Here is a 72,089-nt window from a genome sequence, read left to right on the forward strand (position 1 = left end):
TTCGGTGCAAGTAAAATACCACTACTTTTAACGTTATTTTACTTATTCTGTCAGGAGGAGATGGGGAACTACCCATGTTTTTGGCCTTAAGGCACATTTTAGCGAGTCAAGCCAGGCAAAAGACATTGTTAGGTGGGGAGTTTGGCTGGGGTAACACATCTGTTAAAAGATAACGCAAGTGTCCTAAGATGAGCTCAATGAGAACAAAAATCTTGTTTGGAAAAAAAGGGTAAAAGCTCATTTGATTTTCATTTTCAGTACAAGTACAAACTGTGAACGCGTGTCCTATCGATCCTTTAGATTTTTGGAATTTGAAGCTAGAGCTATTAGAAAAGTTACCACAGGGATAATTCGCTTGTGGCAGCCAAGCGTTCATAGCAACATTGCTTTTTTATCCTTCGATGTCAGCTCTTCCTATCATTGTGAAGCAAATTCACCAAGTGTTGAATTGTTCACCCACCAATAGGGAACGTGAGCTGGGTTTAGACTATCATGAGATAGATTAGTTTTACCCTATTGATGAACTGCACCACAATAGTAATTCAACTTAGTATGAGAGGAACCGTAGATTCACACAATTGGTAATCACACTTGGTAGAAAACAAAGTGGCACGAAGCTACCATGTGTTAGATTATGACTAAACACCTCTAAGACAGAATCCATGCTAGAAGTGGTGCATGTCACTCTTCGATTGTATCTCGACCCACAATAGGGGCGTCACTTTGTCACCCCCAGGGGCCCGTGTCATTTACAAACCACAACTATGAAGCATCTTGGTCGGGGCAACTTTGAAGTTCAATTCCAAATGGTCGTTGAGAAGAAACCTTTGTAGACGAATTAAATAAGCAATGGGGTATTGTAAGTGGTAGAGTGGCCTTGCTACCACGATCTATTGAAATTTAGCCCTTAGTCACCTCGATTAAGAGCTTCGATCTTGTCACACATTATTTAAACAAATCTGGACAAATCTCCTACCTTTGCCTCTTCCTCCAAATGACAATTTTTTATTTCTCACATCTCAGAAATTCTTTACTTAGGGGCGGGAAATTTGGGGTTAACACGTTGTGACAAAAAATCCACCAAAGCCTATGAAAATTTGGGTTTCCATGTTGCGCCCTGGCGCAATTTGGGTCTTCCACTTGGCGCCCAAAATTTGGGGTTTCCACGTTGCGACAAAAAAAGGACCAAAGCTTGGGAAAATTGGGGTTTCCATGACGATGGAAAACAGCCGCCCAAGTCTAGGGAACTTGGGGTGTTTCGAAACTGCTGTCGAATTCTGGGGAACTCACGGTTTCGACGTCGCGGCATGGCTGAAACCACCAACAGAAACCACACGAGTCTAGGAAACCTAGGGTTTCCATGTCTCGCCTCTGGTGCGGGAACCTCGCGGTGTCCATTTCACGGCACAATGGAAACTGCTACCCAAGTCTATGGACACACAGGGTTTCCATTTCAAGTCATGAGAAAAATTTCTACCAAATTTTGGGGAACACGGGGTTCCCATGTCGCATCGCGACTAAAACTGCCACCGAAGTCTGGGGAGCTTCAACTTTCCATGTCATTGCGCGACATGGAATGACCACCCAAGTCTGGGGAGCTTCAGGTTTCCATGTCATCACACGATAGGGAATGGCCGCTCAACTCTGGGGAGCTTTAGGTTTCCATGTCATCGCGCAACATAGAATGGTTGCCCAAATCTATCTGACATGGGGATTTCCATTCTATGGCATATAACAGAAACTGCCCAATTATGGGAAACTTGGTTCGTCCATGTCCCGCCATGATAGAAACCTCAAACTCGGTGCATGGAAATTGGGCATCCATGATGCAGAATGATAGAGAACCGCCCAAGTCTATGGAGTTCGAGGGTTTCTGTTTCATGGAATGTGGGAAACCGCTTAATTCTAAGACCCTCTAGATCTCCATCTCTCGCCCGAGAGAAAACTGTGGCCTTGGTGTGATGAACTTGGGTTTCAATGTCGCAACATGACCGAAATCACCCAATTTTATGGGACTCATGGTTTCCATGTTGCGGCACGATGAAGAACCACCCAATTCTTGCGAACTCTTTGGTTTCCATTTCACGGTGGGGTGGGAACTACTTACCTGGTCTCTCTCTAGAACTTGGGGTTTCCATGCCTCGTTGTGACAGAAGCCATCTGAGTGCAGGTAAAGTGGGGTTTTCCTACCTTACCTGATGACAGCTACCCAAGTGCATGAAATCTAGGGTTTCCATGTCCCATCGTGTAGGGGGGAGCCTTGGGTGTTAGGGATTCAAGTCAGGAGCGCCCGAGAGAGTTGAAAAACTAAACCCATAGTACAGGCACACCTTGATGTGCGATGGGTGACCATGCTTGGTTAAATGCGACTCTAGTGAGCATTCAGTTATATGTGACCACTTGGCACAACATTCGCTTATGTGCGACGGTGATGGGAGCGTCATCTTGGGCAGGGCACCCGCCCCTTGATACATGCATGATGGACAAGTCAATGATAGAAGGCACGCAGGCGACCCATGTTGGGTGTCTGGATGAAAGAGGTGACCATGTGTGGACGAGTTAGGATGCGGGTAGGTGTGTAGGGACGGGTGTAATTGGCTAACTATTGGAGATGACCCATGGGTGCTATGATGCACATGAAGGGATGCAATGGTTTGTTGGAATGGGGTGTGTCGAGGTTATGTGGAAGGTCGGTCGGGAATGCATGATGATGGAGCTGACCCTTGTTATCCTCAAGAGACACAACCCTTAGGTGAAAGGATGCATATAAGGAGGATGGAATTTGACCAAGGGACATTGAACTTAGAGTTCCACATCACAGAACAAGTGCGAAGGAAGGAGTTCGGAGAAAACGGAAGGAAGAGAAGGCCAGGGGTAAAAGGGTCATAACTCAAGAAGTGAAAGAAGATGAAAAGAAGCAGAAAAAGGAAGATCCTCCAAATCTCTACTATGACTAAGTCAACCTCTTTGCTTAAAGTCTTCTTTCAAATTTTTGAGTAGTATAGGAGAATATAGAGATAGAAGAGATTGCATCTAGAATATAGGAGGATGGTGTAGATATAGCTCAATATATTCATATAGAAGGAGCATACCTATTATAGGGCCTCACCCATAATGAAAAGATTATTGATAATGATTAAAATTTTTAGAAGGCATCCATCATCAAAGGAAGAAACATGTGCAAGATAAGGGTCTTCAAGATCCTCTGATAGAATCTTCAAAAGAAGGTTCATACATAAGAGCATATGTCTCACTGTGAGTCCCATTTATGGGATTGAAGAAAGGATGATATAAAAGTGAGAGAAGATGAAGCAAGAAAGGCTACACCAATAAAGGAGAACTATCAAATAAAGCCAACATGATAAAATCACAATCATGATGAGGTATGTATGCATCAAAGTTTAAGCCATGTCATCATATATATTGGGTCATGGGAAAAGTTCTAGAATCGTGATCAAGAATAAAAGGATCTCTTTCACCAACAATATGCTCATAGGCATGCACTACAATGCAATAAAGGTTAACATGAAGAAGTGATATCATAAGGAGTATAAGGTGGTTGATTAATCAATCCAAGAAGAAGAAAATGAAGAAAGAGATCAAGCATGTGAAGAACATCATGGTCACAAAGAATCACTATTTGATAAGATTCCTCAAGATCTCTTGAAAGAAGGCATGACAACTCTGACAAAGGAAGAAAAATATCAAAGGACCCTTGACACCTATGAAGGCTTTTGAGATAGTAAGGTGCAGATAACCAATTCAACTCTAGAAAGATTTCATAATGAAGAAGCCATCCAACAAAATCACCATTTGCTGTTTTAGCAATATCATGATGAAGTCATGAAGGGCAACTAAATCAAAGTATGGGAACAGGAAAGTACAAATAAGCATCCATGTGATAAGTATTATGAAGCATAGACAAGATGAAAAAGGAGTAGCTAGATGACAAAAGGACCTAATATATATCAACAAGGCCACTTTCCATGAAGGGAGTAATGACATGACAAACCAGGAGGGAAATTGATCGATGGTTGGTACCCTACCAAGAAGAATTTCAAACAAAGACTTCATGAAATTGAAGGAAAGAAGGCGATCAAGCGGCTGAATGACCACAAAGAAGAAGTTGCTGATGAATAGACAAGTCCCTAGCTAAGAGGGAGTTCTAACAAGTTCTAAACTACAAAGGAGCTTGGGAAAGTTCCTTGTTAGAGAAAACTTGGGCATGTCTCCCTAAATCAAGGGGAAGAGATAGACACAACATTCTTGTCTTCACTTGGCAAGAAAGAACGAGAGGATTGGGTAATCATCTGGCATCTAATGCTCTTTGAGGATGTGTAGGGCATCCAAGACAAGAGTAGGCAAGAGGACCAATATTCTTTGAGGGCTAGGAACCCAAGACAAGAATTGTCCTAGAAGGTCATACTCAGGGAACACCTGGGTGGGTATGTACCTTGAGAGACAATTACTAGGGTGTTTATAATCCATTGTTCTCGCCAACATTGTGCTCATAAAGTCGATAGTCAAGGCCTTTCTATGAACAATGTTGGCTACTATGATGCTATAATAGATGGATTTCCAATCAAGTTTTTCTTATGTGAATTATTCAAGATTGAAAAATAGCCAAACACCTTGTAATGATTTTTTAATACCTCCCTAGTTAAGAGGGGGTGTTGAAGAAAGTGTAACTAGGTTCAGTCTTCATAAATGTACTTTTGATATTTGTATTTATTCAATAAAAGAAACATATATATATATATATATATATATATATATATATATATCAATGATTTTCTTGCTCATTGAAATAGGCCTAGCACATGTTAAAGTGTTATAGGTGAGTCGAAGAGTCAAAAGAAAATGTTGAATACCTTAAGGGCATGTTACACTAGGTATATTTATGTATTAGAGTCAAAGATATTCCTACCCTCATGCCTTCGTTTGGGTCCTACGCCCATGCAAACCCCCAAATTTTGTTCGGGCGGGTTGGGTCGTGCTATGTTGTGCCATGTGTGGGTGACCGGGCACATATGGCCATGCTGAAAAATGCCAAGTTGTGACCACCCATGTGTCTTCTACACATTCATGTGGCCTATTTTCCTGATGCTCCCTCATGCTGTCATTCGGGTCATGCACCCATGGAAACCCCAAATTTTGTTCGGGCAATTCGGATCGTGTCATGTGTGGGTGCCCATGCAAAAAAAATTGAGCAGGTCGAGTTGGCTCACCTAGGGTGGGTCGGGTCATCCCATGCCATGTGTGGGTGCCTGGGTACACATGGCCGTGCCAAAAATGCTAAGTTGTGACTACCTATGTGTCTTCTGAACGTTCGCGCGACCCGTTTGCTCGATGCTCCCTCGTGCTTTCGTTAGGGTCCTGCACCCATGGAAACCCAAAATTTCATTCGGGTCGTGCACCCATGGAAACCCAAAATCTCATTTGGATCTTGCACCCATGGAAACCCCAAACTTCAATCAGGTGGGTCGAGTCATGTTGTGTGTGGGTGCCCATGCAAACGCATTCGGACGAGTCAGGTTGGCTTTCCCATGGCGGGTTAGGTCATGCCGTGTCTTATGTGAGTGCTCAGGCACATGTGGTCTTGCCAAAAAATGATAAGTTGTGACCACCTGTGTCCCTTCTGTACATTTGTGTGACCCATTTTCCTGATGCTCCCTCATGCCTTCATTCACCTCATTCACCGATGGAAACCCGAATTTTTTTTTGGGCATATCGGGTCATGTCGTGTGTGGTTGTCCATGCAAACACATTCAGGCGGGTCAGGTTAGCTCACCCAGGGCCGGTTAGGCCATGTCGTGCTATGTGTGGGTAGTCGAGCACACGTGGCCATGCCAAAAACATTAAGTCATGACCACCTATGTGCCTTGTGCATGTTCGTGCAGCCTATTTTCTCGGTGCTCCTTCCTGCCATCGTTTGGGTTGTGCACCCACGGAAACCCCAAATTTCCTTCGGGTCGTGAACCCATGGAAACCCCAAATTTCATTCGAGCGGGTCAGGTTGTGTCATTTGTAGGTGCCCATGCAAATGCATTCGGGCGAGTCAGGTTGGCTCGCCCAGGGTGGGTTGGGTCATGTCGTGCCATCTGTGGGTGCTCGCGCACATGTGGCCATTCCAAAAATGCTAAGTCATGACTTCCCATGTGTCTTTTGCACATTCGTGTTGCATGTTTGGCCAATGCTCTCTCGTGCCTTCGTTCAGGTCATACACCCATGGAAACCTCAAGTTTTGTTTGGGCAGGTCGGTTTGGCTCCTCTGGAGCCGGTCAGGTCATTTCGTGTCATGTGTGGGTGCTCGGGCACATGTGGCCATGCCAAAAACGCTAATTCATGACAGCTCGTGTGTCTTCTGCACGTTCGTGTAACCCGTTTTCCTGACACTCCCTTGTGCCTCGATTTGGGTCATGCACCCATGGAAACCCCAAATTTCGTTTTGGTTATGCACCCATGGAAACCCCAAATTTGGCTCGGGCGAGTCATGGCATGTCCTGTGTGGGTGCCTGTGAAAATGCGTTCAGGTGATTCGGGTTAGGTCAGGTCACCCAGAGCTGGTCAGGTCATGTCTTGTGAGGGTGCCCAAGGTAGACATGCCTATATAAAAAATGCTAAGTTGTGATCAGGGGTGGACCCTGTGCAAGTTTATGCAGCCCGTTTTCCCAACTCTCCCATGTGCCTTAATTTTGGTCATGTGTGGGTGCCCATGTAAATTTGTTGGGGTAGGTCATTTTCCATGTAAATGTGGTTGAGTGGGTTTTTTTCTGTGTAAACTCATTCAGCCAAGTAGTTTGAGGGCACCCATGTAAACTCGTTCAGGCGGGTCGTTTGAGGCCGCCCATGTAAACTCGTTCCAGTGGGTATTTTGCCATGTAAACTCATTTAGGCAGGTCGTTTTTTGTGTAAACTCATTCAGGTGGGTCATTTGAGGGCGCTCGTGTAAAATCGTTCAGGTGGGACGTTTGCCATGTTAACTCATTCGGGTGGGTCGTTTGTCATGTAAACGCGTTTAGGTGGGTTGTATAAGGGAGCTCATGTAAACTCATTTGGGCGGGTCGTTTGCCATCTAAACTCATTCGGGTGCTATTAGGTCCTAAATCTACCTTAGGCTGAGAAAGGCAAGATCTAGGGTAACATCAAACCATGCTTAACTTGGTAGCTAGCCCTACCAGGTCGAGAGAGGGCTATCTCCTTGTCAATCTCAAAAAATATGGCCAATGAAGCTTGAGATGGCTGATGTAATGACTAATTTTAGGCTAGGTATGTGTACAAAGGTGTTTGATTGAATTTAAGATAGGTTTTCTAGCTCAATTGTGAAAGGTAGATTTGGGTGCGACGAATGGACATAGTTTTGCAGAAATCTCTATTGGGTGAGGTAGGCAAATGGTTTAGCACTTCAAATTTGAGTGAGATGGAGAGCTTTTAGACTGGTGAGAAGTTGGAGAGGGCATGAAAGACTCAGGGATCCTCTTAAACAACTGAAAACATAAATAACTAAACAAACCCTAGGTAGAGCACTGCAATTTCAATGTATTCTACCTTTATCCTTGTTTGCTTTAGTTAAGGTGAAGAAAATAGAGATTATGGAATACATAAATCACATGTAAAACTTGCAATTACAGAAGAAGACACAATACCAAATCAAGATGCCACAAAAATCCCATAAAGTGTTGCAAACCCTAGTCAATTCCTTTACCAAACTGCTGAAATGAATGTACAATAATGCTCAAAGCATTCACAAGAGTCCAACATTTCTCAATGACTGAAAAACTACTAGATATAGGCATCAAACAACTCATGCTAGGCTTTAGGGGTTGAGTTCATGAGTTTAGGAGCTGTTTCAACAAGATCTAAACTAAGAACTGAAAAGTAGGCAGTGGAACAACGTGCCTCTAAAACCTAGGAAACTGATTCATTCAGTTGCAAACTAATTTTGCATGATGAATCTACCTATATGAGTGAAAATTTAGCATAATTACATAAAAATCCATCAAATCACATTAAATTACATCACGATTTTGACTATTAGAAAGAGAAAATTCAAACTGTGAAAAAACTAGGCGAAAAACAGAGTTTTTTTGGCCAAGATGAGTAAATTTCACCCTATGCGCCGAGCTGATTTCCCTATGCATAGCACCTTTTTGTAGCTGATTTTGGAGGCCTTCCCATGCACCAATTTTATTCAAGTGGGCTTGTTTGAATTTTTTTCTATCTACTTTCCAGAACAAGTGGAATTTCTTAATTCGGCCACCACTTTCCCTTCCAAAATTGAGTTCTCCCAACATTGCTTCCTGTGTGTCCAAAAAGGGGCAGAAAGGTCATTTTTGTGGTGTTTTTGACTTTTTTGGAAGCTCAAAACCTATCAAAATTTCTTAGCCATGTGAGGGAATTCATATTTTTCCATGACAAATCCAAAAATGCTAAGTTTTCCTCAAAAGGAGGTCTCTAGCAAAAGCGCACGCAAAGAGGCGTGGCGCATCAGGAAAAAAAACCTGTTTTTTAGGCCAAAATTTTTAAAATTGAAAAAAGTTTCCCAAATTTCTTGAAATTTGGGCTGAGTGTTCCTCATCAGGTGCTATGTTGGGCTAAGGAAGCCTCAGCCAAGATTTGGAGTCTATTTTTCTCTTTTCTCTTTCTCATGGTTTCTTCAATTTGGCCTTCAAATTCCTGATTCTTGCTTTGCACACCATGTTTCTTGACAAGTAGTGGTATGCCATGTTCCTCAACATGTTTTTCTCATTGTTGGCCTTCTATAACATCCTTTCTAGGTTCATGTTTGTCCTCTCAAGCCAAGATTCACTATCAGCTTGAATTTCTTGCTCAAGTGTGGTCAATTTGATTTTCCTCCTCTTGGCAGCGTGCCGGTTTGCCCTTATGTTTTGGAGCTCTATGATGGTTTGCTAATCTTCTAATTGTTTGTTCCTCTACTTCAAATAATTAATGATCTACTTGGCTCTTTCTAGGTTGAGAGACAAATACTGAATGTCATCTTGCTACTCCTGAATGATCTCTTTAAGCTTTGAGCTTTGTGAGCCCAAATCAGTGTCCTCATCCTGAATGAGGATGAAATCTGTCTCATGACCTCCTGAAGGTCCGTCATCATGCAAGTTCTACTTACCCTTATCCTGTACCTACTTTGCTGATGGAGGAAATGAGACCCCTTCCACCCTGGGTGGAGACTGTACTCGTTCTGCTGCTGCAAACAACCTTCTAGCGCCCTTTTGATATGTGACAAAGATTGGCACACTAGCGATTTGTGTCACATGAATCTCCTGCTGATGTGAAGGCCATCCCACCTCATGAAAAATTGCTGGGGGTATTTGAGGACCTATAAAGACATCATGTGAAATGAAATCCTCCCATGAGATGTTCAATAAACCAAGCTGATGCAAGACCACAATTTTGATTAGTGCAAAATGATATATGTTGTTATACTACTGCTGAGGAGGCTTCTTTTGCACTAAGGTGTTCATCTTCTTAATGTTCCAGTAAATGAAATAAGGGAGGTTCATCATCCTCACACTAGTAAATTGCATCAACAATCTAACATGATAGGCATACAGACAATAAAATCTTCCCTCGTAGCTGAAATATTTAATTATGAGTTTCATCAAGGGAGCATATGTGTCCTGAAGATACTTGAAAGGAAAAACACTATTGATATGTCTCTAAAAACCATCCCTGATGTAAGGCTCATAATGATCTCTGTCTATTAGTTGCCTCTTATTCCATTTCTCACCTACATTTGGAATTCCAGTTGCTTGAGCAATAGTCTCAGGTGTTAAGGTGAATGTCACACCTGCCAAAGTGACTTGGCCATTATGAATATGAAGCACAAATAATCTGGCCAGCTCATGATGGTACTTGACTCTCTCCACCATCTCACAAAACTGATAACAAGATTGGTGTTGAAAGCATGTTACAACAAGAGGACAGGCCAACATCTCAGCAAGTGAAGTAGGCTCCTCTCGGTTATGCTTTCCACCCTTGTGAGGCCTCCTTGGTGCATGCATTTCTCTAGAAGAACCATTGACTGTCTTCTAATATCAGTCATAGGAAGAATCTGACTCCATGTTTGCCAATGTTTGAGTTTTCTTAGATGAGTATGAAGAGATTTTATGGTGTCTTTAGGTTTTTTCTGCCAAGGATATGAATGTAGGAGGGACTGTGGAGGGAGTGTGCATGAGGGATTTAGGAATGTTGCTGATAGGTTTTTGAGGAATAGAAGGTTTTAGGGGATGATTTTTAGAGTTTGGGAATAGTAATTAGGGTTTGGGATAATGGGATTAGGGATTTAGGGTTAGTTGTTTAGGGATATGAGAAATATGGAATGGGTAGATGAGAATGTAAAGAGAGGGAGAAAATGAAGTGAGGGAATGAGGGAATGAAGGAGTGAGGGAGTGAGAAATGCTTAGGAGTGGAATTAGCAGCAAGAAATACAATTTATAAACCCTATGAAATTGTTTTTGACAAAAAATGCAAGGAGGTAGGGTTTCAATTTTTTCCCATTAAATCACCATAAGCACCAAGATAAACTCATTCATTGGTCATGGAGGAATGTTAACTTACTTGGACAAGTGAGGATTTAGCAATTTTGCAATTTTGGAAGAGGCTGTGAGTGAAATTGGCCTTGTAGCCCTGTGCATCGCGCCACCTCATAGGTGCGCCGTGCCCTTTCAATGTGTCACACCCATTATGGATTTACACTACAAAATGTTTCCCAATGCGCAACACTCTATGAGTGCGCCACGCTCCAAACCCAGTGCGCCGCACTAGTGAGAATGCCAGACTTGCTATGATTTTTTCCTCTTTTGCTTCAACACGACCTTTCCATTACTCACTCTTTCTCCCTTGGATACAAATGAACTCTTTAAACATGAAAAATGGTTTATATACATATAGTTTTGATTTTTCATTTACAAAAACCCATTCTTCTAATGTTTGCTTTTGACTTGCTTTTAAAACTCTGTTTTCTAGCAGTTTGCTTTATTTTTTCCTTTGATGGATTGAATTCTTTGAATTTTTGTTTTTCTTTGCAGGTGGTGAAGTTGTAGAGGCTTGGCAAGGTGACCAGGGTTGCCTTTGAAGTTATTACATATGGAACAAATGAAATTACATCAAATTTGTACATGAAAACATAAAAAACTCTGTTTTTCCTCAAAACAGGGTTTTGAGGAAAAATCAATCACTGAGCATGTGATTATGGAAATTATTGTTGTTGAAACTTTATTTGACCTCCTCATGTGCCTGCCGACCATTTTTGAGCATTTTTAAGACCTTATTGACAAAACCCTAGACCTAATGAGACCTAAAACCCTATTAATGATTTTTGTAAATCGAAAGACAAAAATTGACTACAAATGATCTAGATGTATGAAAATGGGACAGAAGGTAATGGACATGAAGGAAAATGTATAATATACCGCTACCATCAGATGATCCATGACCCTAATGGACTGTAACTGATCAAGTGAGACACCTAACATGTAATGCAACAATAGAATTTGATCACTGATGGAGGGATGAAGATATCAACACTAACATTGGCTCCAATGGGGATGGTAGCTCCTTAGAGGTGCCAAGAACTACAAATCTTTGGGAGAGCAGACAAGTTCCTTCATCCATTGGGAAATGGAGTCAATCACTTCAAAACATCCAAAAACCAATATGCTGACTGAAAACTGACTCAAACAACTGACACTAAACAACCCAAAAACTGAAGTTAGACATTCAACGTTATAGCCTTCACTTCGGGACCTAAGTTAAATGAATGACAATAGTATAAACTAACTCTAAAACTATCTTGAAACTGATGAAAATACAAAATGACTCAAGACTTACTAAACTAAAATAAGTACTTACAAAGCTTTTTTTAATAGCAGTAGTCCATCAAGATTTGAGGGCTTCAAATCATGATGACAACCCTCTGCCTATTGATGAAACATGTACAATAATGTTAAGTGAGCCTTCCAATGTAACCAATCCATCAGATGGCTATTGACTGAAATCCTGCTTTCACTTTCCCCGAGCAGGCAGAACGATGTACATGTAGGCAACTCACAATAATAGCTAAAACCAAGGCTTATGCTAATGAACCAGGCAACATTCATCTTCTTTAATGCTTGGAAAAGAATTTCGAAAGGATATTGAAAGTCATGAAGCACTAGCTTGTCTTGAGATCTAGTAGTGAAAATAAAACTCCCTTCATTCTGATCTGACAGAGAGGTATAAGCTTCTGCCATCTGAGTGTTAGTTGTAAATTCCTTGACCATGAGAAATTCTAGCATATTGTCTCTCTCAAGCTCATATTCCTCAACTTCATGGTCTAGGTCATTCTTAAATAGAAAACAATCTTCAAGATCATCAAACATGATAGTCTTATCATCTTCATATGACATGGCAATAAAATTATCATTTACCACTAAGTTATCAAAAGAAGATTTTTCACTTACTTGAACAAAGATCTCATTCTGTATTTCATAAAATGATTGGATTACCTCCTGATGAAGGCTTTGTTCTAACGAAATGAGAACACTTGGATCAATAACTTTGTCTTTTTCATTCCAAATGATCTCAACAGCAGAGCTATCCTTCATGGGATTTAGAACAAGGTAGTCTTCATCATCATGATCTGAATCTAGATCTGAAATAGCCAACCTGATTTTGTCACAATCTGAGATTGAAACTTGACTTTCTTGCATATTGTTTTCTTCTATGGACATATCTGAAATAAAAACTTCTCTTTCATCATTTTCCACTGTACTAAGATCTTGATCCAGCTGCAAATTTTCCCAAGCATCTTGATAAGTATATTCTATGTTCTCTTTATGCTACTGAAATGGATTTTCATACAGGGCTTCCATGATCTCATCTTCCATGAAGTTATCATCTTCATAAATTCTCTCAAGCTTTTCAATAAAACTATAAACATGTTTGCAACATTTCTAAAATAAATTTAATGATGGATAAGATTCTTTATACCTTGCAAACAACATGGCATGAAAATCCTTTAAACAGTAAATACAAGTAGGTGGCAAAATTTCATACCAATATCGGGCTTCACCTTCCAGAGTGGCCATGAATATCTTCATCTAGCAATCTTTAAGAAAATCAACCTTCAACTTGCGAATATGCATGTGAAATCTAACCAGATGTAAAGCAGCATCATTCCTATCATCATCTTTAAACATAGGCAAATTCCTTTGCCAATTTACCTTCGAAATTTTATTTGGAAAACCTGGAATGTGATCTCGGCTCATGGCCGCATAACTTCAATCCAACGAAACTATTATCATAACAATGAATTCACCAAGAAATTCTTCAGGCTACTGGTTCTTGAAGAGTAGAGTTGCCATATGAATTCTGTACCTTGGGAGTTTTGACACTGGAGTCGCCAGGTGAATGATTTCAGCCTTCCGATGTCTTATCGTTGTCCACCATCAACAATCAGATCTAAACTTGATTACATTTTACTAAGGAAACTAGATGTTCAATTCAAAAACTAAACTAGAGATTAACTAAAGCAGCATTCATCTACTATGCACTTGCAGAGCAAGAGCAGTTCGAAGGCTACCTGGCTAACTTCAGGCTCCATTTGTAGTTTATAAAGCAAACAACAAACTTTTCATCTCCCCAGTATGGTCACCACTATGTTAAGTCCTAAATCTACCTCAGGCTGAGAAAGTCAAGATCTAGGGTAACATCAAACTAGGCTTAACCTGGTAGCTAGCCTTACCAGGTCGGGAGAGGGCTCTCTCCTTGTCAATCTCAGAAAAAATGGAAAATGAAGCTTGAGATGACTGATGTAATGACTAATTTTAAGCTAGGTATGTGTACAGAGGTGTTTGGTTGAATTTAAGATAGGTTTGTTGGCTCAATTGTGAAAGGCAGATTTGGGTGTAGGGAATGGACACAGTTTTGCAGAGATCTCTATGGGACGAGGTATGAAAATGGTTTAGCACTTCAAATTTGAGTGATATGGAGATATTTTAGACTGGTGAGAATTTTGGAGAGGGCATGAAAGACTCGGGGATCCTCTTCAACAGCTGAAAACATGAATAACTAAACAAACCCTAGGTAGAGCTGTTACACTAAAAAATGTCACCATGGCTATTTACAGTCGGTATGGATCTATCAACAGTCATACTACCCTCTTGAGCAAGTCTTATGCCTCTGCTATTCATGTCAAACTCCAAGAAAGAGAGAAAGTCCTTATAAAATATGTTTATCTCTGGGTACGCAGGTTCTCTCAAGCCTTGCCTGCGGGTACGCACCTTTTGTTCATAAGGTCTGCGTCCAAGGACGCTCTGTATCTAAAGGGGCAGGTGCGTCCCTCTGAAAAGGTTAAAATGCGTGAGTTTTATCTTCAAAAACTTACTTGTGGTCATTTCTAGAGCTTTCTAGAAGGTTGTTTGATGTGTATTGAGCGCCTCCAGATGGTTCATGCACTCCTATCAAAGAGGAACTTATCCCATCAATAAGGGAGTGATCCCATCCAAAGAGGGGACTATCCCATTGATGGTGGACCTGATTAACTTCCTCTTGAGCACTATAAAAAGAGGCATTGAGCCAGAAGGAAGAAGGTTGAAAGCTATAGATTTCTAAGGGTAAATGTTGCAGGAATTAGGACTCCCATTTAGAAGCTTGTGAGGAGAGATTGTCATCTTTAATTTTTCTATTTGGAAGTGGGTGAGCTTTGTCAAAGTAGAGGAAGACTCTTGTGGACCCTGGAAGGAGCTTGCACAACACCAAGGCTCAGGTTGTAATGGTTCCTTTTGATTACCTTTAATGCAAATTGGTCCATTCTTCTCAATAACTTGTTGTTAATGGGTTATTTCATGTACTCCTTGGTCTATGTGTTGAATATGCTTTGTTTTATGTTATAATCAGGTGATATTTAATTGTTTGACTGTTGGTGATTACAGGTTTTGGAGAAACGGAGGAGCTCATCCAGATCAACAAAGCTTGGACTTCTACAACAGCGTTTGGACAAAGGTAAGAACGAAACACTTGATTTCTCATATCATAACGTATGTTTAGAGAAGGATAGCTCCAGTTTGTTTTGTTTGTCATTAGAATGTCTTAGACTTCTAGGAAGGTCAGCTGTGTCCGCACCCTTGACTGATTCCGTGTGACAAGAGCACTGCAATTTCAATGTATTCTACCTTTATCCTTGTTTGATTTAGTTAATATGAAGCAAAGAGAGATAATGGAATACATAAATCACATGTAAGACTTGAAATTATAGAAGAAAACACAATACCAAATCAATATGCCACAAGAATCCCATAAAGTGCTGCAAACCCTAGTCAATTCCTTTGCTAAACTGTTGAAAATGAATGTACAATAATGCTTAAAGCATTCACAAGAGTCCAACATTTCTTAATGACTGAAAAAATACTAGATATAGGCATCAAAAAAATCATTCTAGGCTTTAGGGGTCGAATTCATTAGTTTAGGATCCATTTCAACAAGATCTAAACTAAGAACTGAAAAGTAGGCAGTGGAACAACATGCCTCTAAAACCTAGAAAATTGATTCATTCAGTTGCAAACTACTTTTTCATGATGAATCTACCTCTATGAGTGAAAATTTAGCATAATTACATCAAAACACATCAAGTCACATTAAATTACATCATGAGTTTGACTATTAGAAAGAGAAAAGTCAAACTGTGAAGAAACTAGGCAAAAAACAGAGTTTTTTTGGCCAAGATGAGCAAATTTCACCCTATGCACCGCGCTGATTTCCCTATGCGTAGTGCCTTTTTGTAGCTGATGTTGGAGGCCTTCCCGTGCACAAAATTTTCTCCAAGTGGGCTTGTTGGAAAGGTCTATCTATCTAATTTTCCAAACAAGTGGAATTTCTGAATTCGGCCACCATTTGCCCTTCCAAAATTGAGTTCTCCCAACACTGCTTCCTGTGTGTCCAAAAAGGGGTAGAAAGGTCATTTTTGAGGTGTTTCTGACCTTTTTGGAAGCTCAAAACCTGCCAAAATTTCTTGTCCATGTGTGGGATTTCATATTTTTCCATGAAAAATCCAAAAATTATGACTTTTCCTTAAAAGGAGGTCTCTAGCAAAAGCGCGCACCAAGAGGCACGACACATCAGGCAAAAAAACCTGTTTTTTAGGCCAAAAATTTCAAAATTGGAAAAAGTTTCCCAAATTTCTTGAAATTTGGGTTGAGTGTTCCTCATCAGGTGCTATGTTGGGCTAAGGAAGCCTCAACCAAGATTTGGAGTCTATTTTTCTCTTTTCTCTTCCTCATGGCTTTCTTCAATTTGGCCTTCAAATTCCTAATTCTTGCTTTGCACACCATATTTCTTGACAAGTAGTGGTATGCCATGTTCCTCAACATGTTTTTATCATTTTCGGCATTCTCTAGCATCCTTTCTAGGTGCATGTTTGTCCTCTCAAGCCAAGATTCATGATCACCTTGAATTTCATGCTCAAGTGTGGTCAATTTGATTTTCCTCCTCTTGGCAGCTTGCCAGTTTGCCCATATGTTTTGGAGCTCCATGATGGTTTGCTGATATTCTAGTTGTTTGTTCCTCTACTCCAAATAATTAATGATCCACTTGGATCTTTCCAAGTTGAGAGACAAATGCTGAATGTCATCTTGCTGCTCCTGAATGATCTCTTTAAGCTTCGAGATTTGTGAGCCAAAATTAGTGTCCTCATCCTGAATGAGGATGAAATCTGTCTCATGACCTCGTGAAGGTCCCTCATCATGCAAGTTCTTCTTACCCTTATCCTATACCTACTTGGCTGATGGAGGAAACGAGACCCCTTCCACCTTGGGTGGAGATAGTACTCATTTTGTTGCTGCAAACAACCTTCTAGCGCCCTTTTGATATGTGATAAACATTGACACACTAGCGATTTGTGTCACATGAATCTCCTGCTGATGTGAAGGCCCTCCCGCCTCATGAAAAACTGCAGGGGGTATTTGAGGAACTATAAAGACATCATGTGAAATGAAATCCTCCCATGAGATGTTCAATAAAGCAAGCTGATGCAAGACCACAATTTTGATTAGTGCAAAATGATATATGTTGTTATACTACTACTGAGGAGGCTTCTTTTGCACTAAGGTGTTCATCTTCTCAATGTTCTGGTAAATCAAATAAGGGAGGTTGATCATCCTCACCCTAGTAAAGTGAATCAACAATCTAACATGATAGGCATACAAACAATAAAATATGCCCTCATAGATGAAATATTTAATTATGAGTTTCATCAAGGGAGCATATGTGTCCTGAAGATACTTGAAAGGAAAAACTCTATTGATATGTCTCTAAAAACCAGCCCTGATGTAAGGCTCATAGTAATCTCTGTCTATTAGTTGCGTCTTATTCCATTTCTCACTTACATTTGGAATGCTAGTTGCTTGAGCAATAGTCTCAGGTGTCAAGGTTTATGTCACACCTGCCAAAGTGACTTGGCCATTAGATGAAGCACAAATAATCTGGCCAGCTCAGGATGGTACTTGACTCTCTCCACCATCTCACAAAACTGATAACAAGATTGGTGTTGAAAGCATGTGACAGCAAGAGGACAGGCCAACAGCTTAGCAAATGAAGTAGGCTCCTCTCGGTTATGTTTTCCACCCTTGTGAGGCCTCCTTGGTGCATGCATTTCTCTAGAAGAATCACTAACTGTCTCCTAATATCAGTCATAGGAAGAATCTGACTCCATGTTTGCCAATGTTTGTGTTTTCTTAGATGAGTATGAAGAGATTTTATGGTGTCTTTAGGTTTTTGCTGCCAAGGATATGAATGTAGGAGGGACTGTGGAGGGAGTGTGCATGAGGGATTTAGGAATGTTGCTGACAGGTTTTTGAGGAATAGAAGGGTTTAGGGGATGATTTTTAGAGTTTGGGAATAGTAATTAGGGTTTGGAATAATGGGATTAGGGATTTAAGGTTACTTGTTTAGGGATATGAGAAATATGGAATGGGTAGATGAGAATGTAAAGAGAGGGAATTAGGGAATGAAGAAGTGAGGGAGTGAGAAATGCTTAGGAGTGGAATTAGCAGCAACAAATACAATTTATAAACCCTACGCAATTGTTTTTGAAAAAAAATGCAAGGAGGTATGGTTTCAATTTTTTCCCATTAAATCACCATAAGCACCAAGATAAACTCATTCATTGCTCATGGAGGAATGTTAACTTACTTGGACAAGTGAGGATTTAGCAATTTTGCAATTTTGGAAGAGGTTGTGAGTGAAATTGGCCTTGTAGCCCTGTGCATCGCGCCACCTCACGAGTGTGCCGCACCGTTTCAATGTGTCACACCCATTATGGATTTACACTACAGAACGCCGCCCAATGCACAATGCTCTATGAGTGCGCCACGCTCCCAATCTAGTGCGCCACACTAGTGAGAATGCCAAACTTGCTATGATTTTTTCCTCTTTTGCTTCAACACAACCTTTCCATTACTCACTCTTTCTCCCTTGGATACAAATGAACTCTTTAAACATGAAAAATGGTTTATATACATATAGTTTTGATTTTTCATTTACAAAAACCCATTCTTCTAATGTTTGCTTTTGACTTGCTTTTAAAACTCTTTTTTCGAGCGATTTTCTTTATTTTTTCCTTTGATGGATTGAATGCTTTGACTTTTTGTTTTTCTTTGTAGGTGGTGAAGTTTTAGAGGCTTGGAAAGCTGACCAAGGCTGCCTCTGAAGTTATTACATATGGAACAAATGAAATTACATCAAATTTGTACATGAAAACATAAATAACTTTGTTTCTCCTCAAAACAGGGTTTTGACGAAAAATCAATCACTGAGTATGTGATTATGGAAATTATTGTTGCTGAAACTTTATTTGACCTCCTCATGTGCCTGCTGACCGTTTTTGAGCGTTTTGAAGACCTTATTGACAAAACCCGAGACCTAATGAGACCTAAAACCCTATTAATGACTTTTGTAAATTTAAAGACAAAAATTGACTGCAGATGATCTAGATGTATGAAAATGGGCCAGAAGGTAATGGACATGACGGAAAATGTATAATATACTGCTACCATCAGATGACCCATGACCCTAATGGACTGTAACTGATCGAGTGAGACACCTAACATTTAATGCAACAAGAGAATTTGATCACTGATGGAGGGATGAAGATATCGACACCAACATTGGCTCCAATGGGAATGGTAGCTCCTTGGAGGTGCTAAAAACTATAGATCCTTGGGAGAGTAGACAAGTGCCTTCATCCATTGGGAAATGGAGTCAATAACTTCAAAACATCCAAAAACCCATATTCTGACTGAAAACTGACTCAAACAACTGACACTAAACAACCCAAAAACTGAAGTCAGACATTCAGCGTTATAGCCTTCACTTCGGGCCCCATGTTAAATGAACGACAACAATATAAATTGACTCTTTAACTATCTTGAAACTGATGAAAATACAAAATGACTTAAGACTTATTAAACTAAAATAAGTACTTACAAAGCTTTTTTTAATAGCAGCAGTCCATCAAGATTTGAGGGCTTCAAATCATGATGACAACCCTTTGCCTATTGATGAAATATGTACAATCTAGTGAAGTGAGCCTTCCAATGTAACCAATCCACCAGATGGCTATTGACTGAAATCTTTCTTTCACTTTCCCAGAGTAGGCAGAAGATGTACATGTAGGCAACTCGCAATAACAGCTAAAACCAAGGCTTATGGTAATGAACCAGGCAACATTCATCTTCTCTAATGCTTGCAAAATAATGCCGAAAGGATATTGAAAGTCATGAAGCACTAGCTTGTGTTGAGATCTAGTAGTGAAAATACAACTCCCTTCATTCTGATCTGAAAAAACAACTGGTTACTGAGTGAATGAAGGAAGAGAGAGGTATAAGCTTTTGCCATCTGACTGTTAGCTGTAAATTCCTTGACCATGAGAAATTCTAGCATATTGCCTCTCTCAAGCTCATATTCCTCAACTTCATGGTCTAGGTCATTCTTAAATAGAAAACAATCTTCAAGATTATCAAACATGACAGTCTTATCGTCTTCATATGGCATGGAAATAAAATTATCATTTACCACTAAGTTATCAAAAGAAGATTTTTCACTTACTTGAACAAAGATCTCATTCTGTTTTTCATAAAATGATTGGATTACCTCCTCATGAAGGCTTTGTTCTAACGAAATGAGAACACTTGGATCAATAACTTTTTCTTTTTCATTCCAAATGATCTCAACAGCAGAGCTATCCTTCATGGGATTTAGAACAAGGTAGTCTTCGTCATCATGATATGAATCTAGATCTGAAATAGCCAACCTGATTTTGTCACAATCTGAGATTGAAACTTGACTTTCCTGCATATTGTTTTCTTCTATGGATAGATCTGAAATAAAACCTTCTCTTTCATCATTTTCCACTGTACTGAGATCTTGATCCAGCTGCAAATTTTCCCAAGCATCTTGATAAGTATACTCTAAGTTCTCTTTATGCTGCTGAAATGGATTTTCATACAGGGCTTCCATGATCTCATCTTCCATGAAGTTATCATCTTCATAAATTCTCTCAAGATTTTCAATAAAACTATAAACATGTTTGCAATAGTTCTAAAATAAATTTAATGATGGATAAGATTCTTTATACCTTGCAAATAACATGGCATGAAAATCCTTTACATAGTAAATACAAGCAGGCAGCAAACTTTCATACCAATATTGGGCTTCACCTTCCAGAGTGGCCACGAATATCTTCGTCTAGCAATCTTCAGGAAAATCAAACTTCAACTTGCGAATATGCATGTGAAATCTAACCAGATGTAAAACAACATCATTCCTATCATCATCTTTAAACATAGGCAAATTCCTTTGCCAATTTACGTTCGAAATTTTATTTGGAAAACCTGGAATGTGATCTCGGCTCATGGGAGCATAGATTCGATGCAGCAAAACCATTTTGATAACAATGAATTCACCAAGAAATTCTTCAGGCTACTGGTTCTTGAAGAGTAGAGTCACCATAAGAATTTTGTACCTTGGGATTTTTGACACTGGAGTCGCCAGGTGAATGATTTCAGCCTTCCGATGTCTTATCGTTGTCCACCATCAACAATCAAATCTGAACTTGATTACATTTTACTAAGGAAACCAAATTTTCAATTCATAAACTAAATTAGAGATTAACTAAAGTAGCATTCATCTACTATGCACTTGCAAAGCAAGAGCAGTTCGAAGGCTACCTGGCTAACTTCAGGCTCCATTTGTAGTTTATAAAGCAAACAAAAAACTTTTCATCTCCCCAGAATGGTCACCACTATGTTAAGTCCTAAATCTACCTCAGGCTGAGAAAGGCAAGATCTAGGGTAACATCAAACCAGGCTTAACCTGGTAGCTAGCTCTACCAGGTCGGGAGAGGGCTATCTCCTTGTCAATCTCAGAAAAAATGGACAATGAAGCTTGAGATGACTGTTGTAATGACTGATTTTAAGCTAGGTATGTATACAGAGGTGTTTGGTTGAATTTAAGATAGGTTTGTTGGCTCAATTTGTGAAAGGCAGATTTGGGTGCAGGGAATGGACACAATTTTGCAGAGATCTTTATGGGGCGAGGTAGGAAAATGGTTTAGCACTTCAAATTTGAGTGATATGGAGATATTTTAGATTGGTGAGAATTTTGGAGAGGGAATGAAAGACTCAGGGTTCCTCTTCATCATCTGAAAACATAAATAACTAAACAAACCCTAGGTAGAGCACTGCAATTTCAATCTATTCTACCTTTATCCTTGTTTGATTTAGTTAAGATGAAACAAAGAGAGATAATGGAATACATAAATCACATGTAAAACTTGAAATTATATAATAAAACACAATACCAAATCAAGATGCCACAAGAATCCCATAAAGTGTTGCAAACCCTAGTCAATTCCTTTGCCAAACTGCTGAAAATGAATGTACAATAATGCTTAAAGCATTCACAAGAGTCCAAAATTTCTCAACGACTAAAAAAATACTAGATATAGGCATCAAAAAAATCATTCTAGGCTTTAGGGGTTGAATTCATGAGTTTAGGAGCCATTTCAATAAGATCTAAACTAAGAACTGAAAAGTAGGCAGTGGAACAACATGCCTCTAAAACCTAGGAAATTGATTCATTCAGTTGCAAACTACTTTTTCATGATGAATCTACCTCTATGAGTGAAAATTTAGCATAATTACATCAAAACACATCAAGTCACATTAAATTACATCATGAGTTTGACTATTAGAAAGAGAAAAGTCAAACTGTGAAGAAACTAGGCAAAAAACAGAGTTTTTTTGGCCAAGATGAGCAAATTTCACCCTATGCACTGCGCTGATTTCCCTATGCGTAGTGCCCTTTTGTAGCTGATGTTGGAGGCCTTCCCGTGCACAAAATTTTCTCCAAGTGGGCTTGTTGGAAAGGTCTATATATCTAATTTTTCAAACAAGTCGAATTTCTGAATTTGGCCACCATTTGCCCTTCCAAAATTGAGTTCTCCCAACACTGCTTCCTGTGTGTCCAAAAAGGGGTAGAAAGGTCATTTTTAGGTGTTTTTGACCTTTTTGGAAGCTCAAAACCTGTCAAAATTTCTTGTCCATGTGTGGGATTTCATATGTTTCCATGAAAAATCCAAAAACTCTGGTTTTTACTCAAAATGAGGTCTCTTGAAAAAGTGTGCACCAAGAGGCACGACACATCAGGCAGAAAAACCTGTTTTTTAGGCCAAAAATTTCAAAATTGTAAAAAGTTTCCCAAATTTCTTGAAATTTGGGCTGAGTGTTCCTCATCAGGTGCTATGTTAGGCTAAGGAAGCCTCAACCAAGATTTGGAGTCTATTTTTCTCTTTTCTCTTCCTCATGGCTTTCTTCAATTTGGCCTTCAAATTCCTAATTCTTACTTTGCACACCATATTTCTTGACAAGTAGTGACATGCCATGTTCCTAAACATTTTTTTCTCATTGTTGGCCTTCTCTAGCATCCTTTCTAGGTGCATGCTTTTCCTCTCAAGCCAAGATTCACGATCAGCTTGAATTTCTTGCTCAAGTGTGGTCAATTTTATTTTCCTCCTCTTGGCAGCTTGCCGGTTTGCCCTTATGTTTTGGAGCTCTATGATGGTTTGTTGATCTTCTAGTTGTTTGTTCCTCTGCTCCAATTAATGATCCACTTGGATCTTTCCAGGTTGAGAGACAAATTTAAGTATGGGGTTTTACGCAGTGCATGTCAGAGACAAATGCTGAATGTCATCTTGCTGCTCCTGAATGATCTCTTTAAGCTTTGAGCTTTGTGAGCCCAAATCAGTGTCCTCATCCTGAATGAGGATGAAATCTGTCTCATGACCTCCTGAAGGTCCCTCATCATGCAAGTGTTTCTTACCCTTATCTTGTACCTACTCTGCTAATGGAGGAAATGAGACCCCTTCCACCCTGGGTGGAGATAGTACTCGTTTTGCTGCTGCAAACAACCTTCTAGTGCCCTTTTGATATGTGACAAACACTGGCACACTAGCAGTTTGTGTCTCATGAATCTCCTGCTGATGTGAAGGCCCTCCTGCCTCATGAAAAATTGCTAGGGGTACTTCAGGACCTATAAAGACCTCATGTGCAATGAAATCTTCCCATGAGATGTTCAGTAAACCAAGTTCATGCAAGACCACAATTTTGATTAGTGCAAAATGATATATGTTGTTATACTGCTGCTGAGGAGGCTTCTTTTGCGCTAAGGTGGTCATCTTCTCAATGTTTCGACAAATGAAATAAGGGAGGTTGATCATCCTCACCATAGTAAAGTGCATCAACAATTTGATATCATAGGCATACAGATGAGAAAATCTGCCCTCACAACTGAAATATTTAATTATGAGTTTCATCAATGGAGCATATGTGTCTTGAAGATATTTGAAAGGTAAAACTCTACTAATATGTCTCTAAAAACCATCCTTGATGTAAGGCTCATAATTATCTCTATCTATTAGCTACCTCTTATTCCATTTCTTACCTACATTTGGAATGCTAGCTGCTTGAGAAATAGTCTCAGGTGTCAAGGTGAATGTCACACTTGCCAAAGTGACTTGGCCATTATGAAGATAGAGCACAAATAATCTGGCCAGCTCATGATGGTACTTGACTCACTCCACCATCTCATAGAACTGATAATAAGATTGTTGTTGAAAGCATATGACAGCAAGAGGATAGGCCAACAGCTCTGCAAGTGAAGTAGGCTTCTCCTGGTTATGTTTTCCACCCTTGTGAGGCCTCCTTGGTGCATGCATTTCTCTAGAAGAATCACTAACTGCCTCCTTATCTCTATCATAGGAAGAATTTGAACCCATGTTTGCCAATGTTTGAGTTTCCTTAGATGAGTATGAAGAGATTTTATGGTGTCTTTAGGTTTTTGCTACCAAGGATATGAATGTAGGAGGGACTGTGGAGGGAGTGTGCATGAGGGATTTAGGAATGTTGCTGAGAGGTTTTTGAGGAATATAAGGGTTTAGGGGATGATTTTTAGAGTTTGGGAATAGCAATTAGGGTTTGGTATAATGGGATTAGGGATTTAGGGTTAGCTATTTAGGTATATGAGAAATATGGAATGGGTAGATGAGAATGTAAAGAGAGGGAGAAAATGATGTGAGGGAATTACGGAATGAAGGAGTGAGGGAGTGAGAAATGCTTAGGAGTGGAATTAGCAGCAGGAAATACAATTTATAAACCCTATGCAATTTTTTTTGAAAAAAATGCAAGGAGGTAGGGTTTCATTTTTTTCCCATTAAATCACCATAAGCACCAAGATAAACTCATTCATTGGTCATGGAGGAGTGTTAACTTACTTGGACAAGTGAGGATTTAGCAATTTTGCAATTTTGGAAGAGGTTGTGAGTGAAATCGGCCTTGTAGCCCCATGCGCCATGCCCTTTCAATGTGTCATGGCCATTATGGATTTACACTGCAGAACGCTGCCCAATGTGTCGCGCTCTATGAGTGTGCCACACTCCAAACCCAGTGCACCGCGCCAGTGAGAATGCCAGACTTGCTATGATTTTTTCCTCTTTTGCTTCAACACAACCTTTCCATTACTCACTCTTTCTCCCTTGGATACAAATGAACTCTTTAAACATGAAAAATGGTTTATATACATATAGTTTTGATTTTTCATTTACAAAAACCCATTCTTCTAATGTTTTCTTTTGACTTGCTTTTAAAACTCTGTTTTCGAGCAGTTTGCTTTATTTTTGCCTTTGATGGGCTGAATGCTTTGAATTTTTCTTTTTCTTTGTAGGTGGTGAAGTTGGAGAGGCTTGGCAAGGTGACCAAGGCTGCCTCTGAAGTTATTACATATGGAACAAATGAAATTACATCAAATTTGTACATGAAAACATAAAAAACTCTGTTTTTCCTCAAAACATGGTTTTGAGGAAAAATCAATCATTGAGCATGTGACTATGGAAATTATTGTTGCTGAAACTTTATTTGACCTCTTCATGCACCTGCTAACCGTTATTTAGTGTTTTGAAGACCTTATTAACGAAACCCTAGACCTAATGAGACCTAAAACCCTAACAATGACTTTTGTAAATTTAAAGACAAAAATTGACTGCAGATGATCTAGATGTATGAAAATGGGCCAGCAGGTAAAGGACATGAGGGAAAATGTATAATATACCGCTACCATCAGATGATCCATGACCCTAATGGAATGCAGCTGATCAAGTGAGACACCTAACATGCAATGCAACAAGAGAATTTGATCACTGATGGAGGGATGAAGATACCGACACTAATAGGTGGGTGGTTTGCCATGTAAACTCATTCGGGCAGGTCATTTGACATGTAAACTCGTTTGGGTGGGTCATTTGAGGGCAGCCATGTAAACTCATTTAGGCAGGTTTTTTGATGGTGCCCTCGTAAACTCATTTGGGCAGGTTGTTTGAGGGTGCTTGTGTAAACTTGTTCGGGCGGGTCATTTGCCATGTAATCTCATTTGGGCCGGTCGTTTGAAGGCGCTCGTGTAAACTTGTTCGGGAGGGTCGTTCCATGTGTGGGCACATGTGCCCATATAAAAAATGCTAAGTTGTGACTGGGTGTGGGCCTTATGCACGTTCGTGCGGCCTATTTGCTCGCCTCTCCCTTGTGCCTTAGTTTCGGTCGTGTGTGGGAACCCATGTAAACTAGTCCGGGTGGGTTGGTGCATGTTGTGTGAGGGTGCCCATGTAAGCTCATTCAATCGTGTTGGGTTGAGTCATGTGAGGGTGCCTCTGTAAACTCATTCAGGCAGGTCAGGTTGTGTCGTGTGAGGGCATGCCCAAGCACATGTGCCTGTGTCAAAAATACTAATTTGTGACACAAGGTGGGGCTTGTGCATGTTCATTCGATCTGTTTGCCCAATGCTCCCATGTGCCTTCATTTGCCATGTTTACATATTCGGGCAGGTCATTTGAGGGTGCCCATGTAAACTTGTTCGGTCGAGTTGTTCCATGTGAGGGTGTGCCCAGGCACACATGTCCGTATCAAAGATGGTAAGTTGTGACTTGAGGTGGGCCTTGTGCACATTCATGTAGGTCGCTTTCCTACCTCTCCCTTGTGCCTTCATTTAAGTCGTGTGTGGGGGCCCATGTAAACTCATTCGGGCAGTTGGGTTGTGTCATGTGAGGGTGCCCATGTAAACTCATTTAGTCATGTCAAGCTGGGTCATTTGAGGGTGCTTTTGTAAAATCATTTGGTCGGGTCATTCCATGTGAGGGCGCACCCGGGCACATGTGCCCATATTAAAGATGGGAAGTTGTGACCTGTGGTGGGCCTTATGCACATTCGTGCAGCTCATTTTCCTAACTCTCCCTTGTGCCTTCATTTCGGTCGTGTTTGGGTACCCATGTAAACTCGTCTGGGGGGTCATTTTCCACGTAAACTCGTTCGGGTGGGCCATTTGAGGGCGATCATGTAAACTTGTTTGGGCGGGTTGTTTGAGGGCATCTGTGTAAGCTCATTCGAGTGGGACATTTGAGGGCGCCCGTGTAAACTTGTTTAGGAGGGTCATTTGACATGTAAAATCATTTGGGCAGGTCATTTGAGGGCAGCCATGTAAACTCGTTCGGGAGGGTCATTTTCCATGTAAACTTGTTCGGGTAGTTCATTTAAGGGTGGTCATGTAAACTCGTTTGGGCAGGTCATTTGCCATGTAAACTTGTTTGGGTGGGTCATTTTAGGGCGGTCGTGTAAACTCGTTCAAGCGGGTCATTTGAGGGCGCCCATGTAAACTCGTTCAGTCAGGTCGTTCAATGTGAGGGTGCACCCAGGCACACGTGCCTGTATAAAAAATTCTATGTTGTGACCCATGGTGGGCCTTGTTCACATTCATGCAGCTCATTTGCCTGCCTCTTGCTTGTGCCTTCATTTCAGTCAAGTGTGGGCACCCATGTAACTCATTCGGGAAATTTGGGTCATGCCATGTGAGGGCACCCATGTAAACTTATTCAATCATGTCAGGTCAGGTCATGTTGTGTGAGGGCACTCCCAAGCACACAGGACCGTGTCAAAAATGGTAAGTTGTGACCAGGGGTGGGCCTTGTGCACGTTCATGTGGTTCATTTTCCCAATGCTCGCATGTGCCACCATTTTCCATGTAAACTCATTTGGGTAGGTCATTTGAGGGTGCCCATGTAGATTCGTTTAGGTGGGTCATCTTCGATGTAAACTCATTTGGTAGGGTCATTTGAGGGAGCCCATGTAAATGCGTTCAGTCTAGTCATTTTAGGGCACCCGTGCAAACTCCTTCGGCCAGTTGTTTCGTGTGAGGGTGCGCCTGTATAAAAAATGTTAAGTTGTGACGAGGGGTGGGCCTTGTGCACATTCACGTGGCCTATTTTCATGTCTCTCCCTTGTGCCTTCATTTTGATCGGGTGTGGCCGCCCATGTAAACTCATTCAGGAAGGTTGGGTCATGTCGTGTGAGGGTGCCCATGTAAACTCCTTTGGTTGGGTCGGATTGGGTTAGGTCAGGGCACCTGCGTAAACTCATTCAGGTGGGTCAAGTCAAGTTGTGTGAGGGCACGCCCGAGCACACGGGTCTGTGTCAAAAATGCTAAGTTGTGACTGGGAGTGGGCTATGTGCATGTTTGTATGGTCCGTTTGCCCAAATCTCCCATGTGCCTTTGTTTTCCATGCAAACTCGTTCGGGTAGGTCATTTTAGGGCACCTGTGTAAACTAGTTCAGGCAGGTCATTTGAGGGTGCTCGTGTAATGTTTTTCGGGTTGGTCGTTTGCTATGTAAACTCTTTCATTTGGATCATTTGAGGGCACCCATGTAAAATTGTTTGGTCGGTTCATTTAAGGGTGCCCATGTAAACTAGTTCAATCGGTCGTTCCATGTCACACCCAGGGCCAAGTGCACGTATCAAAAATGCTAAGTTGTGACTGGGGGTGGGCCTTGTGCATGTTCGTGTGGCCCTTTTTCCCGACTCTCTCTTGTGCATTCATTGCGGTCGGGTGTTGGCACCCATTTAAACCCGTTCGAACAGGTTGAGTCATGTCATGTGAGGGCACCCATGTAAACTCATTTGGTTGGGTTGGGTTGTGTTGGGTCATGTGAGGGTGCCCATCTAAACTCGTTCGAGTGGGTCGGGTTGTGTCGTGTGGGAGCACCCATGTAAACTTGTTCGGTCAAGTCGTTTGAGGGCGCTCATGTAAATGAATTCAGTCAAGTCATTCGTAGAGCATGCCTAGGCACATGTGCCCATCTCAAAAATGCTAAGTTGTGACTGGGGGTGGGCATTGTACACATTTGTGCCGCCTGTTTGACCGACTCTCCCTTATTCCTTTGTCTCGGTGAGGTGTGAGCACCCATGTAAACTTGTTCACATGGGTCGGATTGGGTCAGGTTGTGTGAGGGCATCCATGAAAATTTGTTTGGTTGGGTTAAGTCGGGTCATGTGAGTGAACCATATAAACTCGTTCGAGTGGGTCTAGCGGGGTTTTATTTTCATGTGAAAAGTGGTCTGGTAATTGAGATGTTTGTTCGAGTCTACCTAAAGGATGGCCTTGGGTCATTTGTAGGGTGGCCGATTTTCATATATTCTCCATCCCCACTCAGTAGCACATGAGTGGTCATGTTGGCCGTGCTCATCTTGGCCCCTCAGTCAGATTCTCATGTTAAAGGTGGGTTGGTAATTGAGTTGTTTATTCGGGTTTGCTTGAAAAATGGCCTTGGGTCATTTGTAGGTTGGCCGATTTTCATCTTCTCTCCATCCCCACTCGATGGCACATGAGCGGTAATGTTAGCCATGCTTGTCCCAGGAGGCATATTTGAACAATTCCCCTTCTTCTCTCTAAATTCTTGGATTTGTATGGGTTGTTGTGGTCTGGCTCCCTAGCTCATCCTAGTCCCTCGTGCCCATCCAAATGATACAAGTTGTAGATTTTCCTTTCATGTGAAAGGTGGGTTGGTAATTAAGTTGTTTTTCTGGGTTTGCCTGAAGAATGGCCTTGGGTCATTTGTAGGGTGGCCGATTTTCATCTTCTCTCCATCCCCACTCAGTAGCACATGAGTGGTAATGTTGGCCACGCTCATCCTGAGAGGCATATGTGAATAATTCCCCTTCTTCTCTCTAATTTCCTAGAGTTGTATGGGTTGTTGTGGTGTGGCTCCTTGGCTTGTCCTGGTCCCTCATTCCCATCTAAATGATACAAGTAATAGGTTTTATTTTCGTGTGAAAGGTGGGTTGGTAATTGAGTTGTTTCTTGGGTTTTCTCGAAGAATGGCCTTGGGTCACTTGTAGGGTGCCCGATTTTCATCCTCTCACCATCCCTACTCAGTAGCACATGAGCAGTAATGTTGGCCATGCTCATCCTGAGAGGCATATGTGAACAATTCCCCTTCTATCCTTCAAGTTATTAGAGTTGTATGGGTTGTTGTGGTGTGGCTCCCTAGCTCATGTTGGTCCCTCGTGCCCATCCAGATGATACAAGTGATAGGTTTGCTTTTCGTGTGAAAGGTGGGTTGGTAATAGAGTTGTTTTTTTGGGTTTGCCTAAATGATGGCCTTGGGTCATTTGTAGGTTGGCCTATTTCCATATTCTCTCCATCGCCACTTGGTAGCACATGATCGGTAATGTTGGCCATGCTTGTCCATGTCCCTCATGCCCATACGAATGATAAAAATGATAAGTTTTATCGACACTCCTTTATCCCTTCATTCTTGGTGTACCAGATGGAAGCCCCAAAACTCCATCGTGCCTATGTCTCTATCGTGCCCCTCGGTTGTTGTGAATAGAAAATTTTTTCTGGGTTGGACAACCATGTGTGGCTCCATTGAAATTTTCTCCTCCTTATATTGTTCACCTCCTCCCTATTTAGTGGGGAGGTTTTTTCTTTTCATGTGAAAGGTCGGTTGGTAATTGATTTGGTTTTTCAGGTTTACCTGAAGAATGGCCTTGGGTCATTTGTAGGGTGGCCAATTTTCATCTTCTCTCCATACCAATTCGGTAGCACATTAGTGGTAATGTTGGCCATGCTTGTCCTGGGAGGCATATGTGAAAAATTCCCATTCTACTCTAAGTTCTCGGAGTTGTATGGGTTGTTGTGGTGTGGCTCCCTGTGACGGCTAGCTTCTTCAATGTTCAACTATTTATGGAGTCAGTTTCTTGTGCTTGTACTCTTCCTATTGTTGGGCCTTAGTTTTGATCTTATTTTGCTTTGAGAAACTTACCTAACCATCTATTTATCCTCCATTTTCACTCCATTCATTCCATTTTAATGAATATTTGATGTCTAATCAGGTATTTAGCTTTAATTTGTCAATTTCTAAAGTTTTTATAAAAGTTTGATTTTAAGTGCAATTTTGGCAATTTCAGAAATTCCCGTAATCACTTCATGGTTGATATGGATGCAGGCCACTTCAGCACGAATGGGATACATGAATGGAAAGCTTGGGAACTAGGACCAAGCCACCTATGCTTGGTTCCAACAGAACGAGCTTTATTATGCCTATTTGGAGCTAGTCAATCATGACTAGTCATCCAGAAATCCCATCTAAATAGGGCAGTTTTGAGATTCCATGATATTAGTCATATTTCTTGGGATGAGGGGAGTGGATTCGACTTGGATAGATGGATTAGAGTAGCTAGGTTTGTTAGAGTGAATGTAGATCAGTTTGTTTCATGAGACTCCTTATTTAAGAGCCACAACTTTGATGGCTCAAGACATTGACTTATGATACTTTTATGCTGTAATATTTTTGGTTTGAAGACTTAATTTGAAGACTTGTGCTATTCTCATTTTTGCTGCTCAATACATGGATGTGTGACTGATATAAAGCTTCTAATATCATCTTCAAAAGTGTGCAAGGCAAGGGTGGAGGGCCCCCACTCCAAGCTAAGTACACTTCCAAGTTAAACTAGTTTTATTTCATTGCAATTTGGTTGATTGTAGCTTTAGTTTTTCAAAGTCTTATTTCAGATTGCTTTATGGTTATGCATAGTGATTGATTTTATTTTTTAATGGTTTATTCATCATCTAATTGAGTTGGAAAAAAAATGTTCAAGTTGGGCATTCCCTCTATGAAATGGTGAATCAGAACTAGTTTCTTTCGTTTACATGCAAATAGTTTTGTTTCTATTTAGATTTAGATCTTGGGATGAATGAATTATGATGGAAAACTTTATATGTCTCTTAAGTTAAGAGCTTCTTTCATGTATAATTTATGTATCTTGAGTTTTTGGTTGCAATCTCTAATTCATTAAGTAATAATTGAGGTGGAAGTGGACTTCTTGAGTTCAAGAACCCTTTCAATGTTTTCTCTTTTGAGCTGATTGAATTAGAGTTATAAGATATATTTTCTTTAGCTTTTAATCATTTATCTTTCAAGGTTGGTTATATTAGATCTTCACAAATAGTGAATTTTCCTCAAAGAATAAACAACCCAGATTGATAATAAATAATTGTGTTAGTTTAGGAACATAAATTAGCTCAACATTTTGGCGCCGTTGCCGGGGAGGCAAATATCGGCATAGTCAATAGAGAGATAAAATCCAAAATAAACAAAAACATTAGTTACATTTTATTTCTTTAATTATGTTTCTTTATGCCTAGAGTTAGAGCTCCTCAAGGTAGATTTATCAAAAACCCCCCACAAGTAGAGATAGGATCATCACATACACCTGTTACTGGTAATCCAATCATTGAAGAGCTGATAGAAAAACAAAGAAGTGGCCAAAGATTAACCTTGATTGAAAGGCAAACTTTGTCAGCTTGGGAAGCAAAGCAAAAATTCTCCACTTCCGGAAAACCAAAAGAGAAAGGAAAACAAATTGTTTTTCCATCCATCGATCCTCCTATCTTCCCACAACTTGAACCTCCACCTGAAATTGAAACAACTCAACCAATGGCAGAAGAGGGACATGGATCCATTCATCTTACTCCTGAAGAACAAAGAGCTGAAAATGAAAGACAGGAAAGAGAATGGAGAAGGAAGAGAGAGGAAGAAAGGAAACACGAAAATGATAGGAAATTAGAAAATGACAGGAAAAGACAAGAAGATGGACTTGACCAAGAATCTACTTTTGGTTTCCCGATAATAGATACAAGCGCAATACTAGGAGAAGAAGTAAAAATGAAAAACATTCCACCTTCTGTGTTGCCAAACTTCTATGGAATGTCTACAGAAGATCCTGATTCATTCATGTTTGAATTCGATATCTTATGTAGAACATATGGTTATACTGATGATGTTCATAAGATCCGTCTTTTTCCTGCAACATTAAAGGCAACAGCTTTAAAATGTTTTATGGGTTTAGGAGAACAAACAATAGCCTCCTGGGATGATATGCGAACCGTCTTCCTTAAGAAGTATCAGCCTTATTGTAGATCTAGAGATTCAAAGGAAGATGTGTTTAGAATGACACAGTAAGAAGATGAAAATCTAGAAGAATATTTATAACGATTTGCATATAATCTTCAGAAGTCTAAACAACATTCCCTAAATCAAGAAACTGTTCGCACAATCTTCCTCAAAGGCATAAGAGATGAGTACCTTGACATTTTGAATGTAATGGGTAAAGGAGATATTTCAAATCTTCCATTCGATGAAATTGTCGAGTTATGTCAGAAATATTCTAGAGGAAGATCAAAAACCGGAAGAAGGGAAGTAAGTTCTAAAGCAGCAAAGTCAGCTGCAGGAGGGATAACAAGAGCTGAAATAGGAAGTCTATTGGAAAATTTCAAAACAGATCTTTTGAGTACATTAGGGACACAAGTAGATGTGCTAAAGGCAAACAAGAAGAAAGAAGAACAAGAACAAGCCTTAGCAATATTTTGTTCAAAATGTAAAAAGAAACATCCTTTGAGAGACTGTCCTTTAGATAGCATTCAAGTGTGTGGTCTTTGTACAGGCAATCACTCCACAGAAAATTGTGTAACATTGAAAGACTTACAAACTAATTCAATGGAAGAAATTCTAGGAGCAAAAGGTTTCTATTACGTTGCACCAAGAAGACCATGGCCACCTAGAATGCCCCAACCAAATCAGTCACAAATCCCTCAGCAAAATTATGCTTATCCATCTTATAATCCTTGGACCCCTCCAATGCCATGGCAAGCTTGGCCTCCACAACAACCTGCACAAGGTTGGAGGGGATATGGTTATGGAAACCAACAACCTCAACAGTCTCAACAGTATCAACAACATTACCAACAACAGTACCAACAGCCATTTTCATACCCATCATATCCTCCATCCATGCCATTTCCGCTACAAAATTTTGCATATCCATTCCAACAGCAGAATCCACCACCATTGTTAACACAACCACAACAGTTACAGTTACCTTCAAATCAACCCAAACCAACGCAATTACCATCCCAACCGGTGGCCAATCCGAATAACAAAGTGGACAAATCTGCATATACTGTAGAGGAAGCAACATATTATCCTGCATATTCAATTCTTCCTCTTGATGATGTCCATTTAAGGTCTGGAAAAGTACTTAAGAAGGATTCTCCTCCAATTATAGAAGAACCAACTGAACAAGGAGAATCATCTGAAACAGAACAAACTAGGGTACAAAATCAGAAAGGAACAAATATTACAACACAAACACCACCTTATCCTGAAAGGTTGGTAGAACAACAAACTCAAAATCAAATAACCCTTCCTGAATTTGATATCTTAGATGAGTTAAAAAATGCATATGTTAAGATTCCTTTATTAAAAGCCATTAAAGAAATACTGATATATGCAAAAACAATAAAGGAATTGTGCATTAGGAAAGAAAGAAAGAAAAAGGATCCTGCAACAATCCAAGTCATTGGTAAATTAGCAAGTATCATGTCTACTCAAACTATAATAGAAAAATATATTGATCCTGGTATCCCAATGGTTACCATATCAATAAATAATTTCTCTGTACCAAACACATTAATAGACTTGGGAGCAGCTATAAACGTAATGACAATGGAGACAATGAAAAATTTGCAATTAAACAACATTAGATCAACCTCAACAGTCTTGGAATTAGCAGATAGATCTAAAGTTGTTCCTAAAGGAATGTTAGAAGATATCATAGTCTCCTTGGATTCATGGGAATATCCTGTTGATTTTTTGATCCTGCAACCAAAGACAAGCTTGGGAGGACATCCCCTGATACTAGGCAGACCATGGTTAGCCACTGCTGATGCCTTCATAGGATGCAGATCTGGAAGTATGATAATTTCACATGGAGATGAAAGGAAACATATCACTCTTTATTCACCTGCACAAACCACTTCTTTAGAATCAATACTTGAAACTCAGGAAAAGCAACAGACAAAAGCGGTTTTAAGTATCAATCAATTCTTTGATTTTAGAGAAGAAGAGGAGAATGAAGATTTGATGGACCTTTTTATCTCAGAACCAAGTATTTCAGAGCAGCTTAGGAAAGTTCAATATGAAGCTGCAAATGAACTTCTGAATCAATGTTTTCAGGAAACATGTACTATTCGAACTTTGCAGAACTCTTTGGTAGACATCTTTCCTGTAAACACAGTTACCAACCCAACAATCAAAACAATTGAGGTACATCCTGGAAAACATTTAAATATTGGAAACCAGCTGCAATCAAAACAAGAACAAGAGGTAATTGCATTACTGCAGAACAAAAGCATTTTCCTGGGATTATACTGATATGCAAGGAATCCATCCTACCACATGTATCCACCACATCTATACAGATGATAAACTTAAACCTGTTAGACAACCTCAAAGAAGAATGAATCCTATGATGAAAGAAATAGTGAAAGAGGAACTGCAAAAACTGTTAAATGTTGGATTCATCTATCCTATTTCAGATAGTCAATGGGTTTCACCATTGGTTTTTGTACCAAAGAAAAATGGAAAATGGAGGGTATGTATAGATTATCGAGAATTAAACAAAGCTACCTTAAAATATCATTTTCCTTTACCATTCATTGACCAGGTGCTAGATTCTTTGGCTGGAAAGAAATACTTCTCTTTCTTGGATGGGTTTAGTGGGTACAACCAGATTAGAATAGCAACAGAAGACCAAGACAAGACTACATTTACTTGCCCATGGGGAACCTATGCATATAATGTTTTTCCATTTGGTTTATGCAATGCACCTGCAACTTTTCAAAGGGCAGTGCTTGCGATATTTGTTGATCTAGTCCATGAGTGTGTGGAAGTTTATATGGATGACTTCACTGTTTATGGAAATACATATGATGATTGTCTTAACAATCTTGATAAAGTCTTGAAGAGATGTGTCGAAACAAATCTGTCATTAAGTAACAAAAAATGCTATATGATGTTGACAGAGGGTATAGTTCTGGGACACCATATTTCCGGCTCAGGAATTAAGGTGGATCCAGCCAAAATTCAAGTCCTAGTTAACCTGATGCCACCTACAACACAAAAGGAGGTCAGAAGTTTCTTGGGCTATGCGGGCTATTACAGACGATTCATTGAAAACTTTAGCAAAATAGCTCAACCCCTGTTTAAACTATTAGCACGAGATGTTGAATTTCAATGGACGAATAGCTGTCAGAATGCTTTTCAAATTTTAAAAGATAAGTTGTCAGTAGCACCCATACTTCGAGGGCCAAATTGGTCTTTGCCATTCCATATTTCCACTGACGCATCAGATACTGCGATAGGTGCCTCGCTAGGACAGAAAGAAAATTTGTTCAATTATGCAATATACTTTATCAGTAAGAATTTGACACCTGCAGAAACAAATTATACAGTCACGGAAAAGGAAATGTTAGCCGTCATACATGCAGTAAACAAATTCAGGCATTATATAACAGGATATCAAGTTTTTATTCACACAGATCATTCAGCCATAAAATACTTGATGAATAAACCCATCACTAATGGACGAATTACTAGATGGCTCCTGTTATTGCAAGAATTTAACATCACAATCCAAGACCGGCCAGGTAAAGAAAACCAGGTGGCTGACTTTCTGTCCCGCATACAATCACCTGAAGACCCAAATCCAGTTATAGACAACTTCCCAGATGAACATCTATTTGCCATAACAGTTAAAACACCTTGGTTTGCAGATATTGCCAATTATTTGTCATCTGGAAAATTTCCAACTCAATTCACGAGCAAGAAAAGAAAGAAAATTGTTAGAGAAAGTTCTAGGTATAGCTAGGTGAATGGTGATTTGTTTTATACTGGTTCAGATCTAATGATTAGAAAGTGTGTACGTGAAGATGAAATAATAGATATTCTCAGGGCATGTCATGATGAACCATGTGGTGGCCATTTTGCAGACAAATGAACAGCATATAAAGTGCTGCAATTGGGCTATTACTGGCCATCTGTCTTCAAAGATTCTAAGGCATATGTCAAGCAATGTGACAGTTGCCAAAGAATAGGGAGACCCATCATGTCATATGAAATGCCGCTCAAACCGCAGGTCCTCATTGAGCCATTTGAGCAGTGGGCACTTGATTTTGTTGGACCCATTAATCAACCATCAAATGGAAAAAGGTACATCCTAGTGTGCATAGACTATGTAACCAAATGGGTGGAGGCCAAAGCAGTGAGCAGAGCGACAGAAGACACAGTGGTAACCTTCCTCTTTGAAGAAATTTTTGTGAGATATGGAGTACCTAGACAAATTGTAACAGATCAAGGAACACAATTTACATCAAAGTTAGTACGGGATCTGACAGAGAAATACAAGATTAAACATAGGAAGTCCACTCCATATCACCCTCAAGCAAATGGTCAGGTAGAATCCACAAATAAGGTCTTAGAAAATATCATGACTAAGACGGTGCAGCTGAATAGAAAAGATTGGTCTGAAAAGTTAAAGGATGCATTATGGGCCTACAGAATCACATGGAAAAACACAACTGGTTTTAGTCCATACCAGTTGGTCTATGGGAAAGAAGCCTTATTGCCTATTGAATTTCAGATACAAACCTATAGACTAGCAATAGAATTGGGCATGGACCTAACTGAAGCACAACAACAGAGGATCATGGAACTTAACCAATTGGATGAACATCGTCAACAAGCAATTGAACAGACAACATTAGTTCAACAAAAAAGAATGAAATGGCATGATAGATACATTAAAACAAAGACATTTCATAAGGGAGATTGGGCCTTATTATTTGATTCCAAATTCAAGGATTTCAAAGCAAAGTTTACAACACATTGGCTAGGGCCATATGAAATTGAAGAAATCTTTGATAATGGAGCAGTAAAGATCAAGACGATTGACCAGGACCCCACCTCATTTGTTGTAAACGGACATAGGCTGAAAGTTTATCATCAGCCTCTCAGCAAAGAGGCATTCATGAAACAATTGGTAGGAGAAACAGGACTGGAAATCATGGCTCCGCCATCTTCCAGTTTGGAAAAAGAATAAAAAGAATAGAAAAAATAAAAAATAATAAAAAAAATATATAAAAAATAAAAAAAGGTATATAAAAATAATAAAAAAATAATTTGTTTGCTGGTGAAAACTAGGCAACTGGCACCATGCAAACACGAATTCATAGGGGAAAACCAGGGAAACCTGGACTCTATGAATTCTATATTCTTGTTCTACTATTCTCACACAATTTCAATGCAGGACCTTTCCACAATTGACTTGAGGACATGTCAAACATTCAGCAAGGGAGAGTCTTGTAGCAAGCTTTTAGCTAGAACAACTAAGGTAGTGTATTGTCCACAGCGGAACGTGAAGGGACCTGAGATGAAACATTATTACAGAGGGACCTGAAGCAAACTTTGCTGCAGCAGATCAAAGCAACATAACATTCCAGAGGGACCTGAGATGAAACATTATTACAGAGGGACCTGAAGCAAACTTGTTGCAGCAGAACCAGATCAAAGCCAACACAACATTCTAGAAGCATTGCAGAGGGACCTAAGATGAAAATATTGGTACAAAGGGACCTGAACAATTCAAGACATGGAGCATAGTGAACAAGGAGCAGTAATAAAAGTCTTCTTTTCATTTATCCACAACATTTTGGATTCCATTCCACCTGTACAAACAGCATTTAACATTCCACCTATACAAACAACATTCAAGGGAGTATACTCATAGCCATTTTGTGCTTGAAATTCAAATTTTTTTTAGAAACTTTTAGTTTTGATCTAATTGAAGTTAGTATCTGCAAATATTCATTAATATTCGTTCCCAATATATACCCCAAATTCCCTATACATATTCCATTTCATTCACATACATTTCCTATACATCTTCTTATAACCCTAGGTATTTTCCTTAAAAGCAAAAAGATCAAGCTAGGACAACTCTTTTCACCTACACATAAACTCAGAGCATTAGAATGATTATAATTTTAAACATGACCCCAATGGTCATTTTAAAATTATAAAACTATGTTATAAAGATTATGCGCTATATAAGTCAAAGGCATTAAACATATATATCATAAGTTTATATATGCGCTAAAGTCATGTGCATAAGCTAATGGTATAAGGTATATATGTTGCAAAGAGAATATAATATACGCATATATCAAATACATTGAGGTATAAGGTAATGCGCATATAACATGGAGGTATAAGGAATATACACAAATCAAATGCGCATATCCAAAAGCATATAGCATAGTTATGAAGGGCCGAGGGTTATGATAATAAAGTTCATGGGTTGCAAAGGAATGATATAAGGTGGAGGCCGTAAGCATTAGAGAATGATAGCGGAGAAACATGGTATTCAAACAAACATTATGGCATATAAATTTCCAATGCAAACCTATGATATTTAAAGTGCAAAGGTTAAAGTTTGGGCGCATATCATATGGAGTATAAGGGATGTATTTGGCACATTTACGTAACCAGCCATATGATAATAATCAAACAGCAGTGCTGCGGCCAGGTAATGAAATAATGTATGCAAATGTCATTGCAATGAAGGCGCACGATGGTGGCCATAATCAACAAAGGTCGCAGCAATAAACAAAACGATAACCCATAAACACCACGCAGGCCAACACGTAGGTACGGTTTGACACGGTGTCATGGCAGCTTATGGATATTGGATGGTGTAGTGGTGGAAGAGATATGCGTATGAAACAATAATACGGCCATCCTCATGACTCAGTCAGGCGACTGGTCAATGAGGACGGCCATGTAACCACGCATAGCAACACCAATGAATGAGAGGTATGGTACAGCGGTGAAATGGTCATAAACTAACCTCCCCTACGTTGTTCAAATCACAAATCCTCATTGCCATAGCTCAGAAAATTGTGTTTGAAGCCGCAGCATAGTAAAAGGAGAAAGGAGTGTATTGAGGTGATTTTAAAGAAGAAATCCGAGTTAAATGAGAAGAGGAAGCCGAGTTTTGGAATCAAGCAAGGTAAGACTGGAGTTTATTTCACTCGGCGACTGTAGATATGTATGAGTCCTCACCATTAAACTGATAGATTTTGTTGCTTTGCCACCAGTTTGACTGACCGAGGAAAAAGGGATTTGAATTGCTTGTTTACATTCCACGTGCCCAGTGACAGTCAGGTAACACTAAAACCGTGATAACTCCAAGATGACAGCGCTTATGGATAGATTAAACGGATTTTTATGCGTCAATCATGGTGTAGAAACAGTGGTCAACCGTCCAGCATTTAAAGTTAGATATTGCATGCATAACACGTTATAAGAATTCGAATTGAATATGGAATATAATGCATCAAACGCGGAGAGTTAGTTTGAATGCCGAAGTGCCGAAGGTTGTTTATATATGAGCGCTGATTGTTTAAACCATTGTTGCATTTAACCTTCCTTTTTGCTGCGCGCTGGTCTCTGTCATGTGTTTTATGCATGTTAATATGTGGTTTGACCAGAACAGAGGAACGCATGAAATCAGAGGAATGTTTGTCATATGTGTTGTTGACTGCCAAACGAAATCAGATTGTTGAGTAATGTTGAATATGTAATGCTGCCAACAGAGGGACGCATTGTTATTATTGATTGCATTGTTGTATGTGTTATGGGCTGCCAAACAGAGGAACGCATTATTATATGCCAAAAGAGGTTGGATTGTTAAATGTGAAACAGAGGAATGTTGTAGATTGCGCATATTTAAAACAAGTGACATGCATTCATGCCTTCACTGCGCGCCTGTGTATTGAGATTTTAATGTATTTGTGCCATTTACAGAGGATTTAAATCCGTAGGGATTGGTTGCATACATGCTATGTTGACTGCAATATTTAGTTGAATGCCAAAATTTGCATTGTTCTGTGTCTTGAGGCCGAGATTTTTTAAAATTTTGAAGCCAAGGATTGAGAATTGTAATCTGCATTTTTTTTTTTTTTTTTTAATTTTGACATTGTTTATAAGCAGTGAGCATAATGAGGCCGAGCGCATGTGAAAGGTCCTCTAAGCTTATAACTCTGTTGATTGAGTCCATGTGCAGTATTTGCTACATTACACAGTCAATTTTTTGTGAAAAAATGATAAAATGAGATTAGGCCGAGAGTGTTCTTGAGTATCTGTTGTGAGGCCGAGAGCCAAATTTTTTTTAAGTTTTTGTTTAAATACACAGTAACTCATGTTTTTTTTATGAGCTGAGTAAACATGGTTATTGCTGCATGTGTATTTAATTTTCAAAAACAAACAGAGAGCAGTGTATTGATAGAAGATATTCAGGTGTTGTTTGCATTAAACAAGGAATTGAAACAATGCTTGTGCAGAGGAAAGATAGCAGAGGTTAAAGAAGGCAGAGTCAAACAGAGTAAAGTTGAGTCAGAGGAGGAAGGTAAGCCTCGTTGCTTCCAGAATTTCATTTAAAAACAATAGTCATAATTTTTGTTAAAATGAAGTTAGTAACAGCAGAGGCCTATATTGATTGGTTCACAGAAATCATGACAAACCGGGTAGAACCAAGATTTCAGATAGAAAGCTGGGGAAAAGAAACTGTAGAAAAACTGTATCAGTCAGGGATGATAGGATTTTTACAGAAGTTTAATGGCCATTCTGAGCAGATAACTAAAGATTTTATCAATAATTTCAGCCAAGACCAGACTCAAGTAGGAGAAATCATTGTCCCAGTAACTCAAGAGTACTTGTCCAAAGCCTTAGATTTGCCAATGATAGGGGAGAAGTATCATAAAGGTTTACACTTCAAGGAGAAAGCGTGGACTTTCTTCCTTGAGAAAAACCGGAAGGGGACATTTGATAGGACGAAAGGGATACCCAGGGAGTGGTTTAATGAACCATGGGGGGAATTGGTCTTGGTCATTCAAAAGTTCTTGACTTGTGATCGTGGATACAACATTGCTCACTTATATCATGTTAGATTACTACAACATATCAAAGGGGATGATAGGATTAATCTACCATATTTCCTATACAAAAGTCTTGTGAAAATGATTGAAACAGTGAAACAGGAGCATAGGCCAAAGGCACCACAGATATATCATCAGGGGTTAATCAAAATCTTAGTGGAACACCAGGTGAGATCAAAGGGCCTAGAGTGGAAAGAATTCATGAATAAAAATCATTTTACTGAACAGATTATTGGGGTACAGGACAAAGTAGAACATGAAAACAGGAGCTTGATGAATTCTCCCTTATATCCAAGAACAAGAGCTAGAAATATGGCCATGCATGAGACTGAAACATCTGTCATGTCTGTTCCTAGGAATAGGAATTCTATTGACTTGGAAAAAGAAGTAGAGGCATATTCTCCTAGAAAACCAGAAGAACATGATATGGCACAAGAACCCCTTGAAAGGGATTCCACATATGATAATGATGCAGGAGAATCATTAATGAAAACCACCCAGGACTTTGAAAAGGAAATTAATTTGGCCAAAATCCAAGACTTAACTGATCAGATAGAAATAAGCAAAATTGTGGAAAAGCAATTAAAAACAGAGAATAAGGCACATAAAAAGGACAATGCTAAGCTGATCAAAACAAATGAAAAGTTACAAGAAGAAGTAAGCAGGTTGAAAAGAACAAATGAATTACTTTCCAAGCAATCATTCAAATGGTTAAAGGACAAAAATATGTGGCAGGCCAAATATGAGAAACAAAAGGTTAAAGCAGCAATGTTGAAGGTAAAGCAGGAAACATAAATTGATTGTTTGAACAGGGAAACAGCTACAGGTACAACATCCACTTCAGAAGGCAGAAGATCCAAGAGGAGCAAGCAAGCATGGGGACATGCTTGATCATAAGCAAGGGAGAGATGTTGGGCCTTAGTTTTGATCTTATTTTGCTTTGAGAAACTTACCTAACCATCTATTTATCCTCCATTTTCACTCCATTCATTCCATTTTAATGAATATTTGATGTCTAATCAGGTATTTAGCTTTAATTTGTCAATTTCTAAAGTTTTTATAAAAGTTTGATTTTAAGTGCAATTTTGGCAATTTCAGAAATTCCCGTAATCACTTCATGGTTGATATGGATGCAGGCCACTTCAGCACGAATGGGATACATGAATGGAAAGCTTGGGAACTAGGACCAAGCCACCTATGCTTGGTTCCAATAGAACGAGCTTTATTATGCCTATTTGGAGCTAGTCAATCATGACTAGTCATCCAGAAATCCCATCTAAATAGGGCAGTTTTGAGATTCCATGATATTAGTCATATTTCTTGGGATGAGGGGAGTGGATTCGACTTGGATAGATGGATTAGAGTAGCTAGGTTTGTTAGAGTGAATGTAGATAAGTTTTTTCATGAGACTCCTTATTTAAGAGCCACAACTTTGATGGCTCAAGACATTGACTTATGATACTTTTATGCTGTAATATTTTGGTTTGAAGACTTGTGCTATTCTCATTTTTGCTGCTCAATACATGGATGTGTGACTGATATAAAGCTTCTGATATCATCTTCAAAAGTGTGCAAGGCAAGGGTGGAGGGCCCCCACTCCAAGCTAAGTACACTTCCAAGTTAAACTAGTTTTATTTCATTGCAATTTGGTTGATTGTAGCTTTAGTTTTTCAAAGTCTTATTTCAGATTGCTTTATGGTTATGCATAGTGATTGATTTTATTTGTTAATGGTTTATTCATCATCTAATTGAGTTGGAAAACAAATGTTCAAGTTGGGCATTCCCTCTATGAAATGGTGAATCAGAACTAGTTTCTTTTGTTTACATGCAAATAGTTTTGTTTCTATTTAGATTTAGATCTTGGGATGAATGAATTATGATGGAAAACTTTATGTGTCTCTTAAGTTAAGAGCTTCTTTCATGTATAATTTATGCATCTTGAGTTTTTGGTTGCAATCTCTAATTCATTAAGTAATAACTGAGGTGGAAGTGGACTTCTTGAGTTCAAGAACCCTTTCAATGTTTTCTCTTTTGAGCTGATTGAATTAGAGTTATAAGATATATTTTCTTTAGCTTTTAATCATTTATCTTTCAAGGTTGGTTATATTAGATCTTCACAAATAGTGAATTTTCCTCAAAGAATAAACAACCCAGATTGATAATAAATAATTGTGTTAGTTTAGGAACATAAATTAGCTCAACACCTATGTTGGCATTTTCGGTTGAGATGAATACATTTAAGAGGAACGTGGAACGGTTTTGGTTGTAAACCACCTACCCCCCCCCCCCCCCCCCACCCCCCTGTGCTTGCTTTTTCTGTCAGGCAATGTGAGGAGATGTTCTCCTTATTGTAAAGTTAAGGGTTGGCATTCCTTTCAAAGTTCACATCGTTTGTGGTTGCATTGGCCATGAGGTTTTGATAGATGTGGTGGCCCATATGTTTCAGTGAGTGGTCGTCTTCTTCCTTGCATCTCATGTGAGTGGTAGACTTTTGCGATTGTAAATGTTAAGCCACAACGTTTATGGGTATTTGTTGTTTCAATTTTGTATGCGATCATGGTCCAATGGGGAGGAAGCTTGCTACGTCGATGGTGGGGGCTATATGAAAGAATGATTTCGAGTTGGAATGCTTCAACCTCCCTCCTTTGTGTGGTGGCGGTCGTAGGTGAAAAGTATTCATTGTCTACTTGGTAAAGATGTGGGAAATCTCCTAGGTTTCTTGTACGTAGGGTGCATGGGGTGCAAAGCTGCCTGATTGCTCGTCCTATTTGGATATGTTCTTGTATTATGTAGAGAGCCTCTTGATTTGTATTTATGTTCTTCCTTTGCCTTCGCATCATGGTTTCCACAAGTGGTCAAGTGATCGAGGTCCACCATTATTGCTATCCAGGTGGACTCCTAGGTGGCCTTGGTGCAAGGCGAGGAGGGATGGGGGACATTTCTAGAAGAGGTTGTGGGCTCAGTCAGTCTTGTTTTATTTCTTTCCTTTGCCTTCACATTGAGGCTATTGTAGGCGATCATGCAATTGAGGTCCATCATTGCTGCTATCCGGGTGCACTCCTAGGTGGCCTTTGTGTAGTTAGGGGAGGGTCTGCGGAAATTTCTGAGGGAGGTTGCGTGCTTGATTTCTCTTGTATTATTTCCTTCCTTTTCCTTTGCATCAAGGCTACCATAGGCGATCATCCAATCAAGATACACTATTGTTGTTGTTTGGGTGGACTCCTAGGTAGCATTGGTGCAGGGCAGGGAGGTTTGTATGGGCTCTCTAAGATAGGATTTGTGGTCAGTCATCCTATTTTTATTTCTTTCCTTTTCCTTCACATCGAGGCTGCCATAGGCAATTGGGAGAGTGAGATCCACCGTTAATGCTATCCTGGTGGACTCTTAGGTAGCCTCGGTGTAGGGGGGGGGGGGGGGGTTGGGCTCATTTATAATATAGAGGTTGCATGGTTGGTCATTCTCCATTTATTTCCTTTTCATCAGGGTTGCCACAGTTGATCGAGAGATTGACATCCACCATTGTTGCTGTCTGGGTGGACTCCTAGGTGGCCTCAGTGCGAGGCGTGGAGGTTTCTGGAGGCATTTATAAGGGAGTGGGTGAGTGATCTCTCATTTTTTTGTTGGTTGGGGCATGGCTGCAAACTCTGAAGTGGCCTTGGTGCATTATGACATGGCACGTCTACCCATTTGTTTGCCATGTCCTTGGCATGTTGTGTGTGTTTCCTTCTTGGGATGCAAGAGGTGCAAGGCATAAAACTTTTACATGATATTTTGATATATCTTTGAGTTGATGAGTGTTCAGGTTGGCTCTTGGTAAGAGAGTGCTCGGAATGCCCTTTGAAGTGGGAGGGTGCAACCTGGTTGATCCTACCAATAGTCATATGCTTGTCTCAAATATTAAGCCATGCATGTCTAAGTATGAACTAATTGAAACTGTGAAACTCTAGATGGCTCATTAAATCAGTTATAGTTTTTTTTATGGTACCATACTAATCAGATAACCATAGTAATTCTAGAGTTAATACGTGCACCAAGTCCTGACTCTTTTGAAGGGATGTATTTTTTAGATAAAAGGTCACTGTGGGCTTGCCTGCTTCTCTAGTGAATAATGATAACTCGACGGATCGCACAACCCTTGTGCTAGCAATGCTTCATTCCAATTTCTACCCTATCAACTTTCAATTTCTCCGTGACTGGTGACGGAGAATTAGGGTTTGATTCCGGAGAGGGAGCCTGAGAAATGGCTACCACATCCAAGGAAGGTAGCAGGAACACAAATTACCCAATCCTGACATGGGGAGGTAGTGACAATAAATAAAAATACTTGGCTCATCAAGTCTGGTAATTGGAATGGGTACAATCTAAATCCCTTAATGAGGATCCATTGGGGGGAAAATCTAGTGCTAGCAGCCACGGTAATTACAACTCTAATAATGTATATTTAAGTTGTTGTAGTTAAAAAGCTCGTAGTTGGATCTTGGGTCATAAAGGTTGGACTACCTACTCGATGTGCACATGCCCATTTGTCCCTTTTGTTGGTAGCATGCTCTTGGCCTTAATTTGTTGGGTCGTATCTTCGACACTGTTACTTTGGAAAAATTAGAGTGCTCAAAGCAAGCTTATGATCTGAATACATTAGCATGGAATAACATGATAGGAGTCTGGTCCTATTATGTTGGCCTTCGGCACCGAAGTAATCATTAATAAGGACTGTTGGGAGCATTCATATTTCATTGTCAGAGGTGAAATTATTGGATTTATGAAATATGGACCACTGCGAAAGAATTTGCCAAGGATGTTTTCATTAATCAAGAATGAAAGTTGGGGGCTCGAAGATGATCAACTATTGTCCTAGTCTCAACCATAAACGATGTCGACCATGGACCAGTGGATGTTGATCTAAGGACTCTGCCAACACCTTTTGAGAAATCAGAGTGTTTGGGTTCCGGGGAGAGTATGGTCGCAAGGCTAAAACTTAGAGGAATTGACAGAAGGGAACCACAAGGAGTAGAGCCTATGGCTTAATTTGAATAAACAAGGGGAAACTTACCAGGTCCAAACATAGTAAGGATTGACAGATGGAGAGCTCTTTCTTGATTCTATGGGTAGTGTTGCATGGTCGTTCTTAGTTGGTGGAGTGATTTGTTAGGTTAATTCCGATAAAAAATGAGACCTTAACCTGATAACTAGCTATGCGAAGGTTCCCCTTCGTGGCTAGCTTCTTAGAGGGACTATGGTCGTTTAGGCCATGGAAGTTTGAGGCAATAATAGATTTGTGATTCCCTTAGATGTTTTGGGCCACATGCGTGCTACACTGATGCAGCCAATGAGTTTTTCTTCCTAGTTCGAGAGGATTAGTAAATCTTCTCAAATTTCATCATGATGGGAATAGAACAGTGCAATTACTTGTATTCAATGAGGAATTCCTAGTAAGCATGTGTCATCAAATCGTGTTGACTACTTCCCTGCCCTTTTTACACACCGCTCATCTCTCCTACTGATTGAATGATCCAGTAAAGTGTTTGGAATGTATCAACGATGGTGGTTTGCCACCATCGACGTCGTGAGAAGTTCATTGAACATTATCATTTAGAGGAAGTAGAAGTCATAACAAGGTTACCGTAGGTGAACCTGTGGTAGGATCATTGAGAGCAAGGGTTTTATTTTTTGGTTTAGGTCTGGTAGGTTTTGATTGCAATGTGGGCCTGTGTGGTGTGTATCTAGGGGAGTGGGTTTCCTATTTGGCGGGAACATTGTTGGTTGCTTATCTTGAGGTCATGCTTGTATTTTTTTGTGTGTTTGCAAGCCATGCTTGTGCTTTTCCCACCCATCCTTTATTTTTTTCCCCCAATGTATTTCTATAGGGGGGTTTGGAAGTTTGTTTCTTGGGAGCCCTCTTCAATGATCTGTTCAGCTGGGCATGGTTTTTGTAGTTGAGGTGCTTGGGAAATACGATGGATACATTTAGATTCATTTTGTAGTAGTGGTGCTCAATCTTTTGTTTGTTGAAATGCATGGGCCTAGGGTGCGGGCTTCCATAGTTGGTTCTCTTGAGAAGGCGATGGTGGTTTATGTGTTGCTTGGGTGAGATTTTTTGCGGGTGGTTGGGTTAAAGAAGTGGTTGCATGTGTGTCTGATACCTCAAACCTTTCGTGAGGGGAAATTGTCGAGGTCGGGTCAATATGGGATGGATGAAGAGCAGTTCAACCCATTGGGCTAGAAACACTAGTCCTCTCGACCATTCCTCGATATGCCCTCGTGGAAGGGTTGGGTGTCTAGGTAATGAAAAACCCCTCCCTCAGTCTCAGCTCCATTGAGATCATAATTTTCCCCACCAATGGGCATGAGGTGGCATTATTATCTCATGCCTTTGCCATCAAGGGAATTCCTCGTCCTCTTGTGAGCGACTCCCCTTCTAAGGAAAGAAGTAGAGTGTTGTGTCTTTGTTTTTCCCTTTGGATTCTGGGTTTTTTGTGCGACTTGGTCATTTCTTGGTTTCGAGGTGTGCACTTTGAGGACATCCCTATCATTAGTGGACTTGCACCACTGATGTATTTGTGGTTCATGGCTTTCTCCAGCATTGAGTGTTGGCCTGTGACAACTCCTCTTCGGAGTTTGATTCTTAACCCCTGTTGACTTTCTCGATGGAAATGTTGTTGGGTGTTTTGTACATGGAGGGGTGCAATAGCAAGGTGGGTTTGTATTAGTGTATTTTTCATTTGAAGCCTTGTGCTGGGTTGGGGGGTTGTTTACCTCTTAGTATCATGCTCCAAACATTGTTCTCATTGTGGCCCTCATCTTTTCATGGTCTTTTCTAGTGGTCAAGTTTAGGTTGTGATTTATTTGCTTGGTTGTTTGATAGTTGTTTGTTATGTTATAAGCTAGAAAGGGTGTTGTTTCATAGTGTGTGTGGGAGGGTGTGAAGAGGTGGGATGCTTTCATTGGATGCCTTGTTTTCTTTCTTTTTGGTTAGGAAACATCTCCTCACCGTGCTGTTGAGCCTCTCTCTTTTCTTGGGACTTTGTTTCTTTGGTGTTATTTTCTTCCCTTCTTCATTTTTCCCATAAATTTATGGAGAAAAGGAGGGATTGTTGTGGATTGGTGTATGGAAAGGATGAAAAGTAGTGGGAGTTCCTAGGGCGACCACCCTAGTCCTTCTCGACCTATGTCCCCTGCAATTTCCCCTTATTACGAAGGCATGGGGTTTGGGAAGCTTTTTCTCTATTTCAGCCTCCCCTTATGAGCTAGTAGCCACGTTTGATATGTATTTCTTTCATGTTGTTTTCTTCCCTTCTTCCTTTTGGCCCATACCTTTATGGAGAAAAGGTGGGATTGTTGTGGGTTGGTGTTCGGGAAGGACGAAAAGCAGTACGAGCTCCTGGGGTGGCCACCCTAGTTCTTCTTGATCGTCGTCCCCTACAGTTCGCTCCTTTTTGTTAAGGCACGGGGTTTGGGAAGCTTGTTCTCTATTTGAGCCTCCCCTCAAGAGCCAGTAGCCACGTTTGATATCTCTTTCTTTCATGTTTTCTTCTTCCATTCTTCCTTTTGGCCCCTAGCTTTATAGAGAAAAGGTGGGATTTTTGTGGATTGGTGTTCAACAAGGATGAAACATAGTGGGAGCTCTCAGGATGGCCACCCTAGTCCTTCTTGATTGTCGTCCCATATAGTTCCCCCTTTTTGTGATGGCACAGTGTTGGGGAAGCTTGTTCTTTGTTTGAGCCTCCCCTTTTGAGTCAGTAGCCACGTTTGATATCTCTTTCTTTCATGTTTTTTCTTCCATTCTTCCTTTTGACCCCTAGCGTTATGGAGAAAAGGTTGGATTGTTATGAATTGGTGTTGAGGAAGGACGAAACATAGTGTGAGCTCTCCGGGTGGCCACCCTAGTCCCTCTTGATCATCGTCCAATTCAATCCTGCCCTTTTTACGAAGGAACGGGGCTTGGAATGCTTGTGCTTTGTTTGAGCCTCCCCTTGTGAGCCGGTAACCATGTTTGATATCTATTTCTTTCACCTTGTTTTCTTCCATTCATTATTTTAGTCCCTATCTTTATAGAGAAAAAGGGGAACTATTATGGAATAGTTCTCAAGAAGGATTAAAAGTAGTGCACGCTCCCAGGGTGGCCACCCTAGTCCTTCTTGATTGTTGTTCCATACATTTCCCCCCTTTTTGTGAGGGTATGGGGCTCGAGAAGACTGTTCTATGTTTGAGTCTCCTCCTGTGAGGGGGTAGACACCTTTGTTTCTCTTTCTTTCATGTGTTTTTCTACCTTTCCTCCTTTTGGACTTCAGCCTTACATTTGTCATGGAGGGTGCCCTTATTCAGTGTTGTGGCGGATTTGTCAGTAATACGTGGAAACAACTCTCGGAAATAGATATATCGGCTCTTGTTACAATGAAGAACATAGAGAAATGTGACACTTAGTTTGAATTGCAGAATCCCATGAATCATCGAGCTTTTGAATGCAATTTGTGTCTGAGGCCTCGATCGAGGGCACGTTTGTCTAAGTGTCGCATCCCTTTCAAACACGCTCCCTGCAATATGTTAGGGAGCAACGGAGCTATTCGTCTGTGCCCAATGCAGTATGGTTGGCTGAAATACCACAAGAGATGTTTCGTGGTGTGCTTCGGCAAGTGGTGATATTGTCCCCTTGGATGGGAAGTCGGCATTAAATGATGCAGGCTTTGTGTGGCATCGGTCAAACTTTCTTTGATCTCCCTTGTCCTCCCATCGGGTAGGGTGTATTTAGCTCCAACTTGCGACCTCAGCATAGGTGACAACACGTGCTGAGTTTAAGCATATAATTAAGTGGACGAAAAGAAACTTACAAGGATTCTCCCTAGTAGTGGCCAGTGAACCGAGCAGAGCGTAGAAAGAGAATTGGGTGGAAGTTTCACCTGAATTGTAGTCTATAGAAATGTCATTAGAGGCAGACCTAGGCCAAGTCCCTTGGAAAGGGCCACTTAAGAGGGTGACAACCCCATTGGGCCAGGAACTTGCCACATAACAAGGTGTTGTCTGTGAGTCGGGTTGTTTGGGAATGCATCCCTAATTGAGTGGTAAATTCTGTCCAAGGCTAAATACGAGTGAGAGACTGATAGCGAACAAGTATCGTGAGGGAAAGATGAAAGGACTTTGAAAAGAGATTTAAAGAGTGCTTGAAATTTCCAGGAGGGAGGTAGATGGAGGTTGTCAATGCATCTCGGTCAGATGTGGAATGGCTCATGATGGTTCGCTACTCGAATTGAGGTGCAAATGAACACGAGTTGTTGCATTGTCACAAGCGTGGGTGGAATACTACCTGTTGGTTTTTCGTTGCAATGGTCGAGGAACGAAGCGTGTACCCTTGTGGCAGGCCATGTGCACTTGTGCACTCGTGGTGTTAGTTGGTGGGCTTTCCATTCAACCCATCTTGAAGCATGGAATAAGGAGTATAACATGTGTGTGAGTTGGTGGGTTTGAAAACTTGTGAGGTGTAAGGAAGTTGATAGGCAATATCCCCTCTTTTGGGGGGTGCATCATCAACCGACCTTGAGCTTATACGAAGGGTTTGAGTGCGAGCACATCTATTCTATCCAAAAAGATGGTGAACTATGCCTGAGTAGGGCAAATCCAAAGGCAACTCTGGTGGAGGCTCGTAAAGATACTGACGTGCAAATCATTTGTCTAACTTGTGTAGTGGGGTAAAAGACTAATCGAAACATCTAGTAGCTGGTTTCCTCTGAAGTTTCCCTCAGGGTAGATAGAGATCATGTGCGATTTTTATCAGGTAAAGCAAATTATTAGAGGCATTGGGGGTGTAACGCCCTTGACCTATTATCAAACTTAAAATAGGTAAGAGGGTGCAGCTACTCCATTAAGCCGTGCCATGGAATCAAGAGCTCCGAGTGGGCCATTTTTGGTAAGAAAAAATGGTGATGCGGGATGAACTGAAAGTCAAGTTATAGTGCTAAATTTCACGTTAACCTGTATCCTGCAAATTGTTTTGGTTGATTAAGATAGCAGGACGGTGGTCATAGAAGTCGAATTCTGCTAAGGAGTGTGTAACAACTCACCTTCCAAATCAACTAACCCTAAAAATAGATGGCACTGAAGCATGCAACATATACTCAACCATCGGAGAAATTGCCTAGCATCAATGAGTAGGAGGATGTGGGGGTCATTGAGAAACCTTGGGTGTGAGCTTGGGTCGATCGACCCTTGGTACAAATCTTGGTGGTAGTAGCAAATATTCAAACAAGAACATTGAAGACTGAAGTGGGGAAAGGTTCCATGTGAACAACACTTGGACATGGGTTATTCAATCATAAGAGATGGGGAAGCCTTGTATCAAGGGTGCACTCTGCATGAGCATCGAAAGGGAATCAGGTTAATATTCTCGAACTGGGACATGGAAGCGGGTGGCAACATTAGGAAATCTGAAGACGTCATCGAGGGCCCCGAGAAGAGTTATCTTTTCCTTTTAACAACTTTCCCACCCTGGAATTGGTTCACCCGGAGATAGGGTCCAGCAGCTCGAAGAGCACTGCACATCTTGCGGTGTTCGGTGCACCCTTGAAGTCCCTTGAAAATTTGGAGGACCGAGTATTGGTCATTCCCAGTTGTACTCATAACCGCATTAGGTCTCCAACATGAACAACCTCTAGTCAGTATAATCCATAACAGAAGGGAAGTCAGCAAAATAGATTTGTAAATTCAGGAAAAGGATTGACTCCGATGGCTACACCTAGGGGTCTATGTCCTCAACCCATGGGTTGTTGGTAGTCTACCTGAGCTGCTCTCACGGCGAGGGCAAGCAGTCGTATGCTGATTAGGCTACGGGCGTAGAATGCCCCCTATCAAGGGCTTTTCCCTAGGTAGCTAACAGTCAACTTAGAACTGGTATGGACAAGGGGAATCCAAATTTTTAATTAAAAGAAAGAATTGTGATGGTCCATGCATATGCTAACAGAATTTGATTTCTGCCTAGTGCTCTGAATGTGGAAGTGAATAAATCCAACCAAGCGCGGGTAAATGATGGGAGTAACTATGACTCTCTTAAGGTAGCCAAATGCCTTGTCATCTAATTAGTGATGCGCATGAATGGATTAACGAGATTACCACTATCCCTATCTACTATCTAGCGAAACCAGGGGAAAGGGAAAGGGCTTGGAAGAATTAGTGGGGAAAGAAGACCCTGTTGAGCTTGACTCTAGTCCAACTTTGTGAAATGACTTGAGAGGTGTAGAATGAGTGGGAGTCGTTTTCGGTGCAAGTGAAATACCACATCTTTTAATGTTATTTTTCTTATTCGTGGGGCGGAGATGGGGCACTGCCCCTGTTTTTGGCCTTAAGGCATATTTCAGCATGTCGATCCAGGTAGAAGACATTGTCAGGTGGGGAGTTTAGCTGGGGCAGCACATCTATTAAAAGATAACACAAGTGTCTTAATATGAGTTCAACGAGAAGAGAAATCTCATGTGGAACAAAAGGGTAAAAGCACATTTGATTTTGATTTTCAGAATGAATACAAACCATGAAAGCGTGGCCTATTGACCCTTTAGATTTTCAGAATTTGAAGCTAGAGGTGTCAGAAAAGTTACCACAGTGATAACTGGCTTGTGGTAGCCAAGAATTCATAGCGACATTGTTTTTTGATCCTTCGATGTCGGCTCTTCCTATATTTGTGAAGTAGAATTCACCAAGTGTTGGATTGTTCACCCACCAATAGGGAACGTGAGCTCAGTTTAGACCATCGTGAGACATGCTAGTTTTACCCTACTGATGGACCGCACTGCAATAGTAATTCAACTTAGTACAAGAGGAACCATTGATTCACATAATTGGTCATCGCGCTTGGTTGAAAAGCCAGTGGCGTGAAGCTACCATGTGTCGGATTATGACTGAGTGTCTCTAAGTCAGAATCCACGCTAGACACGGTGCATGTCACTCTTTGACTATATGTCGACCCATAGTAGGGGTGTCTATTTGTTGCCCCCATGGGTCCCTATCATTTGCAATCCATGACCGTGAAGCATCTCGGTCGAGGTAGCTTTGAGTTTCAATTCCAAATGGTCATTGAGAAGAATCCTTTGCAGATGAATTAAATACACGACAATGTTTTGTAAGTGGAAAAGTGGCCTTGCTGCCACGATCCACTGAGATTCAACCTTTGGTCGCCTCGATTCAGAGCTTCGCTCTTGTCACAAATTATTTAAACAAATCCAGACAACACTCCCACCTTTGCCTCTCCCTACAAATGACAATTTTTTATTGCTCGCATCTTAGAAATGCTTTGGTTGGGGAAGGGAAATTTAACGTTTCCATGTTGTGCCCCAGCGCCCAACATTTGGGGTTTCCACGTAGAGCCCCAATGACCAAAATTTTGGTTTTCCACTTAGCATCCAAAACTTTGGGTTTTCATGTAGCGCCTGATGCCAAAAATTTGGGGTTTCCACCCGATGCCCAAAATTTGGGGTTTCCATGTTGTGACAGAAAGGGCACCGAAGCCTGGGAAAATTTAGGTTTCCATGTCATGCCCCGACGCCCAAAATTTGGCGTTTCCACCCAGGGCCCAAAATTTGGGTTTCCATGTCGTGCCCCAGCACCCAAACATGGGGAACTTGGGGTTTCCATGTCACGCTCAGGTGCCCAAACCCGGGGAAACTTGGCGTTTCCATGTTGCGCCCTAGTGCCCAAGCCTAGGAAACTTGGGGTTTCCATGTCGCGCCACGACCGAAACCAACGGCGCCCAAGTCTGGGGAAACTTGGGGTTTCAATGTCCCTCCCTTGATGGAACTGTGGGTTTCCATATTTTATGACATGATGGAAACTTGGGGTTTTCAAAAAGCCCCAAACGCGAGGAACTTGGGGTTTCCATGATGATGGAAACTAGCTCACAAGTCTGGGGAACTTGGGGTGTTTCGAAACTGCTGCCCAAGTCTGGGGAACTCGCAGTTTCCATATCACGGTGTGGCGAGAACCACTGTTGGAAACCACCCAAGTCTGGGAAACCAGGGGTTTCCATGTCTCGCCCCTAGAACGAGGAACTTAGGGTGTCCATTTCGCGGTGTGATGGAAACTGCTACCCAAGTATGTGGACACACGGGGTTTCTATTTTTCGTTTTGAAAAAAATCGCTACCCAAGTTTGTGAAAGACGGGGTTCCCATGTCGCACTGTGGCTAAAACTACTGCCAAAGTCTGTGGAGCTTCGATATTCCATGTCATCGCGCGATAGGGAATGACCACCCAAGTTTTGGGAGCTTCAGCTTTCCATGTCATTGTGTGATAGGGAACGACCGCCCAAGTCTAGGGAGCTTCAGGTTTCCATGTCACCATGTGATAGGGAATGACTACCCAAGTCTACCAAGCATGGGGTTTTCCATTCCGCGGCATATGATGAAAATTGCACAATTATGGGAAACTCAGGTCTTCCATGTAGCCTCCACAATAGAAACCATGACCGTGGTGTAGGGAACCTGGGTTTCCATGTTATGGAACGACAGAGAACCATTGAAGTCCACAGAACCTGGGGGCTTCTATTTCATGGCATGAGGGAAACCGCCTAATTTTGGGAACCTTTGGGTCTCCATCTCCCGCCCATGCAAAAACCACAGCCCTAGTTCGAGGAACTTGGGTTTCCATGTTGCAACACAATCGAAGTCACCCAAGTTTATGGAACTCATGGCTTCCATTTTGTTGCACGATGAAGAACTGCCCAAGTCTTGTGAACTCAGAGTTTCCATTTCGCGGCGGGGTGGAAACTGCTTACCTGGTCTATCTCTGAAACTTGGGGTTTCCATGCCTCGTTGCGACGAAAGCTATCCAAGTGTGGGGAAAGTGGGGTTTTCCTACCCCAATGTGATGATAGTTGCCCAAGTGCGTGGAATCTAGGGTTTCCATGTACCATCGTGTGGGGGGGGCTGGAGTGTTAAGGATTCAAGTCGGGAGCGCCCGAGAGAGTCAAGAAATTGAACATATAGTACAGGCACGCCTTGATGTGTGATGGGTGCCCATGTTCAGTTAAATCTAACTCGAGTGAGCATTTAGTTATATGTGACCATTTGGCATGACATTTTCTTATGTGCAATGGTGAGGGGTGCATCATGTTGGGCAGGGCACCCGCCCCTTGATACGCTCTTGATCGGCAAGTCACTAGACGAAGGTGCGTCGGAGACCCATGCTGGGTCCCTGGATGAAAGAGGTGACCATGTGTGGATGAGTTAGGATGCGGGCAGGTGTGTGACATGTGGCGATGGGTTTAATCAGCTAAGTTTTGGAGCCAACACATGGGTACGACTATGCACATGCAGGGATGCGATGGTTCATTGGAATGGGGTGTGTCGAGGTAATGTGGTAGGTCAGCCAGGCATGCATGATGATGGATTTGTAGGTAAAAGGACCGCACTAACGGACGGATTAAACCAGACAGGTCAAATTTGGTAGTGCGAATAGGCAGAGCAAGTCGAGTTACCGACCGAGGCAGGAAAGATGCACTGCATGCGAGCCATGCGCCCTCACTATAGTTGGCATCGACAGGCAAAGTTACAGTGCCACAGAATGGAAATTTAGGTGGACAGGTGTCTTACTTGGGCATGGGTGACACTAGTCAGAGTTCAGGTGTGGAGTTGTGTCATGCAGGACATGAGCAGTGCAACACGACCACACCACACGACAGGATGAAAGAATAATTGAAGAAGATAAATTGATGATAAGTTATTTTGGTTGCATTGTTAAGAACACTTATTGGGAAATTGATTGAGTGTTGAAGTAGGCACAAACTATGTACTCAAGTATTGGTAAAAGGAAAAAGTATGGTGGTGCCGCACCGGCTTATGTGTGGTTGAAAGACTACCACTAGGATAAGGGCGTGACATGGGGTATCCCTGTCCCTCCTCGAAAAAGGGCACCAAACTGAGGGGAAAATGGGATTTCTATGTTCCAACTTGTCGAAAGCCTCCCAAGTGTGGGAAATTTGGGGTTTCCATGTCTTGTCGCAATGGAAATCACTGAGGTGTAGCAAACTTGGTGTTTTCATTTCCCTCCCGTGAAGAAAGTCGCGGCCCAAGCACACGTACATCGAGTTTGTAACCTCACATCAAGAAAAAGGCTTGGTTGGTCAAGAGAATGAAGGTTTCTTCATTGGTAAAGGATCTCACTAAGGATCAAAGGTTGGAGTCTCTTCTAGAGCTAGTCTACCAAGGACTATCAAAAGTTGAAAGAAGGACGAAGTGCCGGGGAACGAAGTGCTGAAGAAACAAAGTGCAGAGAGGAGGAAGGACTTGACTTATGCTTGGAGGATATTGTTGTCAAGGGTCTAGGGTTTGGCATTATTCAATAAGGAGCTTCAGTAAGAGAAATTTATGAAAGGGTTTTCCTCTCTAAGAGGGAGAGGTTTTGCCCTCATAGAGAGGCAACATCTTGTGTTCTTACTCTTATGTTTTTAGCACCAGTTTGATGAAGTAAACACACATGCATTAATAAGAAGAGAATAAGATTAAGCTAACAAGATAAATTGTAAAAGAGCTTCACAAATTTTTATCAAGTCTTGAAGAATCCTACTATACCCCATTGCCCCAAATTCTTCAACACGATATCGGAGCTAAGGTGACACATCAAGGAAAGGGAATCTCAAGAACATCTACAAGGTTTAAGCATCAAGCTAAGAAGTCTCAATCACATCAAGGACAAGAAGGTCTACCATCTATCATTCATCAAGGATGACTACAAAGCAAGAAGAAAAGCCTTGTATAAACGCACCTACAAGAAGAACAAATCAAAGAGGGACCTACATCAAGCTACACCATCTTAAAAAAGGAAAGGCACTATGAGTCAAGTCATCCAGCAAGTCCATTTGAAGAAAGAAACTTGAAGAACATCAATATCTAAGGAAGGCAAGCCATCAAGTCTTCAAGAAGAAAGAAAGTTCACTACATCTCAAACTCTATCAAGTAAGTGTATGTGCCCTTCTGACTATACCTCAATGTATTTTTGCAGGGAAAGAAACAAATTGGTTGCGGCCACTACATGTCCAAAATCCAATGATTTGGATGCCAAGAATATGGACGTTACAAAAGGAATTGTCCTAAATTTAACAAGGACAACAACAACAAGAGAAAAAGGGAAGAAGCTCATGTAACTCAAGAAGAGAAAGGAGAAGACAAGAAGCGAAAAAAGGAAGATCCTCTAGATCTCTACTATGACTAAGTCAACCTCTTTGCTTAAAGTCTTCTTTCAAAGTTTTGAGTAGTATAGGAGCATATAGAAATAGAAAAGATTGCATGGTTAAAGATGTCTTCTAGAATCTAGGAGCATCATCTAGATATAGCTCAAGATATTCATATAGAAGAAGCATAACTATTATAGGGCCACATCCACAATGAAAAAATAATTGATCATGATTAAAATTCTTAGAAGGCCTCCATCATCAAAGGAAGAAACATTTGCAAGATAAGGGTCTTCAATATGTTTTGATAGAATCTTAAAAAGAAGGTTCGTACATAAGGGCATATGCCTCATTGGGAGTCCCATTTATGGGATTCAATAACAGATGATATACATGTGAGAGAAGATGAAGCAAGAAAGGCTACATGAATCGAGGAGAACTATGAAATAAATCTAAGATGATAAAATAATAATCAAGATGAGGTATGTATGCATCAAAGTGTAAGTCATGTCATCATATATGTTGGGTCATGGAAAAATCTCTAGAATCATGATCAAGAATAAAAGGATCTTTTTCACCAATGACATGCTCGCAGACATGTACTATAATGCAATAAATGTATACATGAAGAAGTGCTCTCATAAGGAGTATAAGGTGGTTGAATAATTAATCCAAGAAGAAGAAAATGAAGAAAGAGATCAAGCATGTGAAGAACATTGTGGTCACAAAGAATCACTATTTGACAAGATTCCTCAACATCTCTCAAACACAGGCCTTGACAACTCAAATAAAGGAAGAAAAAGATCAAAGGACCCTTGACACCTATGAAGTCCTTGGAGATAATAAGATGCAGATAACTGATTCAACTCTACAAATATGTCATGATGAAGAAGCCATCCAACAAAAGCACAATATGATGTTGAAGCAATATCATGATAAAGTCATGAACGGCTACTAAATCAAAGTATGGTAACAAGTAAGTACAACTAAGCATCCATATGATAATTATTATGAAGCATAAGCAAGATGACAAAGGAGTATCTAGACGATAAAAGGACTTGATATATATATAGAATGCCACTTTCCATGAAGGGAGAAATGACATGAAAAACCAGGATGGAAATTGATCGATGGTCGGTACCCTACCAAGAATAAGTTAAAACAAAGACTTCATGACATCGAAGGAAAGAAGGAGATCAAGCAGTTGAAGGAACCATGGAGAAGAAGTTGTTGATGAATGGACAAGTCCCTAGCTAAGAGGGAGTTCTAACAAGTTCCCAACTACAAAGGAGCTTGGGAAGTTCCTTGTCAGAGGAAAATTTGGCATGTCTCCCTCAATCAAGGGGAAGAGATAGACACAACATTCTTGTCTTCACTTGACAAGAAAAACTAGGAGGATTGGGAAATCATCTAGCATTTAATGCTCTTTGAGGATGTGTAGGGCATCCAAGACAAGAGTAGGCAAGAGGATTGATATTCTTTGAGAGCTGGGAACCTAAGACAAGAATTGTCCTAGAAGGTCATACTCAGGGAACACCTGGGTGGGTATGTACCTTGAGAGATAATTACTAAGGTTTTTATAAGCCATTGGTCTCACCAAAATTGTGCTCTAATCTTATGAGAGATAAAGTTGTTAGTCAAGGCCTTGCTATGAACAATGTTGGCTACTAAGATTCTATAACAAATGGATTTCCAAGCCAGTTTCTCTTATGTGAATTATTCAACATTGAAAAATAGCCAAACACCTTGTAATGATTTAGGAATACCTCCCTAGTTAAGATGGGCTATTGAATAAAGTGTAACTACGTTTGGTCTTCATAAATGTAATTTTGATATTTGTATTTATTCAAGAAAAAAAATAATATATATATATATAGATAGATATCAATGAGTTTCTTGCTCATTGAAATAGGCCTAGCACATGTTAAAGTGCTATAGGTGAGTTGAAAAGTCAAAAGAAAATGTTGAAGACCTTAAGGGCATGTTACGCCAGGTATATTTATGTATTTGAGTCAAAGATATTCCTACTCTCGTGCCTTTGTTTGGGTCATGTGCCCATGCAAACCCCAAATGTCATTCGGGTAGGTCGGTTTGTGTTGTGTCGTGTCGTGTGTGGGTGCCCAAGCACACATGGCTGTGCCGAAAATGCTAAGTCCTAACCATCCATGTGTCTTCTACAGGTTCGTGTGGCCTGTTTACTTGATGCTCCCATGTTCCTTCATTTGGGTCATGCACCCATGGAAACCCAAAATTTCATTCAGGCGGGTTGGGTCATGTGGTGTGTGGGTGCCCATGCAAACGCATTTGGGCGGGTCGAGTTGGCACACCCAGGGCTGGTCAGGTCATTTCATGTCATGTGTGGGTGCCCAGGCACACATGGTCATGCCAAAAATTCTATGTTGTGATCTCCCATGTGTCTTCTACACATTCATACAGCCCATTTTCCCGACGCTCCGTCATGCCTTCGTTCAGGTCATGCACCCATGGAAACCCCAAATTTTGTTCATGTAGGTTAGGTTGTGTCATGTGTGGGTGCCCTTGCAAACATGTTTGGGTGAGTCGGGTCGGCTTGCCTAGGGTAGGTTGGGTCGTGCCGTGTCGTGTTTGGGTGCTCAGCCACATGTGGCCATGACAAAAATGCTAAGTCATGACAACCCATGTGCCTTATCCACATTCATGCGACTCATTTGCCTGACTCTCCCTTGTGCCTTCATTCAAGTCGTGCACCCATGGAAACCCCAAATTTTGTTCGGGCAGATCAGATCATGTTTTGTGTCGGTGCCCATGCAAACGAATTCGGGCGGATCAGGTCAGCTCACCCAGGGCCAGTCGGGTCATGTCGTGCCATGTGTGCGTGACTGGGCACTCGTGGCCATGTTAAAAATGCTAAGTCATGACCATCCTTGTGTCTTCTACACATTTGTGTAGCCCATTTTCTCGATGCTCCCTGTGCCTTTGTTCAGGTTGTGCACCCATGGAAACCCCAAATTTCATTTGGGTGGGTCAATTCATGTTGTGTGTGGGTGCCCGTGCAAACATGTTCTAGTGAGTCGAGTCAGTTCGCCCAAGGTGGGTTGGGTCATGCCGTGCCATGTGTGGGTGCTCGGGCACCCATGGTCGTGACAAAAATGCTAAGTTCTGACCGCTCGTGTGTCATCTACATGTTCTTGTGACCGTTTTCCCGATGCTCCCTCATTCCTTCGTTCGGGTCGTGCACCCATGGAAACCCAAAATTTTGTTCGAGCGGGATCGGTCGGCACGCCCAGGGCCATTCGGGTCATGTGGTGCCATGTGTGGGTGCCCGAGCACATGCAGTTGTGCCAAAAATGCTAATTCGTGAGCACTCGTGTGTCTTCTGCATGTTCGTGCAGCCTGTTTGCTTGACACTCCCTCGTGCCCTCATTTGGGTCATGCACCCATGGAAACCCCAAATTTTGTTTAGGCAAGTCAAGTCATGTCCTGTTAGGGCGCTCAAGGAACATGTGCCCATATAAAAAGTGCTAAGTTGTGATCGGTGGTGGGCCTTGTGGACGTTCGTGCGGCCCGTTTACCCAACTATCCCTTGTGCCTTTGTTTCAGTCAGGTGTGGGCACCCATGTAAATGTGCTCAGGTGGGTCTGTTGGGTTGTGTTTTTTCTTTCCATGACTATCCCTATGTTAGGTTGGGCAGACCTACTTGTGGTTTTGTGCATGGTTTTTGCACATTGTTTTGGACGTAATAATTTTTGGTTTATGGTTTTGGATGCGATGGTTTTCAATCCATGGTATTGGATGCTTTGGCATGTATAAATATGTATTGTAACATTGAAAGGAACATAATGAAAAATCAGACTCTAGAGTTTGAGATTAAGGAGGAAGAATCAAACTCTATAGCAGAGGACGAATTAGAAGATGAAGAGCCACAAACTTTAGGTGTGAGAAGATCAGTTTGAGAAAGAAGGCAGTCAAAAAGGTATAGTCCATCTGCATTCTGTTAAAATTTTTCTTTATATGTTACTAATGATGATCCTAGAACTATGAAGGAAGTAGTAGATTCAGAGGATGGAAAACTCTGGAAAGAGGCCATGGTTGATGAAATGGCATCTTTGCACAAAAATGAGGCTTGGGATCTGGTGGATTTTTCGGCTGGAAGGAAACCCATTGGCAGAAAATGGGTGTTCCAGATGAAGACAAATGCAGAAGGTAAGGTGGAGAAATACAAATATTGGTTGGTAGCAAAAGGTTATTCCTAGGTGCTGAGAATTGATTTTGGTGTTATTTTTTCTCCTGTTGCCAATGTAGCTTCTATTAGATTACTTTTATTTTTTGCTACTTCTTTTTATGTTGAGGTAGAATAGACGGATGTGAAGACAACATTTCTTCACGGGGATCTGGAAGAGGAGATTTACATGAAGAAACCTAAAGGTTTTGTGGTGAAGAGTAAGAAAGAACTGGTATGGAAGTTAAAGAAGTATTTGTATGGGTTAAAACAGTCACCAAGGATGCGGTATCAGAAATTTGATACATTTATACGTGGACTTGGCTTCACCAGAAGTAAAGCAGATCACTATGTGTATTTTAAATTAATTGGTGACCGTGTTATTTATCTGGTATTGTATGTGGATGATATGTTGCTGGTTGGAAATGACAAAGAAATTATCCAAGATTTGAAGACACAATTGTCGTCCAAATTTGACATGAAAGATCTTGGTGCTGCAAACTATATTTTGGGCATGGAAATTAAAAGTGATCAGGCAAAGAGGAAGCTCTGGTTAACCTAGAGGAAGTATGTCAAGACAATATTGTAGAGGTTTAGTATGCAGGATAGTAAACCAGTGAAGCTTCCTATTCATGTAGGTGTAAATTTATCTACTGAACAATGTCCCAAGACACAAGAAGAGGAAGAGGACATGTTCCATGTTCCATATGCAAGTGTAGTCAGTAGCCTGACATATGTGATGGTCTATATTAGACCAGACATTGCATATGCAGTGGGAGTATTGAGCAGGTTTATGTCAAAACCAGGTAAGGAGCACTGGACAATAGTGAAGTGGGTTTTCTGGTATTTGCATGGCACTAGTGATTATGGCTTGTGCTACTAGGGAAGACTAAGATTGGATAGAGTGTTGGATATTCATGGATTTGTTGATGTAAAATGGGTTGGAGATCTAGATCAGAGAAGATCTACAAGTGGGTATGTGTTTAACCTATTTGGAGGTGCAGTCAATTGGATGAGTAAGAAACAATCTATAGTGGCACTATCAACTATAAAGGCAGAATATATGGCAGCCACTCATGCAAGCAAGGAAGCAGTTTGGTTGCAGTGATTCTGTTCAAGTATGGGACTAGTACATGGAGCTATAAGGATAGACTGTGACAACCAAAGTGCAATTTTCTTGGCAAAGAACCCTGCTTACCATTGAAAGACAAAGCACGTTGATGTTCAGCATCACTTTGTGAGGGATATGATAGAAGACAAAAAGGTGTTGCTAGTAAAGGTGGACACTTTGAAGAATATTGTAGATGCATTAACAAAATCTGTGAGCTCTGAGAAGTTATCTTGGTGTAGAGAAACAATGGGCATTGCAGAGATGGATAAATGACTAAGCTCTCATGTGGCCTCTTGTGTAAAGAAAACAATAAGTGGGAGAATTTTGGGTTGTGTTATATTCTTTCCATGACTAGCCCATGTAGTTAACCGAGGGGTTAGAGGGGGGGCGGAGCCCCCCCTTCGTTGAGCCGATTGTGCAGTAGGGGGGTCAAAGGGGGTTTGAGGGGGGTAGGTCATTTGTGGGCGCCCATGTAAAATCCATCGGGCGGGTCATTTGCCATGTAAACTCATTCGAGCAAGTCGTTTGAGGCCACCCATGTAAACTCATTCGGGTGGGTCGTTTGAGGGCAGCCTTGTAAACTCATTCAAGTGAGTCATTTTAGGGTGCCCATGTAAACTCGTTCGTGCCAGTTGTTTTCCATGTAAACTCATTCAGGTGGGTCGTTTTCCATGTAAACTCATTCACTTAGGTCGTTTGTGGGTGCCTGTGTAAAGTCGTTTAGGAGGATTGTTCTGTGTCAGGGCATGCCTGAGCACACATGCCTTTATCAAAAATGCTAAGTTGTGACCGGATGTGGGCCTTATGCACATTCGTGCGGCCCGTTTTCCTGCCTCTCCCTTGTGCCTTCATTTTGGTCGTGTGAGGGCACCCATGTAAACCCGTTTAGGTAGGTTGGGTCATTTCATGTGAGGGTACCCATGTAAACTTGTTCAGTCATGTTGGGTCAGGTCATGTGAGGGTGCCCGTTGTTGTGGGGAAAAATGCCTATGCAGGACGATCCTATCCACCTAAGGTGTGACAGTGCCTTAGCAACAAACAGAAATAGCTACTCTAGTATTCTTCCTTTATGAATTAAGAATGAAGAGAGATGGATGGACTAACCGGTGTCTTCCGTTTGTCCCTCGATCCGGTTTCTCTTCTCTTTGGGAGTTTCCAGCTGCTTGCCTTCTCGCTCGCCCAGCTTCAAGAGGTTTCTGCAAGATCACAAGAAGAGAACACTACACAAAGACATAGATTCATATTCATAACTAGTTCAGGATTAGAAATAAACTAAACATACTAATGCAATCATACATCAAAGATACACCAGTATATAGGAGAAACCAAGATAGCTTTATTGATGAATAACAAGGTTCAGGAAGAGATACAACCCAGAGGGCTCCAATCCAGCATCTCCTTCCCAACAAATGAAATTCCTATCTTCACCTTCCCTCAAAGCATTAAGCACCCAATGATTCCAATCTCAAACCAACAACAATTCTTTGCAATAACAAAATTCCAGCCCCCCGATCTCATGGAGGAAAGATCCATATATAGATGTTTGGAGAGAGGATGAGTCAGCTTGAGATCTGACTAGTGTCCTCTCCCTCTGTCAGTTCTTGCTTCCACTTGGAGATTGAGAACCTCTTACTCATCACTAGTCGAATTCACTGAGGCAAGTGTCATTGAGGAAGATTCTAGAAGCTTCCAGGGTCTTGACACCTTGTTGAATGAACTTGCCATTTGTCAATTCTTGTTCAGTGCACCCTGGTAGTGCTTCTACCTGCGTTGTAGTGCAGGTAGCCAGTGCAGACTTTGCATTTCAGCGTAGACAGCTAGTGGAGCCTCTGAATTGATCCTGAATTGACTTGTTTTTGAGCAATTTCTGGTGGAGAACTTCTGTGAATTGCTGTGGTTTGTTAGCCTTGTTCCTCTAGGGGTAGGAACAACATGTTTAGGGACTTTGGATCCCTTAGATTATGGACATTTCATGCTTATAACTGTAAGGCACAAAAATGTCTATAACACCCGTGTAAACTCGTTCAGGCAGGTTGGGTCATGTTTTATGAGTGCATGCCCAAGCACACAGGCCCATGTCAAAAATGCTAAGTTGTGGTTGGGACTGGGGCTTTCGCATGTTCATGTGGCCCATTTTCCCAATGCTCCCATGTGCCTTCGTTTTCGATGTAAACTCGTTAGGGCGGATTTTTCGAGGGCACCTGTGTAAACTGATTCGATTGGGTTGTTCTGTGTGAGGGCATGCCCGAGCACACATGCCTGTATCAAAAATGCTACATTGTGACCTGGGGTGGGCCTTATTCACGTTTGTGTGGGTCATTTTCCTACCTCTCCCTTGTGCCTTCATTTCGATCGTGTGTGGGCGCCCATGTAAACTCGCTCATGCATGTTGGGTCATGTCATGCGATGGTGCCCATGTAAACCCGTTCAATCGTGTTCAGCCGAGTTGTGTCAGGGCGACCGTGTAAAATCTTTCAATCGAGTTGTTATATGTGAGGGCATGCCCGGGCACATGTGGCCGTATAAAAAATGCTAAGTTGTGACCAGGGATGGGCCTTGTTGTTACAGATCCATTTGGGCACATCAACCCCAACTTACAGATCAATACTATTATGGCCCATCAAATCCTAATTCAGTTGTTACATGCCCTAAATGAAGTCAACCATCAGAATGCCTAGCTTCCTAAGAAGTTCTATGACTGAAATCATCCAAAAATTGTCTCTAATAGGATCAACGCATGTAGATACACTACCAGGGTGCATTGCAGTGTAGCCCAATACACTACCAGGGTGCACTGCAGTGTAGCCCAGTACACTACCAAGGTGTGCTGGGCGAATTTGAGCGAATTCTACATTGTGGTTTGGAATATTCTTATCCATAGGATGCCTCTAGAAGTTTCCTAAGGCTATCCACTCCTTTGGGCTCGAAATTGGATGACGGAGGGAGTTAAGGAACATTAATCCCTTTATACCTTCCTCCATGGAACTAAACTTTAAGTTTGGGAGGGCATTCGTTATCACCATTTATGGCATAATGTCCTTCATTCACCTATAAAATACCACTCATCTAAGTGATCAGGGGCTGGAAATCATTGAATTATAGGGAGATGTTGTTATTATGAGACTTAAGTTGATTTCAAGTATTGTAATTATGTCAAAATGTCTTGCTTGTTATGAGGAGAGGATGGGATTGAACTGGAGGTGTGATGTCGAATCAAGAAAATTGGGTTGTAACTCTTCCTTTTGCTAATAAAGTGTTCAAAGATTTTTCCATATGCTTGTGTTATTCAATGATGCTTCCATATGTGTACTATGTCCTTGATTCCATACTATGTTTAATCAATAAATCATTATCATATGCTTTGATCAGTTTTTGTCTTTTGTCTATGTGCAGGTACTCTTCAAGTGGATTAAGTATGGAAAGGAGTGACATAATTGGTCAAGGGAGATAAGTAGTAAGAAAAAGCTATAGGTAGGCTTCTTTACCTCTTATTTAATCTATTGGTCATAGAAAAAGTAGAGAATGCTTTGCACTATTGTTCTAGACTTAACTACTAGTTTAGGGGTTTAAGCATTTATCCATAGACACTAAAACTTCCCAAAAAAAAATTACGACCATACTGGGGAGCGATTATCCATCCTAGTATCTAATCCACCTCCTTAGGCACCTTGACATACTTTACTTGTTCTAATTTAGCCTTTTGCACTGAATTTTAGTCAAAATTTAAGGTTAGATGACTCTTGAGTGGCCTCACAAGAATCAGCACAGGCTACCCTTAGAGACAGTGCGTTTTAATGCACCCTCCAATTATAGATAGTGCATTGTAGTTCAGTTACTCCCTCTTTGGCCTGTGCTGATCTTCCTAGGGTTAGATTCCCACCCTTGGAATTAAATTTTTTTCCAAAATTATTATGATTGCTTATTTGCTGATTGTAAATGGATGTCATGTCTCAGAAAATAGGTTTTCATATCCTTAGCTGGCCCTACTTAGACTAATATTGATAAATTTTTCTTACGTATTTACTTTTTCATTTTCAATCTATATTCGAAATTTAGTGTTTTGGTTGATTGATCTTTGTTGAAAGAAAGTGTCGTAAAATCGTCTTTTCCTTCGAAAATTGAATTGTCGTAAAATTCCTCATTCATGAAAGATAGATTGATTAATGTACGCATATGATTAGTATTTTCGTTGAAAGTGTCATAATTCCTCATTTCTTTGAAAACAAAAGTGTCATAAATTCTTCCTTTCCTTGAAAAGAAATTGTCACAAAATTGTCTTTTTTATGAAAAGAGTTTATTGATCGATTGTGCATTAGTTTTCCTTTTTGTCCATTCACATTAAGGGAAATCGAAAAGAAATACATGCATGTTGAATTGAAATTTTTTTTGAATGCTTGAATGGAATAGCTAGGGAAATTGTATTAGATGTGCTCTTTTCTCTTTGTTAAAGATCTGATTTCTCTATCCCTACTAGCTAAGCATTTTCATTGTTAAATTGAATGGAAAGAATGCTTATCATATTAGTTGAATTTTAGGAATTGCAAACATACATCACATGCTGAACCTTGAAAGGCAAATTCTAAAGAAGATCAACTTAAAATTTATCTGAATTTACCTAATGGAGCATTGTTACCTAACGAAAAATATTTAGAGGTCTAGGCTAGAGACGTGTTCTGGTGTCGTAAAACAAAGTGGTTATCGCTAACTTGTCTGCAATACATACCGAGTGTGATACCTCATTCCACGTACATGAGTATATTGTATCTCATCCATGTAACTTCGAGTATATAGGGCATGTTACAGTACATAAAGTATATGGGAATGCTCTCACTATGCGATTTTGCATTAGACAGTGCTTATTCGGATTGGGCCTCCATGTACTCTTGGGTATATATGGGAGGACAACACTAGGTTGCTATCCATACTTAGGTAACTGAGTCAGTCACCTTGTACACTGTGATACACTGAACATAGCATTCAGGGAGATTTCTTGCCTGTACTTCTTGGTTCTCCACAAGGTATTATGCAATTCACAGTTGCTTAGTAAACCTTTTGCCTAGATTATCCCTCTTTTGTTTTTGTTATGTTACTTTGATTAAAATAAATTTAATTGACCATGGATAACATCATTCACACTCCCTCCTTAGTTGATATTAGGTTGAAACACATGGCAACAAATCCGGAGTCCACTGATCAAGGAATACCTTTTGATGGGAATCCTAGTCCTTTTCCTTCTTTCGGAAATATTGGTGCTCCTTATATGGATACATTGTCCCTTCCAAGATTTACCATTGGATTTCTAGTATGGTTGTTTTCAACCTCCTTGTTTCAAAATTTCGTGATTACTCCATAATCGATTACACCTCCAACTAGAAAAAATCAACCTCCAGCTGATCCTGAAGTTGACCCTTTTCCTTCTTCCTCAGTTGCTTCTTCCTCCCCTTCTTCTTCTTCGCCTAGTGAAAGTATTGGAACTAGCAACTAGGTGGCTAAGAAGAAGAAGAAAGGGAAGAAGAAGAAGAAGAAGCAAATTTAGTAGAGGGGCAACAAAGCAACCATTGCTTTGAATGCAACATCTGATGAGAAATCGTTTGTCAAGCCTCACAAAGTTCGATATCCATGCAAAATTTGTGCAGGAGACCATCTTCTTTGAAATTATCTTGATATTCCTCATATCTTAGAAGAATGGTCTTCTCGTTCACATCATCTTGTGTCGTCAACTTCTGGAGATCATGCTGGTGACACACCATTAGCTAGTGGTAGTAAAGTTCACAGGAAAAAAGGTAAAATTAAGTTTTCCTATAGGTTATGTCAAGGGAATCACCCCATTCACCTTTTTCCCTATCTGGATGAAACCAAAAGAATGTTGGATAATCGTCCCGCTTCACCGTAGCGACTTCCATCTGGTTATAGGAAACTCTCCCTAAATCCTTCACTAGTTAATGAATTCACTGACCAAAATCAACCGTCAGTCGAAACCACTCTCTCCGAAAGTGAATCCTATGAGTCTATACCTGACCCAAATCAACAGGTCAAGGTAACAGTTGACTTGATTTCACCTTCATTAAATCATACCTTTCCCAAAGAGAGTGAAGATGATACCACTTAGGTTCTTTTTGTTTCTTCAGCTTCAAATGAGCTTTGGGGAAATCCGCCTGTTCCATCAAGAAAAGAGGAAAAATATTCCAGTTCTCATAACTCAAGGGGTTAATTCTCCTATTTCTACAGTACCCCCTCCAAGTAATCTAGTCACTTCCTTTATTGGAACCAACTGGCAGGTTTTCTCCTTCCTTCCTATGCGCCTTTCCAGAAAATATTACAAGTTTGTAATATGAAAGTATCTGGCACCATTATATATGAAGGTGCATTAGTGAGTATCATTTCCTCAACTGCTTGGAAAGCGCTCGGTTCGCTACCACTTGTGCATGTTACCCAGAATCTGTTGGATTTTAACAGAGGAACCAGTCAAACATTAGGGATCCTCCCTTAGTTACCTATTACTTTGGGAGGAAAAACCATTTATCTGAATGTGATGGTAGTCCCAGGCCCTTTAGATTACAATTTACTTCTTGGGTGTGACTATGTTTATGACATGGGAGCTATTGTTTCAACACTCTTTCAAGTGATTTGTTTCCCACATGAAAGCAGAGCTGTCACCATTGACCAGCTTTCATTTCCCGGTCCAAATATGGCTTCCAATCAACCATATTCCCTAAATTGTCCTTTTTTACCAATGTATCATCTCGCCATGGGTCAATTATGTGGCAACCCTTTCCATTCCTACATCAACTGACGATCAATTCAGTGATGGTGTACATCATGTGTTGGGGGCATTGGAACCAGATCTCTCCTTCATGACCACTTATGAGTTGTGATCAAAAGACCATCGGGATATTTATTTTACTGTGTCAACCTCATTAAGAAATGAAACAAGCCCATGAGTATAGTTCTTGGTCTTGTGTCAACCTCATTAAAAAATGAAACCAAGGAATATGAGGATAGTTCATTGTCTTGTGTTAACCTCATTAAAAAATGAAACAAGGAATATGAGGACAATTCCTGGTCTTGTGTCAACCTCGTTAAAAAATGAAACAAAGGGTATGAGGATAGTTCTTTCACTGTGTCAACTTTGTTAAAAAGTGAAACAACCCCCATGAGTAGAGTTCCTTGTCTTGTGTCAAGTTCATTAAAAAATGAAATAAGGAACCTTGGAGAAAAGTTCCAATTCGTGATTATATCTCGTAAAATCCTAGTTGAGTCTTTCACTTGATCTCATAAAAGAACCTTAATTCCATCCAATTAACAGCCACGAGTAGTCTACTCAGGTGAATGTAATGAAGCTTGGGGGGCATGCACCTAGTGGTAAAGTTAAGTTTCCCTGTAGGTTATGTGAAGGGAATCACCCCATTGACCTTTGTCCATATCTGGATGAAGCCAAAAAGGTGTTGGATAATTGTCCTACTTCACTGCAACGACTTCAATCTGGTTACAGTAGACTCTCCCTTTCATCATGCTAGGGGCATGTAACCAATCTCAAGCATAGTTTTTCATTTTAAGATTCTGTAAAAATGAAATTGAATCCAAGCATAGTTTTTTGTTTCAAGCTTGTGTAAACATGAAACTGAATCCAAGCATAGTTCCCTATGGTTCAAGCTTGTGCAAAAATGAACCCATTTCCATTTTAACCCTTGCGATTTACATTCTATCAGCCTTTTTGTTAGATGAGCCTTGGTTGTTTTCATCCCATCGCCACCATCCCTTTGGCCGATCATACGCTTTCACTTGGTTCTTTTACCCTTTTTGAGGAACAGTTGCAATGAGTGATCTTATTAGCCAACATCTTCACAGAAATCATGTTTTTAGAAGTTCCAACATCACCGAAACCAGTTGCTACCCTAGACACCACTTGTTCCTCAAAATGGAGTCCTCTTTAAGCTCTTTTCAAACTCTCTAAACATGAAAATATTGTTGAGCGCTCATCATTTCTAGCTCGTTAATGAATTTGAATTGATATCTACTCAGTATAAGTTTAACCCTTTTACGGGCTGAGATAGATTAACTATGAAAAAAGAATATGTTGATTGAACATGGTGACTAGGTTCTCTCTCGTATTTTTTTACACTTTTTTAGACTTGAGAGACAAATCTACGAAAAGGGACTTTTGGAGTTTCATTTTCGTCACTTTTCAAACTCTCTAAACATGAAAAGGACCGAGTTATATTTTTCGTTAAACTCATTAAAAACATCAAATAGTGACAAACTTTTCCATATAGACAAGATTGAGTTTCACCTTCGCTAGACTCATGAAAGCACCAAATAGCGATGGATTCACTCGAAAGGTGAAATTATACAACAAGCATATTTTATCCTCCTCAAGCTTGATAAAAATAAAGAGTTACTAGTTAGCAATGACTGGGGAAAATTGGAAAAATGGGAAAACAATTTATGGTAGCAATTCGATCTTGAACATGACACTTTCACCTCATCACGGTGACTATGTGGGTTGGGTCATTCAGCTTGATGGTTACCACACCGTTGGTCTATCATACCATCCATTACTTTTTTTTGGTTAATGCTACCAATTCATCTTAGTGTCGCTGACATGTTCAAGAGAAGTCATTCAGTTCAAACTTCATCCTTTGCAATACTTTAAACCTTCATTTTCATGACAGCCATTTCTGAACTTTCTATCGTTAGTCGATTTTTCATCTCCAAAATCATTTACCTCGTTTCATGTCATTGATATGGGATACATCAAGGCCCTCCTATGACGAGTCACTTCTTGTTAACATCAACATTATCCAAGAATTTAACTTAGAAACACCCCTTCAGTACCTTGAGACTTGCATACATCAATGGTAGGTTTCTCACTTCAGG

General features: G+C 40.7%; 3 non-coding genes and 1 pseudogene across 3 annotated transcripts in view; all 4 read left to right on the forward strand.

Moving 5' to 3' along the window:
• The window catches only part of LOC149262831 (25S ribosomal RNA), a 3,403-nt gene extending 2,478 nt beyond the window's left edge, over nt 1-925 (forward strand). Inside the window, exon 1 of the ribosomal RNA XR_016261394.1 lies at nt 1-925. This exon is cut by the window's left edge and continues 2,478 nt beyond it. This is a non-coding gene — a ribosomal RNA (25S ribosomal RNA).
• A 44,690-nt stretch (nt 926-45,615) lies between these two features.
• On the forward strand, nt 45,616-47,409 carry LOC149262832 (18S ribosomal RNA; annotated as a pseudogene).
• Nucleotides 47,410-50,117: 2,708 nt separating this feature from the next.
• Nucleotides 50,118-50,271, forward strand: LOC149262833 (5.8S ribosomal RNA). Its single transcript, XR_016261440.1, has one exon. It is a non-coding gene; the product is annotated as a 5.8S ribosomal RNA (ribosomal RNA).
• Nucleotides 50,272-50,517: 246 nt separating this feature from the next.
• On the forward strand, nt 50,518-53,927 carry LOC149262834 (25S ribosomal RNA). Its single transcript, XR_016261395.1, has one exon. It is a non-coding gene; the product is annotated as a 25S ribosomal RNA (ribosomal RNA).
• The last annotated feature ends 18,162 nt before the right edge of the window (nt 53,928-72,089 follow it).

This window comes from Pinus tabuliformis, chromosome 6 (assembly GCF_031772625.1).
Source record: "Pinus tabuliformis cultivar Carrire ecotype Pingquan chromosome 6, CPIR1, whole genome shotgun sequence".
Classification (NCBI taxonomy): Eukaryota; Viridiplantae; Streptophyta; class Pinopsida; order Pinales; family Pinaceae; genus Pinus; species Pinus tabuliformis.